This window comes from Rhipicephalus sanguineus, chromosome 10 (genome assembly GCF_013339695.2).
Source record: "Rhipicephalus sanguineus isolate Rsan-2018 chromosome 10, BIME_Rsan_1.4, whole genome shotgun sequence".
Lineage (NCBI taxonomy): Eukaryota > Metazoa > Arthropoda > Arachnida > Ixodida > Ixodidae > Rhipicephalus > Rhipicephalus sanguineus.
In genome coordinates this window covers 10,068,252-10,138,670 of record NC_051185.1, presented here as the reverse complement: position 1 = coordinate 10,138,670, position 70,419 = coordinate 10,068,252, and the positions used below count along the sequence as shown (strand labels likewise).

The 70,419-nt window shown below is 45.1% G+C and overlaps 7 protein-coding genes across 8 annotated transcripts in view; 3 read left to right on the top strand and 4 right to left on the bottom strand.

Moving 5' to 3' along the window:
* Positions 1–5,072, bottom strand: part of LOC119372335 (protein stum) — a 16,834-nt gene extending 11,762 nt beyond the window's left edge. The window contains exons 1-2 of the mRNA XM_049419850.1: positions 4,558–5,072; positions 1,497–1,630 (exon numbers count right to left, since the gene is read on the bottom strand). Coding sequence (XP_049275807.1) covers positions 1,497–1,630; positions 4,558–4,821 — 398 coding nt within the window. The 5' untranslated portion in view covers positions 4,822–5,072. The remainder of the gene's footprint in view (positions 1–1,496; positions 1,631–4,557) is intronic.
* A 1,125-nt stretch (positions 5,073–6,197) lies between these two features.
* Positions 6,198–12,908, top strand: LOC119407006 (zinc finger protein 235). Of its 2 annotated transcripts, none has more exons than XM_037673830.2 (3): positions 6,198–6,373; positions 10,178–10,351; positions 12,149–12,908. In XM_037673830.2, the coding sequence occupies exons 1-3, from the start codon at positions 6,368–6,370 to the stop codon at positions 12,455–12,457; spliced, it is 489 nt and encodes a 162-aa protein (XP_037529758.1). In that variant the 5' UTR covers positions 6,198–6,367; the 3' UTR covers positions 12,458–12,908. The 2 variants fall into 2 exon arrangements, with proteins under 2 accessions (XP_037529758.1, XP_037529757.1); XM_037673829.2 differs by lacking the exon at positions 6,198–6,373 and adding an exon at positions 6,468–6,736.
* A 4,840-nt stretch (positions 12,909–17,748) lies between these two features.
* LOC119407005 (regucalcin) lies at positions 17,749–26,243 on the top strand. The gene is made up of 5 exons (XM_037673827.2): positions 17,749–17,991; positions 21,462–21,650; positions 24,167–24,385; positions 24,473–24,619; positions 26,001–26,243. The coding sequence occupies exons 1-5, from the start codon at positions 17,838–17,840 to the stop codon at positions 26,204–26,206; spliced, it is 915 nt and encodes a 304-aa protein (XP_037529755.1). The 5' UTR covers positions 17,749–17,837; the 3' UTR covers positions 26,207–26,243.
* A 1,880-nt stretch (positions 26,244–28,123) lies between these two features.
* Positions 28,124–33,903, bottom strand: LOC119407004 (regucalcin). The gene is made up of 5 exons (XM_037673826.2): positions 33,629–33,903; positions 31,512–31,700; positions 30,618–30,830; positions 29,304–29,447; positions 28,124–28,376 (listed from the first exon to the last, which is right to left on the bottom strand). Exons 1-5 carry the CDS (start codon positions 33,792–33,794, stop codon positions 28,168–28,170), a joined length of 921 nt encoding a protein of 306 aa, XP_037529754.1. The 5' UTR covers positions 33,795–33,903; the 3' UTR covers positions 28,124–28,167.
* A 5,031-nt stretch (positions 33,904–38,934) lies between these two features.
* LOC119407003 (reticulocalbin-2) lies at positions 38,935–55,387 on the bottom strand. The gene is made up of 6 exons (XM_037673825.2): positions 54,987–55,387; positions 54,352–54,499; positions 51,802–51,949; positions 48,953–49,069; positions 44,644–44,852; positions 38,935–39,362 (listed from the first exon to the last, which is right to left on the bottom strand). Exons 1-6 carry the CDS (start codon positions 55,192–55,194, stop codon positions 39,191–39,193), a joined length of 1,002 nt encoding a protein of 333 aa, XP_037529753.1. The 5' UTR covers positions 55,195–55,387; the 3' UTR covers positions 38,935–39,190.
* Positions 55,388–59,067: 3,680 nt separating this feature from the next.
* Positions 59,068–60,371, bottom strand: LOC119407001 (omega-amidase NIT2). The gene has a single exon (XM_037673824.2). It carries the CDS (start codon positions 60,137–60,139, stop codon positions 59,291–59,293), a length of 849 nt encoding a protein of 282 aa, XP_037529752.1. The 5' UTR covers positions 60,140–60,371; the 3' UTR covers positions 59,068–59,290.
* A 5,861-nt stretch (positions 60,372–66,232) lies between these two features.
* LOC119372415 (omega-amidase NIT2) lies at positions 66,233–67,099 on the top strand. Its single transcript, XM_037642891.1, has one exon. It carries the CDS (start codon positions 66,233–66,235, stop codon positions 67,097–67,099), a length of 867 nt encoding a protein of 288 aa, XP_037498819.1.
* Positions 67,100–70,419: the final 3,320 nt, after the last annotated feature.

Genomic DNA, 70,419 nt, shown 5'->3' with positions numbered 1-70,419 from the left:
AGCAATGTGCCAATGGCAGAAAGCATTTAACGAATGAAGAGCGCTGTCAATATGGTCCTAGAGACTTTCAATCATGCAGGCTATCACAGCAGTACATGCAGTCGATATACGCAGCAGTATGTTTGCAGCGTACATATGCAGAGATATATGCAGCAGTATATTGAAATCACAAAATACGGCAATTAGTTCTATACATCGCATAAGTATATATGAATGTTTTAAAGAATTTACCGTATTTTTGACGCACAAGTTTGCTTCACGGCATTACTGTTTCGTGATATTGCGAGGAAGGTGGCTTTACGGCAATACGCGGGGATCTTTTTTTCTTTTTTTTTTTCTCGGTTCGTATTTGTGGGTGCGGGTTATATGCAGGGGCGGGTTATGCGCAAGAAACTACGGTGTCGATGTACAATAATAATAATCATTGGGGTTTAACGTCCCAAAACCACATATTATTATGAGAGACGTCGTGGTGGAGAGCTCCAGAAATTTCTGGTCATCATCACCATCATCAGCCTGTCTACGCCCACTGCAGGGCAAAAGCCTCTCCCATCCCATGTTCCGCCAATCAACCCGGTCCTGTGCTTTCTGCTGCCAAGTTATACCTACAAACTTCTTAATCTCATCTGCCCACCTAATTTTCTGTCTCCCCCTCACGCGTTTGCCATCTCTTGGAATCCAGTCAGTTACCCTTAATGACCACCGGTTATCCCGCCGACGTGCTACGTGCCCGGCCCATATCCATTTCTGGTATCGATGTACAAACCGCCTCAACATTTTCGTACGCAGCTGAGTCCGCCTTGGCCCTAATGTCGGCTTTGTTCCTCAGTCGTAATGAATGGCGACGGCGAACTTCTTTTCTCCGCGTTCGACTGTGTTATCGCCAGCTCTGCGGAGAACACCAGGTTCTTCCCATTCACGGCAACCATCGCGTTAACGAAGGGAGCGGAGAATCGCGGAGAGGCGAACGGCGACCGCGCACGAAAGCGCGTGATGGAAAGCGGTAGTTTCTACTCGCTCCGCGCGGCGCCCTCCTAATCACACCGCTCACTCTCCCAAATGCATGCGAGAAGGTCCCTTGCCCGAGAAGCCAAGTCCTCCTGAGGGAAAGCAAACTTCTTGGGGAATTTTGCGCTGTCCGATATATCAAGTGTTCCGGCTATTTTTGCTCAATGTAGCCGTAGCTTTTCCCATGCCAGGGGCGTAGCCAGGGGGTGAGGGGGGTTGGGGGTTCAACCTCCGCCCCCCCCCCCGAAAGTTTTCAATTTTGCTTGCGTATATGTACACGCACACATACAAACGCACGCACGAACATACATAAGGTATGGTTGAACCCCCCTCTCCCCCGCAGCCCCCGAAAAAAATTTCCGGCTACGCCCCTGTCCCATGCACTGACTGTCGTATTTGAAAATAGTTCAATATAACGGATAATTCGGTTTACCCGAGTTTGATATCGTCGGGTTTGACTGCAGTGCTCAATACACCAATAAGCATACCTGATGGAGAGCAGAACGATTTCTCGCCGGAGCTTCTTTTCATGTTGGCGTAAGAGCGGCGCAATGTCGAAATAGTTTCCTTGCGACTGCTCCTTGGCGCACGGTTCCATGCCATTCGGCTCAGCATCACAAGCCTGGTAGATAGCAGACCCTTTAATAAAATATCCACGAAAGCAGCTGGAAGCTTATTTGCAGTCACGTTCAATAGTAATCTGTTCTCAATTTAAAAATAATAAATTAACAGGGTTCTACGGTTATCATGAAGTTCCTAATGAAACTAATATTTGAAATATGTTTAACAGCCTCACTAGGCCAAGAAATGGAACAGTGAAGCAGTGATGGCTAGTAAAATTGAGCGTGCAACAGGCATTAATGTAACCACTAAAGAATCATAAATGTGCTTGTTTGGAGAAAAATGTATCCTATACTAAATAGCATGTATAATATGTGTGGTGTAGGATCCAGTGGAATCGCAGAAAAATTGCAACAAGTGTTGTTGGTATATACTCGTACGTACGACAGGCAAGGCGGTTGCTTGCAGTAAGCTTACTTGAGGGCATTGCTTTGTTATGCAACTATAAGCTGATTGATCTGGTACTTTTCCCATTCTGTGGGCATTGTGAGCTGGAAAAAATTAACATGCCTATAATATGTTGTTCAATGAAGCGCAGTTAGATGTCCCTTACAAATGCCTGCAAATGCCTCACTGATCCTTTGATAATTATAAAAGTACTTGGTGAATTACAATATTTGTTGAAAACCAACTAATTAGGTGTTATCAAAGAATACTGACAGCTACTCCAGTGCACATGAAACAATAAGTACTAGGTTTTCGTCACATAATGCAGTTCTTTATTAAAATCTTGGTGCTAGATGGCTGGTATATGCTGTATATCACAACGTTGTCTAGAATTCCCGATGACCATTAAAGTTTTCAAAGTGACCGTAACCTTAGTTATCCTTAGTATGCCAAGTTGAAGACTCCTATCTGCTCTGAATATAAATTAATTTCCTTCACTCATAAACAGGCAACTTCTGATTTCCCATATTATATGAAGCTCCCTTACACTTGTACTTTGCATCTAGCCTTTAATAAAATGACGTATTACTAAAACCAGCAAAAGAGTTGCAAACGCTGGGTTACGTGTGTTGAAACTTGAGTCAATACACAACTCAAACGCACTGCTTGTCATACATAACATTTGTCACCACACAGCTTGAATTCATTTCGTCCATTCAGTCGCCCCATCAAGTGCACTTAACCTCTATGTTGGAAGCAGTGCAGAATAAAGCACACGATCCGTTTATGGCAACTATGACTGTCATACCGGTATAACAAAAATAGAGCTAGTCATATAGTGTCAAACAATTAGTGCTTGGCCTTCTATTGCACTTTTATGCCTACCGTAAAATCACGAGCAAGAGCCCCTTTTCGGGAGACGATATATGTGCCAATGACTGAGCAGCCGAGCACCGTAACCACTGGGCCAACATGACTGCAATGTGTAGCTAAAGCTTTGTTCACAATTGTTTCTGAATTCTTCCGCCATCAGGCAATGGCTGTAGCACCTATTAAGCGAACTTCAAAGGAATTAAACCTCACACAGGGAAGAGAAATGACAGCCACTGAGCCAACTTGGTAGGTCTTGTTACTGAACATTTCTTTATACAAGCACACAGCACATGTATGATCACAACCAATCACTCATTGTCGGGGTTACAGCCTCCTCAATCACGAAGGAGTGTGTAGAGCTTCAAACTTCTTGTCCTCACAATGAGTCGTGCCTCAAGAAGTAAAGAAATTTGCATGATGACTGTGAGCACTTGATTTGCACAGTATATATACCCCGGTAATTTTTAATAAGTCTAATAAAACGGGCACAGGCACTGGTAGATGCACTAGTTGAGAAACGTAAAACTTTCTATTAAAAAAAAAAATACTACCCTACAGGGTGGTTGGAAGTCTGAAGGAATCACGTCTGGTTGAAGAGAATCATGAAGTGAACAAAACAGATGCTGACTGAGGTGACATGTTCACAGGTGCCGTAGCTGTGCTTCAGGTTCCGCACACCTGCGTGGGGCCAAACCTCAAGTTTTGAATAATGTTATCAATTTGCTCTGCAGGTTTGGTAGCTCCATTATGCCAATGACCCTGAATTGAAACTATAGGTTTAGAAAGAAACCAGAGAAACAATTTACAGTGGCGAACACGTGCACCAACTTCTACAGTTCATTGAAAGATGAAAAAAATGCATGCATCGGCAAAAAATAGTGCCTGACAGGTTCCAATGTATGAATATGGCATTGACCACTCAACTCAAGGACTAACGCATGCGATCTGTTATAGCAAATTAGAAATTTGTTGCACGATAACTAATAACAGAAAGAAGAAATAAAGCATGTCTAGAAATGACAAGGCCCGAATCCTGCCCCCGCACTCAAAATACAACGCTCTAACCTGCATGTCAGGCTTGACTACCTTCATTGACAATATGTAGATTCTGAACTGCATTAAAAAGTTGCAGGGAATGACATGTATGCCATCTAAATTATGAAAAAAAAAAAACGCAACATTGCAGGCACAGAAACAAATAGTAAAGGGCGGGGACTATAGTTATATTACAAGGACTCCTACAGTACAACTATCGACACACAGTTGTTCACTAATTAAACAGCTATGAACCGATGTAATGAGTTTGGACGTCAATGACAGCGACCAAAGCCTACCAATATTAATCGACGATCGAGGGAAATCTACGGTGTTTCGAGTGTCCAATGCCTTGGAACATATTTCCTCAAGCATAAAGCAGGGTCTGCGTGGAAAGATTCGCACGGGTAAACATCCAAAAAGCACTGATAACAAAAACAACGTACACGGTGCAGAATCTATAAACACCACTTTGAGTAGAACACGGTGCCGAAACTGCGCACCAACTAACGTTGAGCTACAAACGTAGAGGTGGTTCGCTCAATGCCCAGCTTGAAGCCGCATTCCTCAAGAGCATCTCCATAGGCACACCGCGAACTTTGAGCAACAGACTAGGTAAAGAATGTGCCTCACTTCGTGAGTCACTTCAAGACCGAACGAAGCACCAACGACAACGTGCCAAGAGGAACCATGGCGCCTGTCCATGGTCTGCTTGATGCGTTTGGCGGCCTTCTCGTGACTGTCCGGGTATTTCTTGCACGCAGCGGTGCACACAGACAGGCTATCGCGCAAAAGCGAGCCGCTCATCTCCGTGTAATGCAACACCAGTTCACCATCCATGTCAGCAGCCGATGCGTCCGCCGGGAATACATCGAAAGTCGAGACGTTGACGACCATCACACAGGTACCAGTTGTATAACCGCTTCACGCTGTTGCTTGTATGCATGTTCGAGTGCTCCAAACAACTCGAAAACAAAGACCCGACAAACCATGCGACACACCCCCACGACGTGAAACGCCGCGCCTTGACCGACGACATCCGGAACACCAGAATAGTAAGAGCCCCGACAACTTTTCAGCATGCGTGACATACTACGTCATAAACGAAACTCGACGGTAGCAACTGTTACTTCGTGTTTTCGAAGCGATCATACAAGCGTTCATTTTGATACAAGGCTTCTTCGATAATGCAACCCGCGAAGACACATTTCGACGTCGTAATTAGTTTACCCATGCGAGATTGCAACCTTTCATGTCTTTGGTGCGCAACACGTGAATGAGACGAATTTCAAAACGAACGTACCGTGTATGTCAGATGTTTTCATTCTCTGGAATTTGATGCATAGTGCGTCCCAGTGCACCGTCCGGCGACATCTATCTTGTTCTTCACCTATATCTGTGGCTCACACCCACTGTGGGGAATTGGCCAAGAATTGAATGGTTTTTTACTGTTTTGAAAATAGTCTAGCCCGGGTTGCTCAGCCTTCAGAGTTGTTCTGTGTTCCCCTCTTTTGACACCTACCTTCAGCCGCTGCAAGAGTGTATGTGCTTTATCATAAATCATTTAAGAAAGCACAAGTTTAAAATTGTTTATGATCTAAAATATTAGCACGCCGCACCGTCTTTGTTTTGACCCCGCCATAAAACCAAAGCGCACCACAAAATGGTATTTCGTTTTTTCTTCTCCGGCTGAATTTAAAGATCAAGAACTAGACACAGGCTAAAATAGAGCCACCTGTAAATTCAGAGTTTCCCGGAACAATTAATATTGCAGGAATTAAACTCTGTTCTACACTAACACAGGAAGAGTGGCCAAAGCGCCAGCATTTATGTGAAATCGTTGATGTCGCGCTGCGATTTTGCGTCAGACCTCCATCTTCCACTGAACTTCGTCTTATTTGTTTGGACCAGTGCATAGAGTTTCTTACAATATGGACCAGTGGTTCCGTACTATAAACAGTAGTATGAAACTCTATGGTATTGTGGCTTCCCTCAGAACCTAGACTTTTATATGCAGCAGGATTGATGATTGAAAAATTTTTAGTGTTGGTTTAGTGCCTTGTCTAGTTCGATTAAAACAAATTCACATCCCAGTTCTCTGCCCTTTACGGCAGAATGTCCTTATTTTCCCCACTATTCATTTTTATCCTTTCTCTCTAGTTTTCTGCCACCGATACTCTAACCGTCTATTACTTATTTCTATCGCGGACATGTTCACGTGCCCAAACATTCAGCTGGGTTACACTTATAGTGAACTAGAACATTTATAAGTGGGTGTTCTCAGAACCACGACCATGCATCATGAGTTTAGTACTGTAGCGCCTCTGCCGGGAGTTCACCGCAAGGTTTTCACTCTCCTCATGTGTTCGCATATGGTTCGCACTGTACTACGCGCGACGACCACTCGACCTCACTCTCTCCCACTGTTTTCAAACAGGGGTTCATGAAGGTAAGACGCTTATTGGTTAATCCACTAAATGCGAGAACATGCTAGAACATTCTTTTCACTACCCCTATATAAGCATGCGTACGGCCAAAATGAGTCACTTCGTTTCATTCTCCGGAGCTGTCAGTCAGCTGAGCAAAGATCAGACGACGCCCCAACACCTGACTAGCCGACCTTCTGACGTAAAATATTTAACTGATCGCGGCCAGCTTGACAAGCAACTAAACTTTCGTACTGATTTTGTTAATTTTATTAATTTTGTTGTCGACCGGTGTGGAAGTGAAGCGGGCAACCGGCAGCTACTCAAGACAGGTCGGCTAGACAAATTCTGCAATCGCACTCAACATGCCTTCCAATGCGCGCCGGGTAAATCAATTTTCGTATATATTGCACACAACTTGTTGATCGGCTTGTTTATGTTTGAACTGCGCTTTGCCGGCATGCTTAGTGTATCGTAATTTTCTATCGTTTCTTTCTAGCTTGTGTTTGTTTCTGTGAAACTTGTTTCCTATCTGCTCTCCACAGCATGTAGAAAGCGATCACGCGCGATGGAATTTTTATTATTTTTCCCAACTTTGCCTGAAGAGTGGCGGGCTGCTGGTGTCAACGATTCTAGCCTGTGTAACCCAAGTGCGGCCGCAGATCGTGTGATTGTTTTGAAGGCTGTGTGTTCGCTAGCGGTGCTACTTACCTTAAGTTTTCACCTACAAAAATATTTCTCCAGAACACATTCCCCTTTTTGCTCAACACGGTCTGCGCAATAATTAAGTAGAAGAATTGCAATCAAAACTATATCTTCGCAAGCGAACACGCGGTAAAAGAGAAAATCGTTTCAGTAATAGGAGGAAGTTCGCTTCTCTGCATGGCCTGTAATCACTCTTCGTTGCGGTAATATCGCGAAAAAAAATAAAAGGAGGAGGGACGTTAAGTCCGGTGCCCAATCATTGATGCGGCGTAGTCGACTTAGTGCTAATGCGCAATTCATTATACAGAAACATTTGGCTGAAAGATTCGCAGTGCACGATTGTCAGATAGCCTCTTGTATGCCTCTCAGTTTAGAGATTGTCAGAGATCAATGCCTCTGCCATGCCCACACGTAAACTCTCATGCGACTCATTTGTTCGCATGCCCCTTTTGCACAAGGTGTCTGCGTTGAATGCTTTGCTGACAGGTCAGTGAAAGATCCTGTAGATCACGTTCTGTTCATTGCAAGTGCAGGCATAGTACAAAAGATTCTGATCTAGTTTGTCTACGCCACCCATTGTGCTGTTTTAGTCGAGGTCGAGGTCTGATTTCTGCACTGTTATTTGTCTAGAATGAATTTGTTTGTCACTTCCGTCATTGTTGCAGAATAAATCCTGCTTAAAAGATAAACTCTCTTTTTTTTTTCTCTCATCACTGTAAGCTTGCCAAGCTCCTTCTGCATTGATATGATACTATAGGCTCATTCACACCGGTGTCTAGCACCGGTCGTGTGACTAAGTCACGAATGGGCATTTTGATTGCAAAGCTACTGCTTTTGCCCAGTCGCTCACTGCTCGCTTTTTCGGTCGCATGACTGCAGTTGCAACTTTCTGAGCCCATCACGTGTGCAGGAAGAGGACATCGGCTTATTTTACAGGGCAATGGCAATGCAAGCCATATGTGAGCAGACGTGAATTCTGTGTGGCAACACATATAAGTCGCGCACAGGTGTGAACATCGGTCGTATAGAGTGTCGCCGATAGAGAATAGTCATGCAACCGGTGCAAGTCACGGTGTGAATGAGCCTTAAATTATTCGCCAATGACCATTTTGGTCGCAATCAATCAATCACTCAGTTTATTATCATGATATAAAAGGATGTTACAGGGAGTAAAATAGACAAGGGCCCCAAAGTACACGACTGCAACGGGACCTGCAAAGTGACTGCTTTGGCCCAGTCACTCACTGCTCGATTTTTCATTCGTCTGACTTACAGTCTCAACTTTTTGAGCCAATCGTGTGCGAAGGAAGAGGGGGTCGGCTTATTTTACGGGGCAGTGGCAATGCAAGCCATATGTGAGAGACATGTGAGCAGACGTGAATTGTGTGTGGGGACAGCGGGCAGATGTGAACATCGGTCACGTAGAGCGTCGCCGATAGCAAATGGTGGTGCGACCAGAGCAAGTCACAGGTGTGAATGAGCCTCAAGTTGTTCGCAAATGGCCATTTTGGTCGCAAAGTGACTGCTTTGGCCCAGTCACTCGCTGCTCGATTTTTCATTTGTGCAATTGCAGTCTCAACTTTTTGAGCCAATCGCGTGCAAAGGAAGAGGACATCAGCTTATCTTGCGGGGCAATGGCAGTGCAAGCCATATATGAGCAGACGTGAATCCTGTGTGGTGACACTATAAGTCCCGCAGCTGTGAACATCGGTCACGGAGAGTGATGCCGATAGCAAATGGTCGTGTGATCGGTGCAAGTCACGGGTGTGAATTGCAATAACGGCATGCAAACCACTACAATGCAATTTTCTTTCAAACTAAGAATTTTTTTGGCAAGAAACAAGCACTATGAGGTTTCTGGAACACTATTTCAACAATCAATGTCGACTTAATATTTGCCTTTAGTGTTAATACCTGCCTTTAGTGTCCCCTTAAGGAATGCATCATATGCCTAGCTTGTCGGTCATTTTGGCTTCAGTAATGCCTCTTAATACCATTCAGCACTCTGAGAAGGTGGTGCATCACCTCAATGATATTGTGGCTGGCATCTGCACATGCAGCAATGATTTGCAAGGGGAGCATCATTCAGTTAGTGCATGTTACTTCTGCACTCCCTGAAGCAATAATTTAAGCACCTAGTAGACTGCCTGATCTAGTGTTTGCTGCTCAAAGGGATCCAATATACCACATGCAGAATGCTGTCAGTGTATGTCGATTTATTCTTTGATGACCATCATGGCTACCTTACCTAGGCATGCTTCTTGTGCACAAGCTGATCACAAAAGCTAGAAGTACCTGAGCACCACCTGCTCTTTACTTAAGATTATATAAAATATTGTGATTGTATAGAACTATGGCTGCACCTGTCCAACTGGTGAACTTATAGTCAGGATTCAGTACAGGCAGTTAATCTTCGAAGGAAAACTTTCTGCAACAACAATCTGCATTGTTGGATTACTAGCTTTCAACAACTGAGCTGATTAGCACACAAGCACTTCCATGAAATGTGGGCAGGATTTTAACACAGCGTTTCGAAAGGTCAAGCTGAATATGCTTTCTTCAGTCATTTCTTATGTGCATGATAAAACAGCAGAGGCTTTCTTGCTAGAACTTCATAACACCCACAAGTGTCAGTATAGACATAAAACGCAATGTCTAGAAATCTGATCTTCACTTTAACTGGGGGACCTTGTGTTAATTTGATCAGAACTCGCGAACGATGGTTGCAACAGCAGCACCACATAAGTCAGATAGGTTACGGCCACATTTAAAGCACTCAAGAAAGTTATCTGAATATTTGAAGAATTCTAAAACATCAGTGTTTTTAAGTTGAGTTCAAACCTCACTGTCTTGATTGGCTAAGAAAGGCCACTAAGAACTGGGACAACAGGAAAAGCACTGTAGATTAGATTGCCTTGGTTTGCAAATGTGGTTCATGTGGTCCACCGAGTGAATGTCACCCTAATGTGTAATGTCAGTGGAAAAAGGAAGCTACCAACTTTCATGTATCTGCCTTCTCATAGGTGAGAATGTAGCCATATGATACATGCCACACCCCATCTTATGCCATATTCTTCATTCACGCCAGCAGTTCTAATCCAGAAAAAAAACTTTTCTCACAGCTCAGCGCTGGGCCATTCAAGTGCGCACCATGCAACAAGAGCTTCACAGGGGCAAAAAGCTTTGCGGAGCACAGGGACAGCAACCAGCATCGCAAGCGCTGTGGTGAAGTCCCCTCTGTCGCATCCCCCCTGTCACACCTCCCAAGCGCACCGCACTCATCCCAGTCACAAAATGTAAGCGCTAATTTTACGAACGTTCATAAAGAAAGCAGCGCTACGAGTCTATCTTCTGAACTATGTAGCTCGGCCAGTCACAATGCCTAAAAACTTAAACTGTACCAGTGAACTTGAAAAATGACAACATTATATCAATACACAAGCATGGCATGGTTTTCTGAATGAAAGAAGGGGAATTTTAAGGGCTCGTTTTTCTTTGTTAGACACACCATTAACGAGAACTACCAGACGATCAAGCCAAGGAAAGTAGGGGGGATGTTATCTGTAGTAATTGGGATATAAATTAGAAGAAATTAAAGTGGACGAAAAGATAACTAGCCGTCGGCAGGGACCGAATCTGAAACCTTCGAATATTGTGTCTGATGTGCTACCAATTGAGCTACAGCAGCAGTCATCCTCCCGTCCTCTTTATCGGGTATATCTGTACACGTAAAGTTGGGAAAGCTAATCAGTGCTGCTCACAGCCATGACAGCGAGTGTGGAACACTCTTTTTTCTGCCTGCTGGCTCACATAGCTTGTGATCCTTTTACGAGCTCGTAGCTGACCAATAATCCCTCGCATACTACCTGAAGGCATGAAGTCTGCCAGAATGAGACCCTTGCTATGAATGAAGGAAAGAAGGCGAATTTAAGAGCCACGTGACGCCAGCAGGCAGAGAAAAGATTGTTCCACACTCGCCGTCATAGCTGCGAGCAACGTTGATCAGCACTCCCAGCTTTAAATGCACAGATACGCCCAATAATGTGGGCAGGAGGACGACCGCCGCCATAGCTCAATTGGTAGAGCATCGGACACAGTATTCGAAGGTTGCAGGTCGGTCCCTGTCAGCGGCAAGTTATCTTTTCACCCACTTTAATTTCTTCCAATTTATATCACAATTAACACAAATAACATCCCCTATACTTTCCTTGGCTTGATCGTCTGGTAGTTCTCATTAATGTTGTGTCTAACAAAGAAAAACGAGCCCTTAAAATTCCCCATCCTTTGTTCAGAAAACCATGCCGTGCTTGTGTATTAATATAATATTGCCATTTTTCAAGTTCACTGGTACAGTTTAAGTTTTTAGGCATTCTGTATAGCATATCGCAAGCTTCTTAAGTATAGGATCTCCTCCGTGTTTATCAAATTGACTGTTATACCGCCATCTCCAACCATTTTTGATCAGTGTTTCCTGCTAAGTCTTTGTGAATTAGAAGCCCCACACCATACTCTTTCTTCTCAGGGAGCCCTCTGTAACAAAGGATGTGGCCATTGATCAGCACTGTGTGCATGGTTGATTACCATGCTACAAAAAATATTCTGGTTCTCTTTGAAGCTTCATATTCCTAGATAAAAGCGTGTGTTGTTCATCTTCATCTATCAATAGAAAGCAACAGTGCCCAGACCAATCATAATAGTGCATGCTTGGAAAAATTTATTTTGTTTTTACTTTGTCATTTCAAACCTCATCTTTAATTGTTTGCTTGCTTTCAGTCGGCTAAAGTGTGTGTAGTACGTCTTACCAGAACAAATGAAAGCTAACTCAATTGGTAAGGATACACTGCAATTGACCGTTTCCCTTCTGTTGTTTCCATGTCCACTCACATAAATTTTTGCTCTTATACTTCCCGCCAGGTTTGTTCTGAACTAAGGCCTGTACAGCCCTCGTGCAGTATGCATTCAAGAGAGAACACTTATACTTCTTGCACAGTTGCTTCGATGTGTATGTGTTGCAATGCATTAGTCTTCACATGGCGTAGCAGTTCCCACTTGCTGTAGTATTTCACACCACTGTATTTCACTTTTCTCCACAGCCAAACAACGAACCATACAAGTGCATGACATGCAATGAAAGATTCACTGGACCTGAAAGCTATGCAAAGCATGGGGACTTCAGTATCGACGGCAAAGGATGCTCCTCTGCAACACATTCTTCACCTGCAATCAAAAATTTTGTTCGATGTGACACCTGCAATACGGGAATTTCTGGTGTCAAGAACATGAAGGAGCATGACAAGGGGAAAAAGCACAGAAAGGCTTTGGCCGTGCTTCAGGGTTTTTCCTCTGTTCCCCTTAATGTTCCTACAGGCAAATCATCTTTGCCGCCTTTTACTAGTATATAATGACATGCCATCTTCTCTGATGCTGCGTGCCCCAAGTGGTCAGCCAGTAGATGATACCAATTCTATCCACACACCACAGCCGGTGGCCACTCTAGATTCAAACACTTGCAGCTCAAACCCGCACAATGTGTCTCCTAGCTCAATGTCATATGCTCCTCGTGTTCAGGATCGTTCCACCAATCATGAGGGGAAGCACAGTGAAGCAGTGAAGACTATGGAGGATAGAGACCAGGAGCAAAGTTCAAGCTTCACAAGCAGTGAAAGCGCAGAAGGCTGCTTTTCTGCACACATTGCTGTCAAGCCTGTGTACAGTAATGATGGAATGAAATGCAAAGTGGGTGGCCTTGAAGGTTACGGTTGTAGGAAGTGTGGCATCGTCTTATTTCTGAATCTTAAGGCAGCAGAGCGCCACTATAGAACAGACAGTCACAGTGCTGTTGTTGAAACACTGTAGCGGGCAGCTTCAGTGCAAAGAAGTGCCAAGTTCAGATTAGCTGTCAGATGAAACTTTTTTTACTTCATGACCTTGGCAGCTTACTTGACTCTTTGCATGGCAGTGTTGTGTAGTCTTTGCTGCAGCAGATTTTATAGGCACACGGTGCACAAATGGACTTGGCACGACACAAAGTTGGGTTAGTCAGTAGGGATTTATCAGAAAAAAAAGTTAGACGCAGACAAGAGAAGGGAAATGGACAACACAGATACCGACTACCAATTGAAAGGTCACACTTGGCAGAAAAGAATGTGGGCACAAAACTTATTTGCTCTTGCTCAGAAATGGCAGCACCACCCAGTCTAGGACAGCGTAGGTCTGTGTGAAAGATAACTGTTTAAGCAAGGCATTTTCTCTTTACACAATGTAGTCACACAATGGCGAATGCTCTCTTTTCCATTAGTATTGACGTGCCAAGCCTCTACCAAATGACATGTTACCCCAGCATTGGCGTAAACCACAGGGGAGTTCGGGAGAAGCCTGACCCCCCCCCCCACCCCCGGTGTGTTCAGACGGGGGGAGGGTGTGGAGCATGCCATTCTGGTGTCCCCTCCCCCTCAAGGTTTACCTTTCAAATATCATACTTGCTTGCTTCAATAAGACGGAAAGGCGAGCTAGTTGGTTTGGCTGCATAGTGTGCAAAGCGCTGGTCCTTGTGTACTTTTTTCGTTGTGTCTTCGTGTGGTGTGCGCAAATTTTCCACTTTGAATTGCTGTTGTTGAGGTTTAACATCCCAAAACCGCAATATGACTATGAGAGACGCCGTAGTGGAGGAGTATAGCGGATTCAACTTCTTTTAACATCCGTTAATTTCGTAGTTTGTTTCTGTGCTGAATGTCCCACAGCTTTGTAAGACTATATTAAATTTTCAACTGCCGTTCGACTGGCTCCCAAGAAGTCTCAATAGTACAATACAACTACGCAAGCTGGGAAGCCATGGATGGATGGATGAAAGAACTTTATTGAGGTCCAATAGGTCGTGCTAGTTTCCTAACCCGAAGCGGGCCGGTGCCACGTTATGCTCATTTTTAAATATTGTTTCAAAGTATATTAAGTTTTATGCAATTAAAAATAAAATATATATTTTTATATTGAGGTCCAATAGGTCGTGCTAGTTTCCTAACCCGAAGCGGGCCGGTGCCACGTTATGCTTGTTTTTAAATATTGTTTCAAAGTATATTAAGTTTTATACAATTAAAAATAAAATATATATTTTTAAAAACAGAAATGGCCACCATGGTAAGATATGTGTCGCCCTTGTGATTTTCCTGGATTTACGCCACTGTGCCCCTGTTTTGTGTCTGCATAGAACTGCACTCATCGAGTTTTGTTGTGCATTTACAATCGCAGCAGTGCAGTAAAAGATTAGACTTATCTTGTGGCTATAAACCTTTGTATGGCCAAATAACTTTCTATTTGTACAGTGGCTTTATGTAAAAGTCACCACTGCTGAGATCCCAAAGCAAGGAACTTTAGAAAAAAACTTTAGATGGCATTGGACTACCAGTTTTTTTTATCTGTCCAAACACTGTTTTGTCATTTTCATGCTTTATGTAATAAAGTGAGTTTTCTACAAGAAATGGCTTGCTTTTTGTGGGGAACCTAAAAAAGTTGTCTTTATTTTCTGTTGACACATTATTTTGGTGGTGTTAGTGCAACAGCTTCTCTGAGAGTAGAAGTCTATTATTTCATCTACAGCACTCATAGAATGAAAAATTGTTAATGTAGGGCATTTAAGTAATGCACAAGGTTTCATTTTGTCTTGCATCAGCAGAGTATTGAAAGAATGCTTCAATGGAAAATTTTATCTCTTCGAGCCTCCTTCTTTCCCTGAATTTCTGTCTTGTTTGGATCAGCATAATATTGGCTCGTACACGTAATCATACTCCGCACTAACTTTTGCGACCATATTCATAGCGACAAAACGTGTTTATCTCGAACAATTGGGAATACCAGTTATGCTTAAGACCTTACTGTCTCATTTCATTCTGTGAGCACTGTAATGCACAAGACAAGAGGTGGTGATACACTGCATACCGAAGTGAACTGGGGCCATGGTATATATAAGAAGAGCATTCAATTTAGCCTAATGTCAATTAAAGTCTATTATCACAGCTAGACAGAATTGTGGGAAAAAAAGGAGACTCCGTGACTGAAGCGAATGAAAAGAGCAGACCATATGTTATTCAACATTGAAAAGGTAACTGTATTGCTGTTTTAGGCAAGCGTTTGATTTGGCAGTTCAGAAAATGTTGCAGATTCCGACACACACGTACACTCACATGCACACACACAGATATATATATATATATTGAAAGACGCAGGACGACCGGACCAGAGAATGCCAGCAGAACAGTTTATTACACCGTGTCTGCCTCGGCACAAAACACCAGGAAGAAGAAAAACAGGGATGATGATGGCTATGTACAAATGAGAAACATGAAGTACGTTAAATGTGCTTACAATATATATATATATATATATATATATATATATATATATATATATACACACACGTTTGATGAGACATCTACGGCTTTCACCTTAATAAACCCTTTTGTTGCTGTTTTCAAAGAGGATCTATCATATATAGGTATATACAAAGTAAATCTTTGTTGAAAACTGAAGGGTTTATTAAAGCAAAAGCCTTGGATGCCTCATCAAACGCGAAAATTGACTGTCGATGTCAACACGAGTGATGCAAAGAATCAATGTCACAAGTAGCCAAAATTTGTGACTTCACACGACGTCATCACATATGACATCGTCGCTTTGTGAAAGGAGGGCTGATCACGAAGGCAGTGCAAAACCGGGTTCGGTGCAGAAGGCATTTGGAGGGGGGTGGTTGAGGATCAACACATTGACTGCGAAGAAAAAGAAGATGATGGCTTTCGCCTTCGGGTCGTCTTGAGCGAATGCATGAGGGACCCTGTGAGTTATTAGGGAGTTTTCGAATAGAGGCCCCAAGGAAATAGCGTCGAGGCCACTGCGCATGCGCGAGACCCAAACAGCGTTTGGGTTTTGCGTTGGGGACTCTATTCCTCGAATTTAGCGGGAGTCCGAAAGCCTGCCCCAAAAGCTTTGCGTCAAGCAAACATGACGGCACCTACTGAAGCGACGGCTCTTGGCCCAGACTAGAGGTCCAAAGCGCTGCAGACCTTATTTGAAAACTCATAGCTCCTGCTTGACCCAAAGCGAGCACACGCAAAGGGCTTTGGGGCCCCAAACCTTTGGGGCCCCTATTTGAAAACTCCGTATATTTTCCAACAGTTTCTACTGGAAGACTTGATCATCGAAACTGTTGGAATATAACCCTTCCATTATGGCTGTTTACTTCACCTTCGGGTTTTGCCACTATGGCTGCATATGTATAAATATATATAGGTCACATGATTACGCTTTGACCAATCAGATGTAAGCGCGCGTAGTTCGAATCTAGCAGCGCATTGACGACACCACGAAGGCCGGTACACCGGCCACAATGTTAGTTAATAAATTATTAGTTGTTTTTGTTTGCTAAACGTGTGTATCTTCATTTGCAAATATATATCTAGGGTGTCTTTTTTTTTTAGACAATACATATTTTTTATAAAAATCCTATGACAGTAAGGCTCTTGTCGTTTTCGTACACGCACTCCACGTCGAGGCGGAAAAACTGCCGCAGTTAAAATGATATTGTTGCCACTAAGTAACAACATTTCGTTAATTAACTTTTTTAATTATTGACTTGAGGGCAGATGTTTGTATTAGAAAGTTGTAGTGCGTGCCAATTTAATTTTATGGCACACTCATTTTTTTAGAAATCACGAATGTTGCACGTTGTTCGACTCGGGTATTCATGATCGAATTTCAAGGGCGCAATTGAAACTGATTGCGCCCGGCGCGCACTAAGTGCGGCTGAACACCGGGACGACACGTGACAGAGAAGTGACGAAATTCGAATGAAGGCGCGCAGAATAAGATTCTGGCCAGAAAAATCGGCAAGCGTTCTGAAATACACAAGTAGACAGCTTAATGTTTGTGTGCGATGGGTGGTGCTTATGCGTTTCTTTCTTAAACTATAAAGAGGCGCTAATAACTATTTCGCGTGTCTGCAAGAAGAAGCGCCGAAGTGGCAGCCCCTGAGAATTATGCTTCCCAGACAAAGAGAAGGTTGCTATCGTGTTTTTCTTGTGCACGGTTCGAAAGAAACGGATAAGCACCAAACACCACGCGCGAAAATAAGGCGATGCGCGGGCACAAGCGAGATGCCTTGCAGTTTTTCACAAAAACATACGGCCGCGGCGCGCCTTCATTCAAATTTCGTCGCGCCCTTGTGACGGGTAGTTACGGGGTTACGGTCTGACGTAGCAGAACGGTCGCGCTTCGTGATCAGTTTCGATTTCGCCTTTGACATTCGATGAAGAATATCTCGAAGTACGTGCAACTTTTCTGATTTGTAAAAATAGGTATACAACAAACTGGTACGCACTACAACTTTGTAATATAAACACGTGCCCTCAAGTCAATAATTAAAAAGTTAATTAACGAGTTTTTGTTAATTAATGGCAACAGTGTCATTTGAACTGCGGCAATGTTTTTCCGCCGAGTGCGTGTGCGAAAACGACAAGAGCCTTACTGTCATAGGATTTTTATTAAAAGTCTGTATTGTCTTAAAAAAACTCCCCGTATATATACACATACATACTTATATATATATAAACACCGTGCGGGCCTACGTCAACGTTACTTTACGACGCTCGGAACAGTCATAGAGAGAAAGATAACATGGTGATAAGATAGAATCGACTTGGCGAGCGCGCACTCAGGGTGGTTCCGGTGAGTACGACAGCGGCCCGCATCACATTGCGCAGAGCACCTGCCCGAACGGTTATCGCCGTCGCGAACATGTCGGTGTCGGCAGCCTCCATCCGACGCTCCAACCTAGGCGAGGGACCTCACTGGGACCCTGCCTCCAAGACGCTTCTCTACGTCGATGCACCTGTGGGAGACCTGTGCCGACTGGACGTGGTCACACGCGATACGTCGGGAGTCCACTTTGGTACGTTCATCGAGTGTAAGCCGCAGTGTTCTCATACCGACAGTTCTACGATGTCAGGAGAACTTCCCGCTGTGAAAACACACATAAAAAGTGTGACAGTGTTGGCTGTAGCTTAATTTTTGAAACACGTACGGTATCAACGCGCGCCTATCCAAACAGGTTGTCCGAATGTCCTGATCCTCCCTTACAATATGTGTGTGCAATGCGCGTCACGCGCAAAACTCATGGAGACATTTCTTTTTCCCAGCTTTCACAGTTCTTTTCCTTTTACCAATACTTTCAGAGAGGCGTAGCCGCTTTTCGAGGAGGAGGAGCGCTCCGCAGCCCCTTTTATGTAGAGTCGCAGCGGGAAGAGATTAGCACAAGTGACTTGTGGCTGAAGCAGCGAAATCGCGACGCGCTGCGCTGTTGCTCCCGAGTGCGCCGATAGCGACAGCGCCGAGCCTGGCCGAGCACATTTTACGGCGAAGCGGTATTCGTCGACCCTGTGCCGACGTTGGCGGCATTAGCGTTCGCTGGTCACTGGAATAAATTTTCTTGGTGAGGCACCTGGGCTAGTATACCTGGGCCCTCTCGGTCTAGAACATATGAATTTATGAGAAGCATATGAACAGCGGCGTAGCCAAAGGGAGGGTCGGGCGGGTTCAAACCCCCTCGAAAATTTTCAATTTTGCTTGCGTATATATACACGCACACATACAAACGCACGCACGAACATACATAAAGTACGGTCTAACCCCCCCCCCCCCTCCCCCGCGAAAAAGATTTCTGGCTACGCCTCTGCATATGAATGGTTGTACCGACGAGAATACTTGCTCGCTTCCTTTTCATCAAAATTAAGATAAAACCGTAAATACATGGCTTCCACGTGACGCCATGGACTCCCAACGTGGCTCCAACATGGCGGACTTGATGACGTCAAAGCAGTATAATCACGCGGCGATTAACCTGCTTCAGTGTGATAAAGACGTCGCTGGAACGTTACTGGGCATCTTTGCTTGAATAACGAAGGAACCAGCATGAACACAAACGTCCCGCGGCCATGTTGGTGCTCCAACCTGACTGTTTCGGTGACGTCAGTGCAAGCCATCTGTACAAAATGCCATAAAAGCAATTCGCACTTTCATACATGCTTTCATCAGAAACGCCAATGCCTGTGCCGGCAGGTCACGTGATCTCGCGTTGACCTATAAGGTATGACCGCGCGAGTCTAGCGGCGGATTTACACCACGTGACCTCGTTAGCCGATCACATACACTCGCGCGCGCTCAGCTTCGTTGTCCAACGGTTTTCACTGCGTGGCTGAATATTTTTCTAACGCATGATGTGTCGGGTGACATGCCGTGCGTTACTCCGCGACAGAATCAAGCGCTACTGTGGCTGCGAGTGTGAACCTGATTGCTTTTGTATTTTTTCTATTATTCAAAATACCCTTAAATGCCCTCAAAGAGAGTATTACATACAGTGGCGTATCCAGAGGAAGGGGCCGTAGAGGCGATCACCCCACCCCCACCCCCCACGATTGGATGAAGGAACACCCCCCCCCCCCACCCTCCTCTCCAAAGTAGGCACATGGATGCGCCCCTGATTACACAGGCGGAGACATTACAATAACTTGAGAATTATAACAGAGTTGAACATAAAGCACAATCATGACAATTTTCTGCTATAAAATAAGTGAGACAAAAAAATAATAAATACGAGCTACAACATAGATAGAATTAGAATCTCACAGCAATTAAACAGAAGCGGTAATACGTGATAAAAAATTAAATTGACAGCATTTTTTTTTAGCTAGCATTGCGTTATCTCATTTTCGTCCAGCAATTCGGTGGCCAAGCTTTCAAAATTTGGGCGTTACGACGGATCGGTTTCTGCTACCCGCCACTGCTCGAGAAAATGGAATGTGCTGGCACTCTCGCTATCGGCGCGCTCAGGATCGGCTTGTCGCAACTCACAAGTCGCTTGTACTAATCTTTTTCCGGTGCAGCCTGTACTCTCGTGCGTGTGTTTTACGTGTGCGCGTACATTAAACATAAAAAAAGTTAATATTTAGCGGGAGTAGGGGAGTTGAACCCCCAAAACCACCTCCTAGGCGTAAATCATGGAGCGGGGTCAGGAGGGTCCTGATCCCCCTTGTATTCAGGCTGGGGGGTGGGGGGGGGGGGTGACACCCCTTGCAAGTGTCCCCCCTTGAGATTTGCCTTTCAAACATCATATTTGAATTGCTTGGCAGTTAAGCATGGCGCACTCTCCTTAAAATCAACTCTGCAATCTGAAGCCCTTCCAATGAGTAGAAACGAAGCACGAAAGAGAAGGCTGTTCTTGGTTTCAAAAGGAACTGCAGAGGTCGTGCTTCCTGAAATGCTACGGGTGACTTCTGACGCGCCGCAAATGTTCATTATGCCGGCCTTCAAAGCACAAAGTAAAGAATCCCTGATCATCTACTGTTATTTATTTATGTAGACGATTTGGTGGAAGCCATTGACAATCAAGTATGAATGCGATTGCTGAAATATAATTGTGTTATTAAAAAACATCCCAGTGAATATAAACAAGCTTTACAAGAAAACAAAACAAAGTGCTAGTATTTTCATTCGATGGTTTAACCCGAATGACATATTACCTATAGAAATATGCTAGAGCCTATACCTATACGAGTCACACTTAGAAACTAACATTGTCAACTATTGACTGCTCAGGCCCATGCTCGTTTCCTAGTTTAATTGATTCGAAAACATGATTTTAATTTTTATATAATTAAAAATAAAACGTATATTTATGAAAAACAAAATGACCGCCATGGCATCAAGATGTGTGTCCCCCCCTTGATATTTTCCTGGATTTAAGCCACGGGTGCTCAACACCTCAGACACTGCCCTGTCCCGCCCACAAGCGATTCACGCTTCCGCTGGCATGAATATATTGCCATTTATTAGAATTTCATCGATACAAAGCATGTGCATATATGTATGTATGTATGTATGTATGTATGTATGTATGTATGTATGTATGTATGTATGTATGTATGTATGTATGTATGTATGTATGTATGTATGTATGTATGTATGTTTGTATGTACACACGTACGCGCGAACACTTACTAGCCTTTTACTCAACCCTCCTACTGCCAACTCCCGCTTTCTATATGGATCTGATCACCGTATCTTGCTAACCAAACACCTCCAAGCACTCTTAACATTAAGCTGAACTAAGTTACACCATTTGGTTTAACTTATGGTTCAGCTAGTATCCTGAAAGTGCCTGCAGGTCACGACTGCAATCTGCGGCTGCATCAGCAGCATTCCCTGTGGAGGTTGAATACAAGGTCGCTATAACAGGATATTTATGCTAACGAATGCTATGTCATCAAACCAAACAAAGCGCACGTCCCTCACAGCTTTGCAGTGCGTGCAGCTTAGAATCGAGGAAAGTTATTCAATAATACGCTTCTCTTTTGATTCTTCTAGACGGTCTGGTCACCATCGCTATTCCGTACAAATCCGACCCGAACCTGAACGTCATCACGTTCGACAGGGAACTCCGCAAGTTCGACTGGACCACTTCTCAATCCGAAGTGCTCGTTGAGGTGGACAGCGACAAGCCGACAAACAAATTCAATGATGGAAAATGCGACGTCACTGGTCGGCTCTGGGCTGGTATGTGCATGAGCATAACTCGTATATCAGTTGAAGCTTGTGTACGTGACGATAAGGAGCATCTTCTGACGGGCTTGCAGCTTTTGGTGACATCATAGCTGTAATAAGCCTCATTGCCGAAAACCACGATGTTTGTGGGGATTATTTGTAATGGCACCCTCTTTGAAACGTGATGCTAACAAACTGTCACCAAGACTATACTTGCGGTAATGCAGTTTTGCTACGTGGCGATCTCCATCAATATTATCTAGCTTTCTTTAAGACCTATATATCCACGTGAAAAGTTGCATATATATGTCCATAATGGACCCAGCTCCATCTGTTTTCTTGCTTTCAGATGCGAAGCATCTCTTGCTCGGGGGTATGTCCCGCGGCGTTGGCGTCCGCACTCGCACTACGCATGCGCAACTCTCCTCCTTCCCTCTCTCCAACAGCTGCGCGTTACTCTCTCCACTTCACTCCCAGCACCTGCCTGCGCTTCTCCTGCGTTCTCGCTTCTGCTCTCGCGACGCATGCGCTACTCTCCTCCTCTAGTCTCCTGTCCTTCAAGCGGGTAGAGCGCTGCGCGCGTTGTCCAGCGCTTGCTTCGGTTGACTCCTCTGAAATGCGGGCTCATCATGCTGCGGGCTCTGAATGCGCGCTCGACAACGCCGCGATGAGCGCCAGCGCATGCGCGTCCCCTCCACCTCTTTCTCTCCTCTCTTACGCTGCCCCCCTCTCGCGCGCCTGTCGACCGCGTTCCCCGCTCGCCCTGTGAGAATTAACGGCCAGGCTAGAGAGAAGGCACGACGCGCGTAGTGTTCCTCTTCGCGTTCCACGACGCGAGGTCGGTAGCATGCCCAACGAACGCCAACGGAACGCGATCGTGCAAGTGCTCCGGCTTCGCATCGCCTCATGGTCCCCTTTAGCGGGAGATGGTGTAATTTTTTTTCCATCCTTTCCAGGCCACTCTATATATTGGCATTATTAGACGGTTAATCAAACATCAGGTAGTCATACCGATACCTGGAAGTGTCCAGGCCTGTTTCCTTCTCAGCAAGACGGCAACTTGGGCCAGTTGGTTGGGATTCATCTTGAACTCGGCTACAGCTATAATCCTGAATCAGAGGCTGGGTCCGAGCTATACTTGCGGACAACTTTTCTTGGCAATGAAACGAAGGCTACAGTGCCACAATGCACGTATCCTACCGCTAATTAATGTAATCCCACAACTGCGTCTGTATTTTCTGCGTGAGATATATAAAATACTCCTTCATTTTCTACATGTAGCTTTTTGAGACGGAACGCGGCGCACACAAGCAAGATATTTGCGTTTCTTTTACTTTATACGTTGTCACTTTGAGTTTTTGCGTGCGTGAAAAAGTCGCGCCTACGTTAGACCCGTACGTTAGACGCTAAGCAGCGTTTGCGTCGAAATGCAGGAGCTGCCTCGTGCGCTGCGTCGCGCCAACGTCACGCATCCGCGTAGAACACTGCCTGATGAATTCAAGCGCAACGCTCAACGAAGCTATGGCCGTCACTGCATAGGCTATATAATAGTGTTGAAAGCTAGACAATTGAGTTGGTACACTGATCCATTCTCTGTCAAACTGTGCTGCAGGACGGGACACAAGGAACCGGGGTGCGTCTCCGTTCCTCTTCCCTTGTGTTCCGTGGTGCCGCGCAGTTTGTTGGAACTTTAATTAATGCATAGGTTTGGGCAAAACTTCCATATTTATTGCCATACCGTTAATGTAAGTAAATATCTTTAATAAACAGATTGCGGAATGATTTTTTTTGTTTTTGAGACCTAGAACAGATGGCGACGATACATGACGACTCAGTGAGTCGTCATATGTTATACCGCCCTTGAGAAGCATGTATACTTCCTTCTGGTAAAACAAATCTACATGGTGTAGAACGTGCTACTTCAAGCCTACGTTTTCATAGAGTGGAGGTCATACCAAATATTTGAGGTAGAGTTGCTTTGTGCATTTGAAAACAGCTTGAGTCATCATATTAGGCCTTTTACTGGAGTGCTCTCTGCCGCGCTTGGAGAGGCTTGTCAGTTTAATGAAAAACTTGAGTCAATTTGGGTTTGTATCCAGTTTTGGTGCATAAAACCTTAGCAATTATTATTATTATTATTATTATTATTATTATTATTATTATTATTATTATTATTATTATTATTATTATTATTATTATTATTATTATTATTAACTAGAATTGCGAGTTGGGCTAGTTGGTGGATGTTCATCGTGGGACAACTAAGAGCACAACAGAGTCAGAGTGCGGGGACAGTAGAAGAACATCACTCAGCGCTGAGTCATCTTCTTCTGCTGTCCGTATTTTAACTATGTGCAGCTGTTCGTTATTCCGCGATCATTATTATTATTTGGGTATATATCAGTCGCACTCAAGGTTACGAGTACACTGCGCGGATTGGATCACTATTTCTTCAAAGCAGTATTTTATAGTTTTCTAACAAACCATGTGTCAGCTTTCCTGATGCGTTTTCCTCTTCAATAATTAAGGAACGACCGGCAAGCACAAGGACGAACACTTGCTCGAGAAAGAGAACGGTTCGCTCTTCAGCATCGACCCAGCCACGCTGAAGGTGACCAGCCACGTGAGCAAGGTCAATCTGTCCAACGGCATGACCTGGTCACCGGACAATCGAAGCATGTTCTACGTTGACTCATTCACGCGTAGCGTCTACTCGTTCGGCTTCGAGGCCACCAGCGGGCAGCTGTGTGAGTATTCGTCTTCTTTGTTATGTATAGTACTGCGCTGTTAACTCTTCATCTTTATGTGTTTGTTTTTATCCTTTGCTTTTGCAGCAAACAGGCAGGTGCTGGTGGACTTCAACGCAAAGGAAGAGTACAAAGACTGCGGATACCCCGACGGAATGACCGTAGACACGAACGGCAAATTGTGGCTCGCCTGTTATGCGGCAGGAAGGGTCATCAACATCGATCCCGAAACAGGTAAGCGTATACGTAGGGGCGCTGCAGATCCGGCACCTCATGATGAAAATCATTAGCCTTGCCAGTATTCGGGATATATGTGGACATGATCCTAAAAGGAGAGTCCCTGTCTATCGATCTGTATCCGTTCTATCTCAGTGCGATCAGCATACCTTTGTTAGATGAATGTATTCTACAGCAGTAAGGTTTGGGTACAGGCTAGTTATAACGTTGCAAACTGTTTATTTCGTACATCACGTACAAAGACAAGGGACTGAAAGAACGAACGAAGACCAGCGCTGTACATGGCAGTGGCAGGCAGCGCCAGTCTTCTTCGATCTTTCCGTTCTCTTGTCTGTACGCGCTGTGCGTAACAAAAAAGTCTACAGCAGTATCAAGAACAAATAGCCCATCCGTGCCATCTCCATATGGTTTGGGCTTTACATTACACACAATCTCGCTAGCCACCGTTATGGCATGAGGGCCGTGATAAGATACGAGGTCAAGAGGTTGCACCGCTAAGAATGCAACGGTAAGATTAATGTGCCGCTAAGGCGATGCAGTGGTCGGGCAGAGAGGCGGCCAAAGAGATGACGCCGGGGTCCCGCGTTGAGAGAGCTGAGTGATTGTAATAATGGCTAATATTGTATATAAGCGCAAGCTGCGCGCTCACTTCTTCTTTCAGAATCCTGGTTTGAGCTAGTGTTGGTACAGGTTCATAATTGAAGAAACTTTTCGGCGCAAATGTAACGAGGACACATAACACGAACTTTCATCAGTTATTAACCAGTACCAACTAGCTCAAACGATTATTCTGCTAGAAAAAATTTTATCTACTTGGCGCCCGTCCTATTCCTTTTTGTTATGTGTCCTCGTTCAATTTGCACCGAAAAGTTTCCTCAGCTATGAACTTCTTTGCGGTGTTCGTGTGACTAAAGAAGTATAAAAAGCTGCGTTCGCATGACATAACGTACACGGCAAATATATTCACAGAGGATGGCTTTCACCTTCAAGTCGTCTTCGGCGAATGCATAAGGGACCCTCTGAGTTTATTTTTCGTGCCCTGGTGCACATATTGCGGAACACCGGCCTCAGTGAGCGATCGTATCCCTTATTTTCTGTGCGTCCTTCTGTGCGCGTGTCTTTCTCTCTGTTTTCCTCTTCCACGTTTCCTTACCCCCCACTGTAGGGTAGCGAACCGGGCGCTCGTCTGATTGACCTCCCTGTCTTTCTTCTTAACGCTCTTCTTCTCTCTGTCTGTAGAAGCGACGAAAGGTGAGTGAAGATACAATAGCTGAAAGTTGACGGTAGCGTTCACAAGTTCGCCGCGCTGAACTCCGTTTATCACTTGGCTTTGCTTTCCTCCTGTTTCTCCTGACCTCAACATCCTATTCTTCCGCAGGAAAGCTGCTCCGGATCGTTTCTCTACCGGTTTCAAACACCACGTCTTGCTGCTTCGGCGGCGAGAACTACGACGAGCTGTTCGTCACCTCTGCCTGGAAGGGACTGACGCCGGAAAAGCATCGTGCCGAACCGCTGGCGGGATCGGTCTTTAGGGTCACCGGCCTGGGAGCCAAGGGTTTCGAGGCACATGCCTTCAACCGCTAAGACAACATGCTCAGAAGTTTGCAAATCCGAGAGAGATAGAACACTTAGGACTAAAGCTGAGCGATAAGTTTGAATAAAAAAATTATTACGCATGCTTATTCTCATTCTGGTAAGCGGAAGAGAGAAATCAAATTGAGTTTGAATGAAGACATGGTTGGTATTAGCCAATATATATACAATCACTCAGCTATTTTAGCCAACATAAGCCATCATTTAAACAACACTAGCCAACGTTATCCGTAATTACCCAACTTCAGTTAGTGCTAACGAGTAGTAATGTGCAAGTAACCACGATAATTCAAGTCATATGACTTGTGAGGTAATTCGCTAACTTTCACTGCCATCGTGATTGAGAAAAATAAGCATGATATACTTTTAGCTCCCGTTGCGGCGACCTTCAAGGGATATCGAGCAAAAGTCAGAGCCGTTATCCGGGCAGTCAAACAAGAACATCCGGGTATCGTTGCAAGAACAAAACGAGATCATTAGGGCACCAGTCAAAAGTTAAGAAAATGCAGTGGCCTCCAACCCTTCCTACAGGACCGCATCACATACGCTTGTTAGTGCCCAAACAAGCTACAAAAATATTGCTTCCGAGTTCCAAACGTTTGTTCTACTACGCTTAAGTTCATTTGTCATTTCCCATGATGAGATTCCAAAGGCAGATACAGGGCACCATACACTTGACCGCCATCTTTTGGCGCCGAGGCAGGGTTGGCTGTGCTCTTTCCAACGCCAGCGGTGTGCTAGTTTCGCCCACGACCTCAGGGGCGTAGTCAAGGGGGGGGGGGGGGGTCAAACACCCCCCCCCCCCGAAAATTTTCATTCTTGCTTGCGTATATAGGCATGCACACATACAAACGCACGCATGACAAAGTATGGTTGAACCCCCCCCCCCCGAAAAAAAATTCTGGCTACGCCCCTGCACGACCTCCTCTATAAACTTTATATAAACTTTATATAAAGTTAAACTCATAAAGTTTAAGGAGGAGGTCGTGGTCTAGACAAGGCCGATTATTATCACCAAAGTGAAAACGGAACAAGTACGTTCTTGGAGGGTTAGTTAGGTTTCGTACCCACGGTTGCAAAAATAATTCGGAACTCTCCGCTATGGTGCATTCCATTCTCGTGTGCGTCTCCGGAATATCGATCAATCAACAAATCAATCGAATATTCTTGTCGCGATGAAAGTTAAACCTGCGACTGTTTTGTGAAAATATGCGATAGACCTGTCTCCATCGCAGGGGCATATTACAGCAAGCGTTGTTCGGCCGTGGACATTTGAAGATTGATCAGAGGACCCTTGGACAGCGCCTTACTCAAGGGCCATATCTTGGCACATTGAACTGGTGGAAGTTCGGGTGACTCGCATAGCTATAATATGGATAATACCGCGTGTGAAAACTAAATCCATCCGCAGTGCAAGTTAACACGCATTCGTTTAATCATTTTCTAAAAGATGTTCCCTCTGAGGATGTTATATATACATCTACTGCTTTCCCAGTTCCTAGGCACTATTTATTGTGTGCGCGTATGGGGGGGGGGGGGGGGGGGGGCATGGTGCAGTTGTCGAAGATGGCATCCACGTCTTCGGTATTTGGAATTGTATTGAGGACCAGGTCGCCGTTATTGCCGAGCCGTCTGTAATGGAATGACTACTTGGGTGCTGTGTTACATGGATAAACGACGTGGTCTTCTGGCAACTAGACTTCGACTCCTTAATTATTGAATACTGTGCTGTAACAGCAATGGCCGAAAAAATAGGTAGTCAGCAGTCCAGTAGCTTCAGCTCCCGGCACTGATATGACGGAAGTGACGGCATTTTCTTAACAGCAGGCAGCCACGCAGTCGCCCCGTTGGCGAGTACTCAGTTTAGTGCAGGTTAGACAGCGTAGGGGCCGTATCAGCATTTATTAATTGTCAGTGTGCCCTGCGGAATTCTGCAGAAACAGCGTGAAGCGTTACATGGCGAAGCAGTTGGGCGGCAGTCCCTTGGTTCCCGGTATGCCAGAAATTTTGAAGATGGCGCCCGCATCTGGCTGACTCTGTAGCTGGTCGCGGCTCAGTCCGATAAAGCCCGTAGTGACAAAGAGGTCCTCGTAGCGCGGGCCGCCAAAACACAGCGAAGTCACCAGCTGCGTGGGTATCTTCACCTTCTGCACCAAGGCGCCTGGTGTGAAAAGAAAATGAGAAACACGGATGCCGTAAGGGTTATTGCAGAAAATGGCGGTGACGGCAACGGCGACGCCGGCGGCGACGACAGAAACCCCTCGAGAGAGTCCATATAATTGCTATCGCAATAAAAGCAACATGCGACAAAAATGGTCTTCAGACTCTGAAGCCACAAAACTACGTTTGTGGTGTGGAAGAGAAGGGAACTTTCAGACAGTTCAACGTAGGGGGGGGGGGGGGGGCTCCCCTTGTCACCTGTGAGGGGGAGCAAAGTCTGATCCATACGTTCACTCCGTTATGACAGCGCAGGTTTTTGACGATATATTGGCGCCGAAGACCATTTATGTAGCATTCCAATAACCGTTTACTTCCCGTTTTTACTCCCGGGAAGCCAGGGACAAAAGGCACCACAAAACGCATTGCGAGAAGCACGTCATTGCTTCGTTTTCATTTTTTTTTTTCATCCATTGTGTAGCATGTTGCCCTTTGGACTCGACCAACGGGGGGAAGAGGGATGGGGGAGGGGAGGGGGCGCTGCGATGAAGCTCTCAACCCCCATCCCCTAATGGGGAGCCCTGCATGCGCACGCCTATGTGCGCGAGTGTATGTGAGGGTAGAGAGCTAAGACAGCGGAGCCTCAATTCGGGCACCACCACCACCACCATCATCATCGTAATTTAACATGATCACCATCTCGAGAATCATTTCGTTTTATTTCTTCCTTTATTCACTCCGCCTCTGGTCACGTGATGTGCGCCACAGGGTACACCACAGCTAGGTAGACTACGAGTTTCGCCGTAATTGAGGAAAGTTCTGACTCCCAAATCTCATACGCATTCTGAGGCACAATTACATATACGCGTTACCGCACGCCCGTTAAGACTCACTAGAGAAACGAATATCGGCAAGTAAGTTAGCGTGTTACCGGTGACGGGGTCTATCTTGACCACGTGACCTCCGTTGTAGCAGGCGACCCAAAGCTTGTCAGTCTGGTCGATCGTGATGCCGTCAGGGAAGGCGAGCTCGGCGAAGTTTGGATGGTTGAAGTCTGCCACCACCTTCTGGTTGCCTGCGTTCAGAACAATGTTTCCAGGACGTGTTTCCAGCGAGTGCCTCTTCCCAATAGGATAGCTACGCGCAAGCCTTTCCATGAAGAGTGCAACTTTAATCATAAAGCATACGGCAAGACGAATAAAAATAGTTGTTAGGGTTTTACGTCCCAAAACCACGATATGGTTATTGGGGACGCCGTAGTGGAGGGCTCCGGAAGTTTTCACCATATAGTGTTCTTTAAGGTCCACCTAAATCTATGTACACGAGCCACAAGCGTTTGGCGCCTCCATCGACATGCGGCCGCCGCGGCCGAGATTCGATCCCGCGACCTTCGGGTCAGCAGTAATAATACAATTATTGGGGTTCAACGTCACAAGACCACGATATGATTATGAAGGATGCCGTAGTGGAGGGCTCCGGAAATTTCGACCAGCTGGGTTTCTTTAACGCGCACCTAAATCAAAGTACACGGGCCTCAAGCATTTCCGGCTCCATCGAAACTACGGCCGCCGCGGCTGGGATTCGACCCCGTGACCTTCGGGTGAGCATTCGAGCACCATAACCACTAGACCACCGTGCCGGGTACGGCAAGACGAAATTTCATTACCTGAACTCCAAATTTCAATAGCTAACGAAAAAGGGAAAAACTCTTTCACACTAGTCACTTTCACAAAGACTCAGTTATGTCGCAATCGGCAAAGTAGTATTTTTAGCATAGGCGTGCGCAGGGTTCCCCATTAGGGGGGGCAACGGTTCATCGCAACGCCCCCCCCCCCACCCTACTAAGTCAATGTATGGGGAAGATTTTGCGCCCCCCACCCCTCTTAGGTGACTAGAAGGGTCAATGTACGGGTCGGATTTTGCGCCCCCCCCTCTTAGATAATTAGGGGGGCGGCCGCCCCCCCCCCCAGCCCCCCTTTTCGCACGCCTATGTTTATTAGCATATATTTATTGATCTTGGGTGGTTAAATAAATGGCCACTCTGAGCACGCCGCTTATGTCAAGCTGGGCAAAGCGCGTCAGAAGTTCTTTTAGAAGGTCTTCGAATGTCTGATATTCCTAGTAGCTTTTAAAGCAGCTCGTTCTATAAAATCCATTTGCAGCTAAAAAAAAAAAAAAACGTTATAACTACATTCGCACACGTCTTCCGCTGCAGTGTTCAGAATAATTTTCGCATTGAACTCACTGATATCTCCCTTGGCGAGGTCGAAGTCGTAGACGTACAGCTTGCCGGGCACCGAGTCGACGAAGAACATCTTTTTGTTGTCGGCCGTCCATGCGATGCCGTTGGGCAGCGTGATGCGCTCGATGTGCTTACGAATGTGCTTCTTTTCGATGCTGTACATGGAACCTTGCTCCGGCTCCACGTTCATCGGCTTCTTGTCAATAGCCATGGTGCCTGCGTATCAAAGGGACACCTCAGGCTGGGCATCCTAGTATAGCCAGTGTCAAGACAGCACTCCTTCTTGAGAGTAGCAGCATGTCTCATACTCGTTGATCGGCAAAAAGAAGTGGAGTTCACTTAGACTCACTCAGAGCCATATCTGGCGCCTAGGGCTCACTCGGACTAGGGCTCTCTAATTTTTCCTCAGCTGCACTAACACGCACTCAATCTCACCAAAATTTTCCTCAACCGGACTCACTCGGACTCGCACTAAATTGTTTTCACAGCCGGACTCACTCGGACTCACTCACCAAAATACTCACGCGGACTCATTCAGACTCACGGCTCGATCCGAGCCCGAGTGAGTTTGCCGGCCTATGTTGAGGCCGAGCAGAGTTCACTAAACCGACTCTTTTCAAGAAGCATAAAGCTTTCAAAAATGGAGTTAAATATGGGTCGTCGAGCAGTTAGTCTCACAAAGTGGCGCCTTTCTATACACCCCTTGTCGAGAGTAAATAGTAAACAGCAGTCAAAAGCACGCAGCCGCAGTGAACTGCCCGACGTAGTTTTTTTTTTTTTCGGTCCACTCGGCGCCTTGAAACATTAACTGCCACAGCTGTCAATGCTTCATGAAACTTATGAACCTAAGTATACAGAAAACACGCAGTGTCAACTGTGAACAGGCCGTGCTCTTACCCGTCCAGAGCCTCCCGGCGGCGTCACACTTGGCATCGTTGAGCCGGGTGCCCGCGTTCTCGGTCTCCACCATAGCAATCAGCTCCTCGTGACGCTTCTTCATGTCCGTCAGCTTGACGTAGTGGTTGTGTCCGATAACAATCTTGTGGTGGTGGTTAGCCAGCGGGATTGCGAACGGGATTGTGCCCTCTGCGAAATGATGGTGGCATTAACTTGTGAAGTACAATCATTTGCCTAAATGCGTCACTAGTGCGCAGGTTCTATTGCTTCAATTGCACAGGTGTGTTCAAAAGTTCTCAGGCCACGCCGCCATAGGAATACATGGGATCGTGGCCAGGGAACTTTTTACCCCTATACATCAGCACTAAGCAGTGTTATACACCGCTGTCGCTTTAAATAAAAAGGGCTACAATAGTTCATAAGTAGGCTGAAATAATATATATATATATATATATATATAATATATATATATATATATATATATATATATATATATATATATATATATATATATATATATATATATATATATGTATATATATATATACATATATATATATATACCGGGTGTCCCAGCTATCTTTAGCCAAGGGTTAAAAAATACAATATTAGAGGCAGGCGAGTAAAATCAGTTGCAAATTGCTGAGAGCCACCTTGCGCGCTACAGACAATTTTTTGTTTTGTAATTAACTAATTTGTTAATTAGGACGATTTAACTAAATTGCTAAATATTGACTTTAGGCAAGAAATCCTGCTTGCAATGTTCGAGAGCGTCCTCAAAAACCCCAACTGCATTATTTGCGATAAAGAAAGTCTCATGTATACGATTTTTTCCAAGCTGTAAAGAAAGCCCGCGAAATACAAAAAGAACCACGTGACTAGCGCGCTCGCGCGCCGCGAGAATGCTGCCCTCAGCCGAGGTTTGAGCGAACGAAATCACCTGCGGCCGAGACTCGCCGGCTCCGTTGCAGCGGTAGGCCTATAAGTGGGCGGTGGTTTTTTGGCCCGTTGCCAGCCAGCTGCTCGCCTGACGGTGCAAGTTGTAGCGAGCGCGGGCCAAGAAACCACCTTTAACTTATCGGCCTACCGCTGCAACGGAGACGCCGAGTCGCGGCCGCAGCTGATTTCGTTCGCTCAAACCACGGCTGAGGGCAGCATCCTCGCGGCGCGCGAGCGCGCTAGTCACGTGGTTCTTTTTGTATTTCGCGGGCTTTCTTTACAGCTTGGAAAAAATGGTATACGTGAGACTTTATTTATCGCAAATGATGCGATTGGGGTTTCTGAAGACGCTCTCGAACTTTGCAAGCAGCATTTCTTGCCTAAAGTCAATATTTAGCAATTTAGTTAAATCGTCCTAATTAACAAATTAGGTAATTACAAACAAAAAATTGTCTGTAGTGCGCAAGGTGGCTGTCAGCAATTTGCAAGTCATTTCACTCGCCTGCCTCTAATATTGTATTTTTTAACCCTTGGCTAAAGATAGCTGGGACACCCTGTATATCAAGGGCGTAACCAAAGGGGGGTTGGGGGGGGGGGGTTCAAACCCCCCCCGAAAAAAATTTCTGGCTACGCCCCTGATATATATATATATATATATATATATATATATATATATATATATATATATATATATATATATATATATAGCGCCACCGAACGATTTCACATGCTCAAAAATCCAAACTTCGCTTTCGGCTCTTTGCATTATTTTTAATGCCTAGCAGACAGCGCCCCTTTATTCGACTTCTTTCGGAAATCCCGTAATATGTACCACAGTTCATGGCATGCAGCGAATAAAATCCATTCCTAACACAAGGATACATGAACAAACTGGCTACATGAAAGCGGGTTTTGTCGCTTCTGTAAGCGCTCTGTTCGACTCAATACAATGAACTACATTCTGTGAAGAAACAGCGCGGATAGAAAACAAGAACAGAAGTGGGAGGCAACACAAAAGACTTTTGCCCTCACTCTCCGTCCGCGCTGTTTCTTGAGAACATGTGCGATCACCAACTTGCCCAAATGTGCATCGAACTACATCCAACTAACGCAATCTGCACTCCTACTGTACCACAATGCGGCGCCGAAATTATGTGCAATGACGCAGTGGGACTCGCCGAAGTGTATGGTGTCGATGTCCTCATGGGTCTCGGGGTCGAGCCGGCTCACGCAGCCGGCGTAGCAGTCGACGTAGAGCAGCGCCTGAGCCTTTTCGTCCCAGTGCGGGCCCTCGCCGATCTGGCAGCGCCGCTTGGACGCTACGCGGACCCGTAGGCCTGGCATCGTGGTTTGATGCTCGGCCGGTACTCGCCACACAAGACCAGGACGAGGACCCTTGGTTGGGTCGGCGGACCCTTGCCGTAGGCGCCGCCTGCAGGGCGCCCAACTTCAGTGGCGAGCGCTCATCTCGTACGGCTGGCACCGGATGCTGGCATGACAGCGCGAGCCTCGGATTTCCTTTTCTTCCTTTGAGAGCGCATTCGAACCACTGTGTCCTCTTCTTCTTTGTGTCTGCGCCTCGATTTCGAAGCGTCCTTGTCTTTGGGTGCAACGGCAGGAGCGTTCGTTAAGCAGGCTTCATGTAAAGGTTTTTTTTTTGTTGATCCAGCTTTTCTTTTTTCTTTTTTGCAGCGAAGCTATCTTAGTCTAATTTGTGCCGCCGTCGTCGTCGTCGTCGTCGTCGTCGTCGTCGTCGTCGTCGTCGTCGTCGTAGTAGTAGTAGTAGTAGTAGTAGTAGTAGTAGTAGTAGTAGTAGTAGTAGTAGTAGTAGTAGTAGTAGGCGTCACGCAGATCACGTGACCATGGCAATGTGACCACCGTCTGCAGACGGTGGGAATGGAATGGAAAAACTTTATTTAGGCGATTGGGGGCGTGAACTAGGACCTAACGGGCCGCTCCCAAATCGGGACAAATAGGCCTAGCCTCTCCGCCACGTCGCGGGCCCGTTGGACTGCAGTGCTTCCAAATCCGGACTGCGTAGCGCAGCATCCCAGCTGGACAATGTAACGTCTCCGTTTCCCTGTAACGCAGGGCCCCGCCAGAGCAAAAGCCCGCAAGCGTTTAACATCTGAATTTCGGGATATAGATCCTGTGTAAGAGTGCAGGGCTAGGATAAGCTCCGACCTGCAAGAGTCTGAGTGTCAATGCATGCCTGAGGCCTGTTCAATTTACTACATGTGCGGCGGCGAATACTTCGCCTCCACAGATAAGTGAACAAAGAAATCAATAAAAATGATGATGATGCTCGAAATGATGATGATGACTTTTTGTAGCGATAATCGTCGTCGTCATCATCATCATTAGAGCTTCGCTGTCCGACAGCCTTCGCGACGTGGAAGCGGCTGAATTTTTGTTTTTCCTTACGCTTTGGTATATACAAAGGCGACGATGGCATCTGCGATGGCACATATTCATCACGGGGCTTTTGTCAAGAAGTGGACAGTCAGCACATTTAATTGATTGAAAACATCTTACTCGGTATGAATGGGAGTGCCGGCAGCCTCCACGGTCCGGGCAGGGAATCATGCATTGTTTCGTTTCCTTTCTCAAATCATGTCATAGTATGTCATAGTGTTGGCACAAGGGTTAATGGGCACGTGTCAGTGCATTGCAACGATTGCACTTGCCTACCTCTGTTTAATGAATGCATAGTTTCGCTGAGGAACATGGATGATGACACAGTAGCCAGGACCGGGCCCCCCCCCCCCCCCCCCCCCGAAAAAGATTTCTGCCTACGCACCCAGTCGAGGATATATCTAATTGCAAAAGAAGGTGTCAACTGTGTCGGCGCCCCCTCGACTACCCTCAGCGCAAATGAAATCGCCTATCTGGAAGATGTTCTTGCATAGTTGATATCTTTTTTTTTCTGCCCTCGTCTTTTCTATATTTATCACGCGTGTCCGAATTAAAAATCGGTTTTTAGTAGCGCACGTCCTGTAGTCTTCCTTTGTTCTTGTCTTTTCAGCGCTCTAGGGCCTCATCAAGCGCTTTCACTCCCCTTTCGTCGCCACGAGCACGCTCAAGGCTACATGGCAAGGGGGATGGCAAGGGGCGATACGACACCCAAAGGTAACGTCGCCGCGCGTCACTACTGTAGCCAGAAATTCTTTCCGGGGAGAGGGTTCGACCAACCTTTATGTATGTGCGTGCGTGAGTGTTGTATGTGGGCGTGTATATACACCCATTCAAAACTGAATATTTTCGGCGGGGGGAGGGGGAGAGGGCTTCACCCCAACCACGGCCGGTCTAGAGGCGCGCGCTCGCTCCTTAGGAGCGCCTCCAGACCGGCCGTGCCCCAACTCCCTCCACCTTCCCCCTGGCTGCGCCAGTGCCGCGCGTCATGACTGAGCATTTCTCCCGTTTCTCTTTGACCTCATTGGCCCTTACTTTTGGCTCATACGTGCGCGACGTCACGACGCGGCACGTGGTCTCTCTTCGAGATCATCCGTCGGCGAGCGCCCACTTGCTGCTGCTGGGATGCCACTGCGGGGAGGGCATGCTATTTCAATGCGAAATCATTATATGCCCCATGAAGCGAAAAGCCCAGCCAGCAGCGTTAAGGGCGCTACCACCAGATGGAGAGAAAAACTGCAATGACAAAGTGATGACGTCATCACATGAGGTCGTGCGATGATCGACATGTCCAAAGCTCACCGTGCTTCTACATTCTATACAAGTAAGGAGACTTGGGTGCTTCAAAACCTGACTGTTTTGGCATATGAAATTGTATATTTCCTTCTGCATGCTATAACACTTGGCTCACGTGTTCACAAGAGCCTTAATTACTGATCGGAGAGACTTTCCGGCTATGATCAAGAAGTGTTGCAGCCTGCAGGGCCCATTTGAGCATGTTCCACTGTGCCCAACAAACACCGTCGGTTCTTCACGATAGCCTGCCCTCTGGGTCATGCAGCATGCTGCTCCTTGGCCAAGGGAACACGTTGCTTGGAGTACGAAGGTAGGATCGGTACTGCATGGTAGTAATATCTAAAATTCTGTGCCGTCTAAACCAACGTTGGTCTAGGCGTGGCCTCAATAACTGATGCCTTAAACATGACGGCCATGGCGTATTTTTAGCTGGACATTAACTTCCGGTGCATGGAAACCACAGAACATAGCCTTCTATTAGAGCATCAGCTTCTGTTATTCAAAGGCAACCATCACTGGGATGCGGATTCGGCTGCATTTGAGCAGGAAAGGCATCGCATCTTAAGATGATCCATTCAATTTTCTATTCTTGGCTTAATTATGTAGTGCTTAATAAAAAACAAAAACAAAACCCTTCCTGATGCCCAATATGAGCCGCAAAGGTAGACAATTATTACATCAAGGTTTTAGTGCATTTACTTGTCACACACGGTCTAGATGGAAACTGGCACAAATAACGTTATTGACAGGTCCACATTTGGTAAACAGTATTAGACAATCAAGAGCTTACCTTTGTACATGTATGCCAAAATGGGGTGAATTATGAAATCGTCCTTCTCATACTTAGTACAGCCTGAATAACTTTTGTCTAGAGCAGTCATCAGACAAGTAGACTGCTTTTATTTTAAAAAGAAAAACACGCTGACTCCACAACAGGCCATACATGGTCTTATTGTTGCAGTGTCAAGCCAACTTAGCATGACACCGATAGCATACTAAGTCAATGGCAAAAAATACGTGAAACCTGAGCTACAGTGAGGAAGCAGTTGTGGGCACATACCACAGCTGGCCATTTGCCCACTCTAGGCAAGGGTTACTCTGACCGTAAGTGCCAGATGCTGAAGCAAGGCCAATCATAGAGTGCAGAGAGTGTTGCACTCTTTCTTCCAGTTTTTGTTATAGTGACTGGAAGGCTACACGCATTATGGATGGCATACTGTATGATCATGTCAAACATTACCATGGATGGTAGTAGTCCCTTGCTCCATGTAATGTGCTTTGTGATATAGCAGAAAGCTGGATATAACTCTTGAAATTTTCAGTGGCAGCAGCCATCTTTAATCCAGGCCCACTTGTTCATTGAAGAAATGAGCACTATGGTTGCTTATCTGCTGCTGTAAGGCCGGTAGCTGCAAGTGAATTGCTGCAGCGTTCCGACACATTTGTACTATCGGCATCAAAACAGCGGCAAGCATTCGCAGTGGTCTAGTGCACGCTCTCCAGTTATCACATGGACAGGCGCACGCATCCGGTTCCGCAGCACTGTGCATACATGCATGCCTGTCCATGGTGATAACCGGACGACGCGCACTATACCACTGCGAATGCTTGCCGCTGTTCGGGCTTCATTTGACACTGATGGTACTGTAGCCCATGCTGCTAAGTAAGGTTGGATGAATTGCTGCCTGCTTCTCCTCACTGTTGTGTGAATGTTAACAGCAAAGCGATCTGATGTACGTCATGTACATCACACGATTGATTCTTTCATGATAATGTCATTTGTGTGAATTTGGGCTTACACTCATACTGTGTTTTTTCAGTGTCTCTTTCCATTTCCTTGAGGGGAAAAAAAAATCCGCAGAGAACTAAAGGGCAATATTTCTCGAACATATCTCACAACCATACCATAACCCCACTAACAAAAAGGTGAAATTGCAAGTTTCCAGGTTTTTTGCTTAGCAACACTTCTTGAAGTGTATTTAGTTGGGAGTATATGGGGTGAAGTACACGGCCATACTCATTAGGCTATGCTTTTGTTCAGAAATGGCTTCACAAATGCATGGTTTCCGCAGCTAGGTGATGTGTACCTCTCCTGCTTTATCTTATGCTCTGGTTTATAGTGTGTTTCATACTTTCTTTATCTGCTTTAAATTTCCTGTGTGTTGTGTGGAAAGATCATAATAGCGAGTCCGGGGCAGCATTATGGGGAGGTTTAGCAACATCATATCACTGATGGCTTCAGTGATATGATATATAGCTTGCAAAACATAGGGACACAAAGCATATCAATAGAATTGCACTGTATTCATGCAGGAAAATATCCACAAATATTGCCCATGTTCTTTCCTAAGGAGATACGATCTAGTTAACTGAGAGCAACTAACATGCATAGCAGCTTGTTTGGCGCTTGCCAAAGAATGGTAACAAATCAACAGTGCCATGCTGGCAAAGCTCGCCGCACTACTTGTAGATGACGACAAGACAGATAAAGCAGCAAGAGCAGAGGATCACACACTCTAGTCCTTTCACCTGATGCCATCGCATGCCTCATGAATAGCATGAGGCAATGAGACTCCATACAATAGGCTTAAGAAGTAAAGATTTATCTATGTCTCAGTTGGTTACCGCAATTACGGAAACATATATGCATGCTTTGGCCAAGTGAACAGCATGCCTGTGCAGTTGACTAGAGTTTTGATGATTTTTGTAGGCAGCGTTGCTCAAGGACATAACCACAGTTACCAAAATAAAACCAAAATAAAAAGCACAATGCATGAACAGAAGGCATAGAGATTCTTTATTGTATCCTTGGTCTTCAGCTGTTTGTAGAATAATTCACTTTGCCAGAAGCACCCGCAGACATACCTGCCTAACGCACAAACACGACATGACGCAAACTTACACGAGCAAGAACCAAGTTTATATAAAACACGGTTTTCACGAGGGACAGCCACGCCCGGAGTTGCTTCAGTCTGTATCCATAAACTCACAGGAAGACACACGCACACGATACACAAAATGATGACGTGACCCTATAGCTCATCACTGAATCGGCTGGTGTTGTGTAGATGCTCGCCATAGTCGGTCGCCTCACTCCCAACAAAGAGTTCATGGTGGTCAACAATCTCTTGTATGGAAAGCTTGCCATCGTTGTCGGTATCCCCGTTGGCTATGAGATGTTCTGCTTCTTGTTCGGCAATCTCACTGAAAATAAACAAAAGAATGTTGAGAAAAAACTAGCATTACCGTTTAGGTGCAGAATTTCTATGGCCCATCGTAACGTACAAAACCTAAAAGAAGAAAAATTGTGGCACTACCAAGTTTGCTGTGTCACAAAACCAGACAATAAATTAAAATTTGAGACAGCAGCGATGCAAATATTCAGAGGAAGCAGTAGACTTATGTAATGTGAACTGTGCAAAATATTTCTAGAATATTGTTAAAAGCAAGGGTGACAGAGCTACATTGTCAATTATTCAATCAGGAAAACCTGTTCTCCAATATATCTATACATGTTTTTACATTTAAAATGCCAGGCTGAACCTCTGATTTGACAATTGCATCATTTTCTGTCTTTTATCTTTCCTTGGCCCACAGTAACCTGTCACACCACTGTCAACACTGTTATATAAACAATAATCTAAAGCAGTTACTAAACTCATTTGCTACTAATAACATTACATTTTGAACTTTTACCCAAACGCTGAACATATATGTATGTCCTCTTTCTCGGCATTGACATTTTCCTTGGAATACTTTATGATGGGCAAGGGTCAAGAGTGAAAAACATACAAAATCATGCATAAAAACTCAAAGCTGATAAGGAAATGGGGCGGCAAAAAGCGAGGTCAGAAAAGAGCGCCTTTTCCGTCCACACTGCTTTTTCCTACCCTGTTTCTTGCTCAATGACTCTGTGTGATGCACTAACTAAGAACAGTCAGCGCTTCTGAAATACAAGAAAAACAAATGGCGAAGCTTGCATTAGTCGCGCAAGGCTTGAAACAGTGAAGCTGGACGATTCTGAAGTCTAATATGGTTGCTTGTAGGTTGTTGCTAGGCTGTAGCTAGGTGACGCTAGGTTGTTTCTAGGTTGCTTCTCAGTGGAGAGAGGTTCGAGTTAGACCACAGAAAGTCACGGAGACGACACAAATGTCCAAACTCCAGAGACAAACTTTCACTGAAACAGCTTTCACACCTCCCATAGATCTACGGGCACGTCATCGTTCACATAGGGCTTCCATTGCTTCAGGGTCTTCTTGCAGCTGCCGTTGCCTTTCCCGTTCCCTGGTATTCTCTCGTTGTACGTACCATAGAGTTTCCTGATATACTTACTAGAGGGAACTCTGGCGCTAGTGTCTATGGGAGCCTGCAACGCATGGTGCTTCAGCCAGCATGGGAATGATGGGTAGTACACGGATTTGTCTAAACTTTGTACTTTCGGCTCCGTTTGGCTAGGCGTCACCTGTATCCGCTTTGTCGCAAGACAAAGTTCAGCAAACGTTCAGCAGTTCCACTTCACCACTTAACCTTTTTAGGCTCACCGATTCAAATCTGATCACGAAGTTCACAACGATTCATTCTTTCATCCGAAAGGAAACCAATACACAGCAACTAAACAAAGCCACAAGTGCGTTCGAAGCCCGCAAGTACGAAGACTAGGCAAATCCGTGTACTACCCATCATTCCCATGGTGGCTGAACGATCGCAGCGCCAGAGTCCCCTCTAGTTAATTTCAGGAAACTCTATGGTACGTACCGCTGAAGCACTCCGCACAGATGCTTCAGCAAAGCTGAAACGTGCAGCCACGGTGTTTATCAGTGGGCTAATTCTGACGGTTTATTAAAGCTTTTCACAATTAGTGGTTACGTCTGTCTAAAAATCTTAATTGGTGTTTGCTGCTCGTCTGTTGCCTTCTTCATTTTTAGTGGACCAGCAGTGAGTAGTGGGATTTGCCCGATTTCTGTGGCATACACCTGTTCATGATGATGATAGCTTTTTGTACACACTTGTACACACCAAAGTTTTTATGGCCAGCTTAAACACCTTTGCTATTAAAATAAACATTGGATCAAAGGGAGAAGCCTGGATGTCCTGACTTCCTTTTAAAATTACATGCGCAATTCCAGACATTACAAACTAATGAGTTCTTCCCTGTTGTTACTAGTCTTTTGAGCAGGAGAGACGAGAAAGGTTTGATGACTGTTGGAGAGAACCACATTAGATACAGGTCTTTCACTGTTAAAGAGCAAGAGGCATACTGTGACATATTTTGGTTTGATTTGTATATAGCGAGAGAGTAAACGGTGGATATAGTGTCCTTTGTGGCAGAGAGTTGCGTATTTGCTGTCCAAATATGCCTGCAGAAATCTGTGGTGTCGGGGCTTACAAATTGTAAGGCAGCCGGTTGGAATGCCAATGTTCCTTTAGGCAAGAAATGTGGAGTTAAATATGATCGCCGGGACACAAAGTTATGAACTATTATTGAGTGTACATGCAGGCACTCATTATCATCATTCACCACGTGAGAATCGATTAAAACTGATAATAACAAGCTAATCATCTAGACAGCCACCAACCATGCCCGAAGTGTGCCCAGTGCTGGTTAAGCTTAGTGTTCAGCAGGGATTCAAACCTCTTCAAGAAGTTTCATGTGTTGCCAACTATGTCCCTGACATCTGCACTCAACGAAAGTAGCGAAGTAGGCAGAAAATTTTTTTTTTGGGGGGGGGGGGGGGCACCACCTTGATCTGAAGTGAGGGACAGGCAGGCTCATGTGGTCGAGTGTCATTTTGGGCTCTATATGCACTGGCAAAAAAAGCTTTTTTTTTGGCCCCCCCCCGGCTACGCAACTGGAGGAATGTGGTGGCAATGACAGTTGCAAACTCAGCATGTTCTACATTTATGTTTTAAAGGGCCTTTTGCCAAGTCTGGCTGTTCTGAGCTGAGAAGCACAATGCTTAACATTGCGCACTCACGATCGTGTCTGCCAGGAGTTACACTGCTATGTGCCGCAGAAGGAGCTCAAATTTCAAACTGAACGTTGTCTGCCCTTCTCCTTGTGGGTGCCGCGCTCCAAAATTGGGCGATGAAGTACAACACTAAGTATGTTACGTACATAAAGGTGCCGCGCCGCGCACAAAAGAGAGTCTCGATGTCCTCCTTGCCAGCCACACGGAGCAGTGTGCGAGGATAGCGCAGCCTAAACAACTCCAGAAAAGAAAGAAGGCACACCTCCCCCATGCGTCATGACATGTGTGTCACATGATCCTTCGGCTTTGGTACGGGAGAACACGGAAGGAGTTTGGCTTGCAAAGGCTAGGTAGTGCAAGTGGCAATAGTGCGAAGCTCACCTCCTCACATCATGTGGCACACCGCTTCAAAATATATTTTATCTCTGCTTGAGATTAACCAATTTGATAAATTATTTTCGTAGAATGCTCTCTATTGCGCACGTAACAATTTCCAGAGCAAAACTAAAATTTGCTATGTGCCCTAGAGAGGGACCCTTTGAAGCACAAAGACATGATGCGTGCATCGACTACTTTATCTGTAGCGACAGCATGAGAATGGACGAGATATGGGCAGCAATTTTGTAGTGATGGCTTCCTCTCAATCCAATGCTGCTATCTCCACTATTCACACTTGAGTGATCCCATAAGGTGGGCGAAGCATCACTATGACCACTTACAAAACAAGAAAAGGCAAAAATAAACAGCATAATAAACTATCATTATCCCCACCAGTTCATTCTTGTCCACTGCAGCATGAAGGCCCTCCCCTATCATCTACAATTTACCCTGTTTTGTGCGAGACGATTCCGTTTTATGCCTGCAAATTTTTCAATTTCACCATCGCATCTATCCTGGCTTCCCATCCATGAAAGCCATTCCATCTCTTCAAATGGCCACCATTTACGTCTGACACATTTTGTGCCAAAATTGTGTAGATGGATTGTTTAGGCCATATGTAAGCAATCAAGTACAAGTGCTTGGAAAGGTGTTGACGAATGTCGGCCATTTTACTAGATGACTGCTTTCAAAAATACTTTCCTTTTTGCAATATATGTTGGGCGACTAGCACTGAATGCGTCAGGCGATAGGCCCGTCTCAATGTGACAGGTGAGTGTGTTCCCATAAGTGTGATAAGATAAGACCGCATGCTTGGCACTATGTTAAGAGTGCCTTCATTTCTGGATGCGAATTCATTTTTATTTGCTGGCCACGCAAAATTTACCTCATCTTTGAAAGTTACAATCCGTGTTATATGCTACACCTATTTCTTGTAAACAAGGTTTTTTGATTTTTTGGCAATTTCGGTATTTAAGATTCTTTGACAGTTCCCTTCGAGTTCGATTTATCGATTGGCAACTGTTTCATGACAAGGAATTGGTCTGAATGCAATATAGTATCAACACAAGAGCGATGGTGGCATTAGGACAGGGACTGCATAATGGAAGGCTGAGAAGCACACAACAGATCCAGCTTCAAGATTTTTGGTGCTGCAGCACTAATAATATATACAGTAGACTCTTGTTAAACGGAACCTGAAGGGAGCATGAAATTTTGTTTTGTTTAACAGGAGTTCGATTTGCTGACAAGTGAACAGGGGTTCAGAAGTCAAGTATGAGACCAATCATATTAGAAGAAGTTGTTCCACTTAAAGGGGCACTAAAGGCAAATATTAAGTCGACGTTGATTGTTGAAATAGCGGTCCAGAAACCTCATAGAGCTACTTCTATGCCAAGGAAGTGCTTATTTGGAAATAAAATCATGTTTTAGTGGTTCGCATCGCGTTAATGCACTTCAAATTACCCGCCTGAAAGTGGTCTTCCTGACGTCACTGTTGCCGTGCCCAACGTTACCCGCCTTTACTGCGCGGCGGTGTGCACTGGCGGCATGCACCATTTGGGCATCCGGCAACATCACATGCATGCGGCATTTTGTCGAACTTTCTGTCAGAGCGACTTTCACGAGCTTGCAAAACACACGCGGCAGTATGCGATACCGAAACTACCACTGAGACGCGACTGCATGAGCGAAGCCGGGCGCTGGACGAAGCGCAGTTTGGCGAAAACGGAACCTTTGAACCACGCGTGGTGTTCCCCACGGCAACGCCAAAGAGGTTCTTTTTTCCACGAATCAAACAGAAACGAACAAGCAGCATTTTGTTACGTCACTCGATGCACGGAAGGTTCTTTTTTTATTGCACCTAGTTTGATAACTAGTGGTCGGACGCTCTCACGTCATCGGGATCATTTCCAAAATGTCCCACTCCTGGTGCACGTCATGTGATACATTTAGCTTAATTTTTCGGTAAGCAGGTCACTGCTGTTGATAATATTGCCATTTTAGATGTTGTCATACACTGAGCTTTCACTCTGACATAAATAGTTATTTGCCTTTAGTGTCCCTTTAAGCAGCAGTTTCATTTAACAGATTTCCGCTTATGGAGAGTCTACTGTAGAGAGAAAAATAACCGTGATTACTCATTTCCTGGTAGCAGCCAGTTGAGAGTTTCCTCTTTGTCGAGCTTTCTGTCCCCGTTCTTGTCGTAGTCCACTTCGAAGCGCTCCTTTTCTGCTATGTACTGCTCATTGCTGAGAGGCTTGTCCGGGTCCTCTGTCGTGAACTCTTCAAGGCTCAGGTAGCCGTCCTTGTTCACATCCTTGCGTTTCATTGTCTCTTCATACAATGTCTGGGGAAAGAGGAACGTGCTGTCAATGTGACCCAAGCAGCAGAACCGACAGAACATGCGAACTGGCTATTACATTGCATACTACCGTAAAATTCCGAGCAAGCGCCCCCTACAATGTCGCTTCTAAATTTAAATTTCCGTGCCATTTCAGAAAAGTGCCCCCCCCCCCCTCCTTGTTCTGCATCCTGATCATGCGCTGCATTCGGGTAACATTGACCTGCTTGAATCCAATACAATCCTGCTTAAGAGCCCAGTCCCTAAGCGCATGTGCCTGGGATTTAATTTTTTTCTTCTTTCCCACATAATGATCATACCCCAAACTTGACACACGACACACATGTCGATTTTCAGGTACTCTCGAGCAGAAGCGTGGCCTTTGAGATCCGCATTTGCAATTAGAAGATGGTATCTATGACATATTCTAGATTATGGCGAACATAGAAAAAGAGGGCCGTCAAGATCTGCCTGTTTTTCAGAGCTGTTGTAGTGGCACGGGCTCATCATCGAAGGTGCTTCCATGCCATGCTTGCCACTGTCTGATTGTGTTGCCTTCGTGTTTTGTTTGTTTGGGAGTCGTCATTGCGATGCGTCACACCACAAAATAGAGCCAGAAGATTTTTGAAAAAATTCATGTACACTTTGTTTATTTCTGGCGAGAAAACTCAGCTGCAACCATCTTGAACTTTGGTGCCATTCCGGGAAAGCACCCCCTCCACTTTGGCAGAAATTTCGACTTGATGAAGGGGGGGGGGGGTGCTAGCTCGGAATTTTACAGCAGCTTTTTTTAACAGGCTTATAGTAAAAATCTCTTGCATAATGCAACAAATTCTTTTTTTTTCTTTACATGGGTGTTCTTTGAAAGTACGCTTAGGTTATGTCTCCATGTATTGCTGTCACTAAATGTCACCAATGCCTCTGGTTACTTCCAGTGCCTCACTATGCATATTGTTGCCATGATACGCAAATTTTATAGAGTGTTTATAGGTTTGTTTGCAACACATGAGTCTTATGCCAAAAAATATAATACAGTAAAAGCTCATTAATTCGACACTCGTTAATTTGGAAATTCAGATAATTCAGACGGCTCTATTGGTCCCGGCCAAAGTGCATGTTAATCTATGGGATCAAACCTTCGTTAATTTGTCGGAATTTGGCTCCGCACCGCTTAATTCAGACCAATGCTGACTGCTGCCGCGACACAAAAGTGTGATAAAGCAGCGCTGGCACCACTGGAGTGAAACTGAAACTTGAGTGGCATCGCCATCGCCATCAACTAGTGGGGCCGATCGCAACGTCACCGAACGTCGGAGTCTTCTTTCTTCGCTCCACTATAGCATGACTATAGTGCCTAGAATATTCTAGGCACTATAGCTCCACTGCACCCCCGACGCCATTTTCCCTTGTGTTGTCGTGTCGGCAACGCAAGGGAAAGTGGGAAACACAAGGGAAAAACACTCCTCAGCAAGTCGTCGCCAAGTGTTTTTGGCACAGCGGTTTTCTGAGGCCCAAGCATGCGGCAGTAGCTGACGATGGCATCGACGAGGTGTCAGCCAAGTCCACCGACGATGAATGCTCGACCTTCGATGCTGTGACCCTTCAGGACTACATCGCGATTGATGATTGTGTCGCCACAACTGGTCTCCTGACCCACCAAGAAATTATTAATGATGTCACGGGCGCCCAGGAAGACCACGATTCTGACGAAGAGTCATGCGAGGAGATGCAGCCGTAACCTCATCGCACCTCACGGGAAGTCTCGGAGGCACTTTTGATATTAGAGGACGTTTGCCTGAGCACTTCCGACAGTTTTCATGCTGTTGGCCATTTGGAAGTGTTAAGAAAAATTGTAATGTCAGCCGGAATCTGCACGAAAACGCAGATGACCATTACAAAATACTTCAGCAAATAAAAGTATGCTTCTCCAACTTGATTTTAATGTTGCTTTTCCTGTTAATTCGTTAATTCGGCATTCGGTTAATTCAGACATTTTTCCCGGTCCCGTGAAATCCGAATTAACGAGCTTTTACTGTACAACAAAATAAATTCAGCTTTTGTGATTAGTTTCAACTCGCTAACAACACATTTCACTAGTGAAATGATCCAAGCAGCAGAACCGACAGAACATGCAAAGTGGCTATTATGTTGCATACTACCGTGAAATTCCGAGCAAGTGCCCCCTCGAATTTCACTCCTAATTTCAAATTTCCGTGCCGTTCTGGAAAAGTGTCCCTCAGCTATGAGGCCAAGCACTCATGGCTGTGATGCATTGAAACCATTGCCTCTGAGATAAGGTTGCATTTTACAAAAGGGAGACAACAGTGCATTACTATTTCAAAGGCCGCAGGAAACCAGAGCACATGTAGAGGTTTGGAAAGGTATTACGGAAAGCACTTGATAATACAGAAATGCCTGTGCACAATTTCCAAACAAGCTATGCTACAAGTGGCATGCCAACTCACAGTTCACACGTTTGTGTTCCAGCTTTTGTATTTTACGTGCCACAGGTCTGCATCACATGAAAGTAATAGATGGGTTTGCTTCATACCTCTGCGTTTTTGGTCGTCTCTAAGCTTGTAAGCTTAGATCTGGTGGCACACACGCATAAGGCATGCTCTGTGTGTTTCGTATGTGTAAGTGCACAGCTACGAGCCTCCCTTTTTGGGCAAAGCTTCTATGAGTGAAGATTTTGGCGGCAGCTCGGTTCCCGAAAAAACCCGGCAGCGGCAGGAGTACACAAATTCGGCCCACGAAGGCGCGCCAATCGTGTGCACCGTTTTCCAATATGTGCCGTATGCACCGTTTTCCAATAATCGATGCTTCCTTGATCCTGGCCTTGTTGCCGACTATGGCAATCTCATCTTTTATTGAGGTCACCTGTCATCTCACACTGCCACATTTCAGTGTTGCATTTCATTGTTTCACACATGACTTATTGTTGCCTGCAGTAACAGAAGTGTTGCGGTAGGGGAAGGACTTTAATATGCATAGTGAGTTAGTGTCCTACAACGCTCATTGCAGGACACCGACTTAAAGGGACACTAAAGAGCAAAACGATTTTTCTCGCATTAGTAAAGTAGTCTTCCACGATACCAAAAACACCAAGCTTTCTGCGTGAAGACGCTTAATAAGCGAGAAAACCTGCAAAAAGAAAATACAGGTGGCGACGCCACCTTGGAATTCCCGCACCATTTGCCGTGACGTCACATATTTTTGACGGCGCCTGCTTGGGCCTACGTAGTTCCTAATCAGCTAAATCAAAGTACATTGTCCTCTGAGGGGGCCAGAGACTTGACATAACGAGTTTGTGGAAATTTCGTCGAGTCAGTGGCGCCAAAATACGTTAAATGCTCTTTGAAGTCTTTTACGTCACGAATTACAAAGTTCGGCACGAAATTTAAAAATGAAACTTTGAATTTGGTTTTCTCCTCTAATGAACCTATGGTGGTGAAATAAACTACTACACAAGAGTCCTCCAAGCACACTTTATCAATCTAAACCAATTCATTGTTTCTCTTTAGTGTCCCTTTAAGGAAGTTGATACAGAGTTTAGAGCCGGCCAATGCACAATGACACATGTTGCATGACATCAGAAGACTGCAGTGCCCTACCAGTGCGCTCACAAAACCACTGATAATACAAGTAATTGGCTCGTATCGTAACAGTAGAATAAATTGAGACATGCGTGCATATTTTCCTTTCTTTTCAAAAATGCTTTGCTTTTTGCAATGGCTTGTCCTGTGGAAACCCATCACACAGTAACTGTAAGGGCCGATAACACTGATAATTAAGTACTAATCGTTGTAATGGTGCACGTACGGCTACTCTTTTATATAACAAACCGAAAGATGGCACAATATATTTCTTCACATTATGCTCATGGCCAAATAATGGCAAAGCCGGTGTGGCGATCCTGACGTGAAAGTGCAAATCATGCGTGCAAGTGCATGAGATTTTATTGAGAGCACCCACTTAAATGTGTTCCGCACGATAAAATGCTCTAACAGCGCAGATTTAGACATCTGCTGTGCTAGGAAAATCCCGTAAAACAGGATAAAAAGTTAGAGACAATGAGCAAAAAAAGGCGCAAGTGATTCAGTTACCTCCTGCATTTCTGGGAACTCCGATGGATGGGAGAACTTGGGAAATTCATCCTTGTCTAGCACGCCATCTCCATTTACATCTGCTGCTTTGAAATAACGATCATCTTCTTCGAGCAGCTGAAACAGAAGAGGTATTCTTCATCAATAGTGTCACGTGATCGTGATGGTGAAGAGGGTGGCAGTCGACTGTTAAACACTAAACTCTCTATTAGACGAACTTGTGCCCAGGAAACGAAAAGTCAAAGTGCAAAGAATACACGCTGTACACTGATAGCGGCGATCCCAATTGTCGAGCATCGGTAATCTGCTTGTCTGTGAAATGTGGCGGCTTTTATACATGCCTTATCGAACGTTGTATCATTATCGCTGGTGCTCGTGTTAGCTTTATAATAAACATGGCAAACTTGTGCCTTGCGCGTAATCTTAAAAGAACAGTCTGAAACAATTGCGACATTGCGACTTTCTTTTTGTGGGTGAACCCCAATCAAAATGAAAGAAATAAGCGTGCATGGCAATATTGTCTTCCAAATGCAATGCCTTAAAGGGTGAAAGGCAATGAAATTTAGCTTTGACTAAAGTGGCTATAAATGAGTAGTACATACTCATTTATATTGCTCCAGTATATAGTATACATATATACAGTACTATATAACACAGTGCTTCAGTAGTATGTACTACTGAAGCAACCTTAGCCAAGTTAGAGGGCCGGTGAATCGTTATTTTCTTATCAGAAGTCCTGAGCAAGACAGCATATGCACCTAGTTAGAAGATATGATGCAAGTCTTTCACAGAGATTTTTCACTGCGTTGTGGGCGTTACCTTTTCACTAACCAGCAATGGAAGCATTTCTTTTTTTTTTTTTACAATTCTAGGCTATTTTTTTACATTTTTGTGACACATCCGCTCATGTTTCAAACAAAAAAAAATTTGCGCAGAGGCTCCTCCATATTTACACTATCTGTACGTCTTGAAAAGGAGTAAACAATTACTTGCTTTTATGAACATTTTTCTCCTGTTCACTCTCTTCCACATAACTAATTTTCCATATCTGTATACCTGTATCTGGCTGCTCTATATTTACACTGCCTATTCTACTGTCTCTACGCACATGTAACCTGCGTGTGGGCAACCTTTCCAAGTTTGTTACCGCTTTGTCAAGACGTAGCCTTAGCCATAATGAATAATGTGATGCCTGCAATAACGAGAAGGTGAGGGTGCCCAAACTCACTGACAGTGAAGCTTGTTTCAACAGTCGTTACTGAGCACAAAATCATTCAGCGTTACTCAGCGTAAAATCCTGCAGCAAAGCACAAACAATACACACTTGCTTCTGGCTTCTTCTTACAGAATGAACGAGACTTGACAGAGACTGGCTTGGGTTTTGTAATACTGTTATATGCTCTAAGTTCTGAAATTAAAGGGCCACCACATAAGCAGAGTTAGTGAAGCAACTTTCGCAGTTGTTCCAGATGTTGGAAAAGCGATAAGATAATTCAACTAGAAAGGGTATTCACGCAGCTGCTACACTTAAAAAAAAAAGAATAACGGCTGCGCTACGAAAGAGGAAAAAAAGAACAAATAAAAGAAGTGGGGTATTGTTTGCAGCTTTCTGTTGGAACTGGGACAAGGTGCGAAACGTGCCTCAATGCGGAGATAACACAACACAATGGGAAAACTTTGAAAAGGCACACGACTGACACGTACAGGGCTACGTGGCTCATTGTCAACTCAAAAGCTGGCTTGAATGCCAGACACCCTGCAAGCGCTTGTTCCTGTCCTGCCTTTGTTTCGCTTAACGCCTTGATCAATGCATCAGTAAATGCCAGAAAAATAAAAGCACTTGCATGTTGAGGTGTTCAAATAGTGAAATGTTCTAGTGAAATTAAATGCTACAAACATTTCAGAAATATTGCCTTCACATTGATTACTGAGTATTTCCTCAATTCAAACAAACATTAAATGATGTAGTTTTCATGGTGTCTCCTGGGAAAACAGACGTTATATTTATACTATTTTGTATACATATTTAAAAAGTACCCTATATTATATAGTATTTGGCACATGTATGTAAAAGTGTACAGGATGGAACACTACCGAACTGAGCTTGTAAATAACCACTTCTTTCTGCTATTTGGTGCACCATAATGACGATCATAATGAAACAAGAGAACAGCACATTACCACGGGTATTGATGTAGTCAGAGGAGGGTTGCTGGGTTCAACCCTCCTACCCCGCAATTTTTACACTGTATGTGTATATATATACACACACCAACATACATAAAGTATGGTTGAACACCCCCCCCCCCCCCACACACACACACACTGAAAGACTAATTTCTGGCTATGCTACTGACAGAGACAGCTGAGATATTTTTTTAGGTTTACCCAGAGCACAGCAGCTTGTTTGCCCAGAGCACAAAAGCTGCTGTGAGGTACATACCATGCATTTTATTAATGATGACTCATCTTTACAAGCAGTGGCAAACTTTGAACATCAAATACTGCAAGAATGTATTATCTTTATAACAGATTCAGTGACTTTGGAGTAGGTGATTTTGCGTGCTTTAGAAACTTCTCAGCATAACCTTTTTTGGAAGCAAGTGACCCTGTGCAGGTTTCATCTCAACTTCCCACTCATAGGAAACCTCTCGCAATCCCTTGCCATCGTAGTGCGATGTTTTTGCCACCAGCTTTCCTGAATGATGGTCCATTTTTCATATGCTCTTTTTTCTGCCATATAAGATGCCTGTGCAACTGCAAACACATGACGTTGCTGTCGCTGCATTGACAAGAACCTATCTGCCACTGCTTTCAACGGCAAAAAGAAAAAGAAGTGGGTTACATACCCTCAAGTCGTTATCTTCACTGTCACTGTCCGAGATCTTCTGCGGTGATCCAAAGGCTTCGCTCACATGCTCATCCCATGTAACCTTTCCATCACCATTCTTGTCTTCGTCTTCAAACCTCTCAGCGGCCTCCTCTTGTGTAAGCAACCTTTAGAGAGCATGAACACAGATGCAGAGTCATAAAAGAAGCTTGGAAATAGTTGCAGGCATTTACAGGACTGTTAGCTGCAGACTAAAGGCAAGATGATTAAAAAATAATACATTACTAAAACCGTGGAAATCTCCAGGTGCCTGCTACATAATTACTCATTGAAGTCATTAGTGCACTGGCAGCAAGGAACACTTGCAGCTAGTTAGCTACCAATACGCAGCCAGGGGAGTAGGGAAATCATGTTGAAGACGTTCAGATTATAACTATTGTTTAGAAAAAAAAAAAAAGGAAGAGAGAAATCATTTTCTTTTGATTCAATAACTGTTCTTGTTTGCATATTGAAGTAGCAAAACGAATTCCGGGGTTTTCAATGCCAAAAGCAAGGTACAATTATGAGGCATGCTGCAGCAGGAGACGGAATAATTCTGACCACCTCTGGTTTTTAACATGCACCTCAATCTTAAGTACGTGGGCATTTTCGGACTTTGCCTTGGTATTTGCCCGCTGTGGCCATAGAGCAATGCCATAGTAGCTAAACGGCCACCATGGCACACTCCACATCAATGTTTTATTGCGATAGCAATTATATGGACAGTCTCGGCTGGATTTTGCCGTCGCCATCGCCGTCATGCAACGTATATGTATAAGTATGTATATATATATAAAAGCCCCAAAGAAAAATAAGTCAGAAAAATGCGTCCGAAGCGCGGAATCGAACCAGGGACCTCTTGCTCCGCAGCGAGTGGCGCTAACCACCACGCCACGGAACGCAGGTCCTCCACGTAGCTAACGGCGAGCGTTATATACACACCCTTTACCGCTGAACGGACTCAGAGACGGCCGGCGCTTATAAGCGTTTCTTCATTACCAGCGAGATGGCGCTAGCAGCGCGACGGGCGCATTTAAAAGTCGTCGGCGAGCTCGCTTGCTCGCTTCTTATATTTGCGCAGGGGGAACCTTGGCCTTCCGCTGTCTGCTCGCGCGGTTTTCTCTTGGTGAGGGATAGAGGGATGTTTCAAGCTTTCACCGTGATGTCCGCGCTCATGTTACGAAGCGTACGAAAGTCACTCGAGCTCAAGAGACGCCGCTAAACGAACAAACAGAAGATGAGCGCGAACTATCAAGTGTCACAGCTCGACACTTGAAGCACGCTAGTTTCCTTCACTGCTTCGGCCGCCTTTGCAACAGGAGCGCTGTTCAAACTGAGAGTATCCATTGGCGAGCCTCACTTCGTATAGCATTAGTTTCTTGTTATCGCATTCATTGCTTCGCCCTTGCGGCGAAACTGTGATTTTTTAATTTGACAAGGAAATTAAGAGATTTAAAATTCTTGAACACAGAGTGTCACTAGAGGCAAGGTTTTGACAAGCGGTCTTGTCTTCTTTAAGGCTGCTACAGTTGCAGCCTTGAACAAGACCGTTTCGACAAGACCGCTTGTCGAAATGTTGGCTCCAGCGACACCCCGTGCACAAGAATTTTTCATCTCTTCAAGCTTCCATCCTCCCCTGAACTTCTTTCTTACAAGGAAATTAAAGGGTTTCATAATGGCAGGCTCCTAACTAATCTTGGTTAAGACCCTGAGAATCCTCAGCTTCTACCCCAGCAGAGTGTGGTTCCCATGTGTGGGAGTTGCCTGCAAAGAGTGATATCATAGTAATCTGTAATAATATCAAAAGGTCTTCAATGGTTCATTGATTGAGAACCAATGCTTTACGATGCACATATTGCATTAAGATGGACTGCTAATTCCTTTTAACACAAATCTGTGCAAACACATTTTTCTTCTGTTGGCATGCTTTCAGTGAAATCATATGGCCTTCCCTTGAAGCACTGAATGCTGGGCGAGTTTGTATTCCATAACTTCGAAGCACACGTCGCATTTGCCTTCTCATGTTGTAAGTTTTGCATGATGCTTTGTACACATCGTTTCCACTGTATTTGATAGTGAATTTTGGATGCATCCATATTTTTTTTATTTCCATGGCTTTTCAAGCTAGGTTGAGGGTACCTTCAAGGAAGTATAGAAGCACATGACGGTACGTGTCATCTATCTTTCTATTCTTTTTTGTTAATATCTGTACTACCGTTCTCCAAAACTACGGGCAAAGACCAATGCTTTGTACCAACTTTCATAGAGCATCCATCCTTAGAAAGCACAGCGTATACACTTACGACAACGAAACGCACGGCACTCAGCATCCGAAATCTGAGTGATGCTAAATTTCTCATCTAGACAGAAAAAAAAAAACACGTGAAGGGTTCAGTTCATTATGGTCTGATCACATAGGTGCATCAGAGCGCAAATTTCTTCCAAATGCTTGCGGAATTCAAATCTATGGTTGCAAATCTATAGTGTTTCTCACAGCCTAATTTCAGCACGTGCGATGGCCGACACTTACTTGAAAGAGCGTAGTATCCAGTCAATGAGCTCAAGCCTGTCAACAAATCCATCTTTATCCTTGTCCATTTTGATTGCCAACTCTTTTAACCTGGCCTTAGCTTCCTCAGGGGGCAACTGGTCAAACTCTTCAGCCGCATCCCTGCTGCCTGAAATGACAATCGAAAACAGGTTCAGCTTTATATATATATATATATATATATATATATATATATATATATATATATATATATATATATATATATATATATATATATATATATATATGAACACACACACACACACACACACACACACACACACACACACACACACACACACACACACACACACACTGCTTCCCGTAATACCGGCGTTGAGCGGGCACTTTCGATCGCGATCTAACCCCGATCTGGCAATACGCCAATCGCGATGAAGAAACGAAGGATTGTGAGGCACTTGTAAAGAAAGCAAGGCAAGAAATGACTACCGATTTCGAGAATTTCTGACAGCCATCGCGAAAAAAATATGATTAGACTCTCAAATGAATGTTAATAGCCGTAGCAATCGAGCAATGTTCGAGTATTGAGGCAGTACATCGTTGCGTAATGTTATGTTCTTCCGAAGAACGAATTTGGCCGAAGAAGTGAAGCTTACCGAGGATTGCTTCGTGATCAAAGCTCGTGTCGTGCTGCTCGGAAGCGAGGTGCTTTTGGCCCCTGGATCCGACTGCACCGTCTTGCGCACGTTCTTTGTTGAGTTCATTGTGGTGACTGTGACCGTGGCACGAAACGTCGAATACAATCAACAAAACCTGGAACACTGCCACCCATACTAAACCGGTCGGTAACTCACGAGGGCCCATCGCAGTTCAATCGTCCACCGATACTTTCGAGCACAGATTGCGAACAATCAAGTTCCTTCAGGCGATGACTACGTCCTGCCTCTGGCCAGCTTCTACTTCTTTCACTACGGACCGTAAAGACACGACGAAGTGCCGTAACAAAACAACAGCACAGGCATCCACTAACGATACCGCTAGCCAGACAACGGTGCGCTAGACCGCGCGCTTCCGTGAAACGACTGACGCGACCCGCTCCGTCTGTAAAACACGCCAATTTTTTTTTGTATAGCCTCCGAGAGTTGTGTGCAGAGACTTAGATCTTGAAGGTCACAACCGTTTCCAGTTTCGATGTTCATGCTGAGCCATTCCCTGAGCATGGTGACTGCTTGTCACTGTGCCCACGCACTGCATGTGCATGCACAGACAGCCCTGCATGTGAGCAAATCTGGGCAGATAACGGACGGAAAAACGATAATTTACTTTTATATTTTTGCTTACCTGTTCGTGCATCACGTGTCGTCATGGTGGAGGAGGTTGGTTGAGGAAGGAATTCAAGAATTTTGAAAAATATTGTAAATATTAGGCGCGCACACGCGCACACGCACGCACACACACACACACACACACACGCACGCGCACACACACACACACACACACACACACACACACACACACACACGCACACACACACGCACGCACGCACGCTAGGTATATATATTTATGACTGCACGTGTGTATCTTGCCTCCATGGATCGGGCATTTGTAGAAGAAAACAAATAGGCTCTGCATGCAGGAAGCAAATCCTGATGATTCTCACTTATCACTCACCTGTGGTACTTAGGCATCCTACAGTTTAAACATAAAATGCAGGGCCAGAGCATGACAGAAGCGGAGAGACAATAACACTGCGAACAATTTTATGTCGTTTTGCAAGATACGCAGCTTTCATACAGTCGGTGTCAAAAGTTTAGAGACCAGTAAGTCCGAGGAAACTTTAAATTTCCAGCAATTTTTACCGTACTCAGTCGAACTGCACAGTACATGTTAGCCTATTTTGGAACAGGCCAGAAATATAAATTCGAGGCTGCTTGTCAAAGCAGTGGCAATATATATACATCTTCTTGTGATGGTCTTGACACTAACTGTACATTTATTATGATTGGCATGTTTAAAGCACAGTTCATTGCAGTGTGCTCAAAAGCTTCCCACCATTCCACACTCGCGTCTATAAAATACTGGCATGCCACAGCGGTGTTATAGTGCCTAGAATATACTTCTAGGCACTATAGCGGTGTGTTACACGCCTTTAATATGTCTCTGTATTGCACACACAGTAAAATTCTGGACCACCTTAGCGAGATGAACTGGAAACGTCATACATATACTAAGGCCGAAGCAAGCAGAGTACTGGACTCAAGTAAACACACTTATTTTATGCAAATCGTCAGTGAAGCATTAATATCTGAAAGAAGAGACATACCAGAATGAAGAATATGAAAAAAAGAAAAAGAAAACGGACACTCCATTCAACATTTAACAATCGAATAGGAGGTGTTCTGAGAACAGGTGTTGAGCAGGTGTTGATATGAAGCAAGCAGTCTTGCAGTCAATGGCGTTTGTGATGTGTTAGGATAGTTTTCTGTGTCCCACATGAGGAGATGGACAAAGGAAAGCCATTAAACAGTTGCTGCTGCATCCTACAGGTTCGAGCTTACATCACTGCTGGGCTTTTCACTCCCACCCTGAGCGCACATTTTAAGAGAAACTCGAACAAACCTTAATTTCTAGTGACATTACAATAGAATATGAGCTTAATAAAAAATAAAAGTTTAAAAATTGAGAAATACAATCTGCTTTAGTGAATAATAATAGATAATGGCCAGCATTGAAAGTTGGGCAAGTTGGTACGTGATCATCTTCTAACAAACTGCGCACCAGGACAGGACACGTCAGGAGAAAGGGACATGGGTGTATTAGCTACCCCCCTGTCAGACTGTCTGACACTCAGTTCGTGTATCTGCGCTCCACGTGCTACAGTTGACAATGTGGCCGTGATTGAAATTCCTAACTGTTTTTTTGCTAAGTTGTTATTCTTTGACAGTGACACATCATCCATGCTGGGCAATATTTCAGGTTGCTACGTATTTTCAGGAAATCAGTTGTGAGTCTGCGGTAGTCTCTCTTTTCTTTCTTTCTGTCCTCTCCTGCTGCGTAGTTTGTTAGAAGAGATAGAGGCCATCTGAAGTGAAGGTCAATTAAATGAGAGGCCCATAACAATGCTATGAAGCTGGAATGTGTCCAGATATGCTATGAAGTGCTTTCTTCGATTTGATCTTTGAATCTGAAGTGGTCTTGTTAATTTTGTACACATGCATACCACTACCCTCTACAATGCCTAGGCACTGGAGAGTATGTAAGCTAAAAAAAATACATAAGCGGATAAATAAATCTGCCGTGCAGTTTAATAGTGTGTGGATAGCACTGCCCTCCGCAACATTCGTTGCAGAGCAAAAACTACAATCCTATTTCCACCGGATGTTTAGCAAAAAACATTTCCTGTTCAATGATCTCTCGACGCTACAGAATAAAAATGTTTTATATTCCATTCTGGCTAAAATGTCGCATGATTTTAGAAATGTCATATTTGCTGGTAAGCCTGCCAGTACTGTACTGTGGTACGCAACATGTTTTCTTTGTGTTAAAATTAAATTGTGGGGTTTTACATGCCAAAACCACAATATCCCTTTCAAGAGACGACAAATTCGTGAACACGGGGTGTCGCTGGAGCTGATGTTTCGACAAGTGGACCCGTCTTTTTCAAGGCTGCAACCTTGAGGCCTTGAAGTAAAGCCCGCTTGTTCAAACGTCGGCTCCAGCGACACCCCGTGTTCACGAATTTGTCATCTCTTCAAATTTCCATTTTGCTCTGAACTTCTGTATCCCCTTCAGACACAAATAATGATGGACTGTCTGTAAGGGTGTGAAATTTAGACTTTATTCCAAGGCACTCAATGTTCTATTGCAAAAAAAAAGCGTGGTAATAGGTTGATTGCTGCACTTTTCTGCAATTTGTCATAATTAGGGTGTTAATTAAAGATCCAGTTCTTCTCAAATGAGTCACGTTCTATTTTTGTATAAAAATAATCAAATCTAAGGCTTGAGATAAATGGGCAACTTGTCATCAGTTATATCGGTTCCAAGCAAAGAAAATATATTCTTGGAATGACTCCTGCAATGCGCCACGTTGAACGACCCCTCAATCAGGGTAGTAAATGGATGATGGTTATCCTTGTCGCTTCATTGTCTGCTGTGTACATTTTCCACTGAACCTCTTAAACATGGTGGTGTCTTCAGCAAAGTAATGCTCTGCAACAATACACATTGCAGTGAAGCTCAATGAGCACTACTTGTCCATTCAGGAAGCGTGTACAAATTTACTCATCACATTTCAAGCAGGTTGAAATAGCACACGGCGCGTGATAAGCCTCCGTAGTTGACGTGTACAGTTGCACGTGTCACTGCAGTGGTTATGATCACAAGGTACGCTATGGTGGGGGCTCCATATTAAGTTTTACCGCCTCCAATTCTTTAACGTGCACCTAAATTTAAGTATGCAGGTGTTATTGCATTACACTCCCATTAAAAGATGAACACCCCGTCTGGGAACAGAGCAGCTGTGCAATGCCATAGGTGCCAAGTCACCTAGGTGGGTATTCAGAGAGTGAAGCAGCCACACATGAAATTGTAATGTAGAAGTGGTACTTTCTTTACAAACCATGATGATACGGCCAGTCCACTGGCTGAAGGCATTGGAAAATTAAAGCACTCATTTTGTTACCTTCTAGTGTTGCTTTAGTTTACACTAGTCTACATGGAGTGACCTGGTTTACACAATTTCTGCAAAACACACGATTTATTTGTTAGTATAATTCAGAGAAACTAGTGTGGTGATGACAAAACGAACAAATTTCAAACTCTGACTGCACCATTCGCTTTATTATTTTTTCACCTGTAAATAAGAGATTTGTTTCGCATTGCTGAAGCATCGTGCTCTAAGACGCTGTGGACCTTAAAACCAAGTTTATAGCCGACATGGTTGCCAAGCGCAACTCCTATCTCACATATGTTTTCCATCACCTAGACTCACAACATCGTACAGGTCGTCCCTTTTCTGCTTCGTAATCGGTATCTGGTTTCTGGTGGCTTCGAGATGCTCCAGGTCTACCTCGGCGATGACTGTTTCTTCCTGGGCCCCCGCCGAAGCGACGACTTTGCCGAGGGGATCTACGAGCATGCTGTGACCCCACGCGACGTAAGAACCGCTCTCATCTCTAGCCGGCGAGGCACTGGCCACGTAGAGCTGATTGTCGACTGCCCTACCGCGCTGCAGAAGCTCCCAATGGAGCGGTCCCGTGGTCATATTGAAGGCACCGGGGTAGAATAGCAGCTTGCAACCTTGTTTAGCGTAAAGCTGCGCCATTTGGGCGAAGCGCAGGTCGTAGCAGATTCCGATGCCGACCTTGCAGTAAGGGGTGTCGAACGTCGTCAGACTGTCGCCGGCCGAGAAACTGTCCGATTCCCTGAAAGTTATCTTTCCGGGAATATCGATGTCGAAGAGGTGAACCTTTCGATGCTTGGCGAGCATCTCCCCGTCGGGACCGTAGACGAGACAGGTGTTGTAGAGCTTGCCGTTTTCAGTTTCGGCCATGGAGCCTCCGATGAGATAAACGCCGTTTTCACGCGCAGCTCGCGACAACATTTCGCTGGTCTCACCGGGGATCGACTCGGCGTACTTGGGAAAGTATTGGGGTCCGTACGGGAAGCCGAAGCATTCGGGCAGGCACACGAACTTGGCGCCGCTCGTCGCAGCCTTCTTGATTTCAACTCCGGCGCGAGCGAGGTTCTCCGCTTTGCTAGCTTTCACTGCGAGCTGGATGAGGGCGACTCGGAAGCTGGTACTGGCCATTGCTGACCTTTCTGGTTCGGCGGGCAAACTTACGAACAAGCAGCCGGCGATGCACGGTTGTAGCGGAAAAATCACCTGACTCGCTGCAGACACCGGCTTTAGTAGCAGCGTATCATGCCCACATCACGCCGGAGCTAACGAACAAGGCTTGAAAACAGCTGTGCTTTAGTGAATGCAGACTCTAACCGGCGCGTTTCGAGAGCAAGGACCTGTTATCGAGAGCAGCCGGCCTAACCCGCCTCCGAAACCAAAATCTCGTTATTTCGACGGGTGCCTGGAAGAGGTTATTTCGACGGCAACGTGGGAAAACGGGCAAAACCACAGAAAAATAATAATGAAACGTACGACAATGTATTTGTAGTTTATTCACATAAAAAAAGAAAATATTCAGTGGTGAAGGGGTGTTTCAACCGAGAGAGGATGTATAGAAACAAAAGAAAGGTGTCCTTTGATGATTTGTCAAGTAAACGCGGGCGTTTTGAAAACAAGTAATGCGCAGAAGAGCTCGAACTCGCTCTATGCGCGCAGCAAGATGTTCTCTGGCAGAATGCCCGGAACAACACAGCCCAATCTCATCGCTAGCAAACGTAAATGAACAGAACGATGCAAAACATACCCTACATCATTGCCTACTAAAGCTTGGTTTGCACGCATCGCAGTAACTTTACTCGCAGTAAAGGTTCAACCCGCCGTGGTGATCCTGTGGTTACGGTGCTCGACTGCTGACTCGAAGGTCGCGGGACCGAATTCCGGCCGCGTTTCGATGGAGGCTTGAAATGTTTGAGGCCCGTGCACTTAGATTTAGGTGCACGTTGAAGAACCCAAGTTGGTCGGAATTTCCGGAGTCCTCCACTGCGGCGTCTCGTAATCATATCATGGTTTTGTGACGTAAAACCCCAACAGTTATTGTTTATTAAAACCACAACAAATTGAAACTTTTTATTGAAGGCTGTGTTCTAAGAATTCAGTCTTTTTTTCCTTTGTTAATTACGTGTTCCGTAGAGCACTCACTTGGCCTCGCCTGATGGAGAATCCTGCGCATGCCTATGATATCGCGTGCTTCAACACGTTAACATGTTCGTGCGTATGTGTTTGCGGGAACTTGAAAACATATTCCTACTCCTGCAGAGCACATCCACCACGTTTATATCGTGAAATTCGTTTAGTGAAGTTCAATTAGTGCACGTTAACTAGTGAATAACGCTGGACGTCGATATGGGATGGCTTTCGCCTTCGAGTCGTCTTACGCGATTGCATAAAAGCCCCTTTTCTTTCTTTCTTTTTTACATGGTAGCTTTTATGCCCTAACAGTGCTGGTTGCTGAGATACAGTTGGTTCATTACTCGAGAAAATGGCGCAAAAATAACGGGAACGAAGTAAAGACACAAACTGACGAACACGGGCGCAACGTTACATTACGAGAGCTTTACTCTCGAATTTTAACCATGGAAACGCTGCTTTTTTTGACGATCTTAAAGATTGATTGTGAAAGCGCAGATTACGTCCCATATAATACTCCGTATTAAAAGCTGATTCTGCACGAAAACAAGACCACGCGAGTGCAAGTCCACCACCGCTGCCGTGACCTTGGGTGCACGTGTCGTCATCCGGGTACCTTCGTCGACGGCAGGGAAAAAGTTCACCGCCATATCCATGAATTGAATGATGTTAGAGGAGCTTGATCGGATGTGATCGGGCCCTAACCCGCGGAATGCTCCGTGCACATTCCTCTATCATCATATAAAGACGTGACAACGTTGTTATACATACATTACATCCACAATGTTTATTAATTTACGGTTGGACGCACTATATAGATTTGGATGAACTATAAACATTATGTATACACAAAAGATGTTGTTTTACCAAGTTCAAACACATTCCTCTACCATCATATATAAACGTGACAACGTTGTTATATATGCATTACATACACAATGTTTATTAATGTAAGGCTGGATGCTCTATTACATTTTGATGAAGTATATATACATTTCGATTAACTATAAACATTATGTATACACAAGAGATGTTGTTTTACCAAGTTCAAGAAGGGCGTCCCTCGATGAGTACTTCGGGGACTGGTTTCCCTTTAAAGATGATTGCTTTATGATGGATGAACTATATGCATTACATATACACAACAGATGTCCTTTTAGAAAGTACAATTAAGAAGGGCGTCCCTCGATGAGCTTGGGGACTCGTTTCCCTTTAAAGATGATTGCTTTATGATCGTAAAGTATGTTGCCAAGGGATCATCGATGATGGGACGCAATGGAAAGTTCGAGAAGGCAACATCGATACAGGTGCCCCTGATGGTGGTGGGACGTTTGCAGTCGTACGATACGCATCGGAGAGCGTAACGTGACATTATGTGTCGGCTGGTTATTTTCAAGGCGAGATCTTCCCGAGCTGCTGCTGCGTTGCGAGCCCGTCGCGCTGCTGCCGTTCAATGCTGCGGAGCGGCAACGAAGAGTGTTCACTTAGCTCCCGGCGAAGAGAAAGGAAGCGAGCCAAACGAGAGGTGCGGCCCTCGAGCAGTCACTTAACTAGCGCTTGCGCCGAGCGTGGTGTGTGCCGCCTTGAGCGGCGGCGCCATCTAGTGAGCATTCTTGAAATCACCGGAGAGAGAGCAGCTGCGGCGAGCGCGGTGTGTGCCGCCGCGCCGACGGTCACGCAGGTGAGGACAAGGCGCGAGCCTAAGAAGCTTGGCGAGCAAGCTCCTAAAAAAATGCAATGCGCCTAAGGCGATTTACCTTTTCCCGATGTCAAAGGATGCAGCGCCACACTGTTTGTTTTTATTATAGTGAGCTGAAACACTATATTTGCGAAGCTTTCGTTGCCTGATGCGTTGCGCTGCTAAGCTCGGAGTCGCGGGTTCGATTCCCGAACACAGCCGATGGGACGAACTGCAATAACACCTGTAGATTTAGGTGTACGTTAACGAACCCCCCCAGATGGTCAAAATTAATCCTCAATTCCCCACTACGGCGCGCCTTACAATCATATCGTGTTTTTGGTACGTAAAAGCATAGAAATTATTATTAGTATTTTTTGCCCGATGTTAAACACTATGGTGGCACATCGAAGCGTTGTCGTAGAGTTAAATAAAAAAATAACCAACAAAGATGCAAAACCGACTGAGGCTGTTGTCAGTGTATCAACGAGAGCATGATCGGACTGCGATTCAATGATGGCAGTCAACAAAATTCCGGCAGATTCTACACATTGTGGAAATCGATTTCATGTTGCATTTTTTGCTGCCTATGCCGCAATTTTTTGCTTTCTTCCAAGCGTCACGAGGTGGATAGACGTCACTGTGTAAATTTAGGAGTTATGGGCATATCGTGGGATTACCGTCACCTGTCGTTCGTGTGCGCCATATAGATATACCCGCATTAGATGCATATTTTAGAATATAGCAGGGTAATGAAACGACCACCATGACATCACGATGGCGTCTTGTATGTCTTGGTATTTATGTTATCACCTATAATTCATGTTGGCCATACACTAACGTTACGTCATTGTAATTCTGGCATACACCAAGTTAATGAAACGACCACGAGAGCACCGCGACATTACTATGTATGTCTCGGCGTACATGACATGTATTCATGTCATGACCTTTCATTTATGCTTCTCATACACTCATATCTTATGCAATCTTTAGATGAGCACATAGACGGCGGTTTCATTTGTGTCGTAACGCACATTGACATGCATGACACGACATTCATGTAATGACGTCACTTGTGTTCGTCATGCAGTCATATCGTGCCATGCCAATTTTGATATATACTCATCAAGTTAATGAAACGGTCGCGACAGCACGAATACGTAGGCGGCTGGTTAATACATACGCTCAAAGCGCCTTTGATTAGCCAAGAAATGCTTCGCTCTTAAAGTATACAGTGAATCTCGTTGATACGATTCTGCATAATAACCTTTTCGGCCTAATACGTTTTTCTTTTTATTCCTGGCCAACGTTCCTTGCAATTATGAATCATTTTCATGGGTTTAACACGATCACAATTTTGACCAAAATTGGATAATGCGACCGCGAAAGTGGATTTTGGCCGATATATCCAGAAATCCTACGTTTATTCTTAGGTATGCTAGCTCAAACCGCGTTCCAGCAAGCCACGATCTGCACGTCGCGGAGGCTCTGAGGCCGCAGCAGCGTCGGTTTTGAGGCGACGAAAAGATCGCTGCCAACAGCAAGCGACGCACCCGAACACTTGGACGCACTTCGTAGCTTCGTCGCAAATGCAGAGCTTGTTTGTTTGACGCCTAAAGAAGACTGGCTCATACCCACGAAGGGGATTGGCCACATTGACAATTATGAAGGAAAATGTAAACCCTATGAAACATCAAAAGGAAAGAAGAACGAAACGCTATGTAAAAAGAAAGTGAGAGTTAAGAAATTAAAAAAAGATAACGAGTGAAAAATAATAATTATTATAATAAAAAAAAGGAAAACAAAAAAAGTTGGTTTCAGTGGTCGGTAGCACAAGCACTAGCAGCATACTCTTCCGGTTGCTTGAATGAATTTGTGTAGCGCAGTCATAATAGCGCTGCGGCTTGCCCCAAGCTGTTCGGCTCCAAACGACAACAGGCTAGACGTAGTAAAAGGTAAACGCAGCCTACCAGTCGGTATTTCAAGAAACATCCTGCGGAGTGAGGCAGAAAGGCAGCATGGTAGAAAAAAAGTGATATATCGTTTCCGGTTCATTGATTTATGCAGGTAATAATTTAACCGGGGAACTGTGAATGCCGGTACTCCTCTGATTGTATGAGAGCTGTTTCGGAGTTTTCTTAAATATAACAGACGTTTGAATCTCTCTCCGGTAATGAAAGAAAAAAAAGGGGTACTACACGTAACACCGGACCATCTGAGCGAGCAAACTGCAGCTTCTTTTACTTTTCAGAAAAATTTAATCCTAGACGTTGAAAAGAAGAAAGTGCAGCGCAAATTGACCAGCTACGCCAGGTTGACAAGATCCAACCAACCAACCAACTTCATTGTTGCTAAAAAAAGTGGGTTGCTGACGGTGTGTGTATGTTTTCCTTCTTTGTTTAACCTCTTTTGGTTAATACGATTTTTGCATAATACGTTTTATTTTCAGGTTCCATTGTAAAACGTATCAATGAGATTCTACTGTAGTTGATTTCTTTGTTCTTTCTTTGTTGGTGTATTTAGAACAACAATAAAATTGCCCACAGGGGACATGGCTAAAGGAAAACATTGCCTGACTATCCTGCCTCGCATGTCGTTATCAGAACTTCAACAACCAGCGCAGAAGGGACAAGTGACAAGAAGGGGAACAGAGACAAGCGCTGTCTCTGTTCCCTTTCTTGTCCCTTGTCCGTTCTGCGCTGGTTGTTGAAGATTAATTACCAACTAGCCCAATCTCAAACTTTGCTTCATTATCAGAACGATGCCATTATTAAAACTATGTTAATCAGAAGCATGCCATAATTAGAACCATGTTGTTATCAAAACGATGATAAGCAGGAACGTCGTTTTAGTCTTGGGCAGTACGTATATAAGAAAAATCGCTTTCTACGCGTAGTTTTGCTGGCTTGTGGATAATAAAGCGCATTTTCAATGGCGGCTATGCGACAAGTAAGGTGCAGATCCCACTATGTTTTTGCCGCGTACTGTTATGTGGCAACCTTTCGTGGGCTCGAAGGTGAAAACAGTGACCTTGCCATGTGAACGTGAGTGAATTCTAATTAGCGTCCCACCGAGCGTGGATCGTGCCCTCTGTCGCAGCTGCGCAATATGGAGGCTAACGTCGCACGCGACTCTTCTGTCTTTTTTTCTGACAGCATGCTAATGGAAAGTGAATACGGTTTACGCGACATACGTGTGGCTTGCGCAATCTCTTAGTCCGAGTATAATTGAATTGGGTGCCCAGGGAACAACTTCATACGTCTTAATGCGTAGGATACGTCAAGGCAAATATTGCTGTTTTCTTTCGTGTGTTTCCGGTTAATTCTTCGACTGTTATCTCGGATAATTAACCGAGAAACGATTTCTGCGAGTACAAACAGCGGCTACGGGGAATACCCCGAGTTTTATCAGCGATGACGCTGGGAAGTTTTCGCATCGCGATCGTTCAGCTGGCAGTACGCAAGAGCAGGGTCGAAAATCTCGCCAGGGCCGCCGAGCATGTGAAGAAGGCGGTAGCGAGGGGCGCCGAGCTGGTGTGTTTGCCCGAATTCTTCGGGTTTCCTTGCGCCGTCGGGAACTTCGAGAAGTACGCCGAACCAATCCCCGGCGAAACGAGCGAATTCCTGGCCCACACGGCCAACGACAACGGCGTCTACCTAGTCGGCGGCACGATGGCGGAACGCGAAGGCGACAGACTTTACAACACCTGCCTCGTCCACGGACCAGACGGTGAGCTCCTCACCAAGTACCAAAAGGTGCACCTGTTCGACGTCGACATTCCCGGAAAGATGACGGTCAGGGAATCCGACTTCTTCGCGGCCGGCGACAGCTTGGCGACCTTCGACACGCCGTACTGCAAAGTGGGCCTCGGAATCTGCTACGACCTGCGCTTCGCCGAAGTGGCTAACCTGTACGCCAGACGAGGTTGCAGGCTTCTGCTGTTTCCCGGTGCTTTCAACATGGCGACCGGCCCGCTTCATTGGAAGTTGCTTCAGCGCGCCAGGGCTGTCGACAACCAGGTCTACGTGGCTTCGGCTTCTGCGGCGACGGACGAACGCGCGTGCTACGTGTCGTGGGGCCACAGCATGTTGGTCGATCCAATGGGTAATGTCGTCACTTCGGCTGGTGCCGGAGAAGAGCTCGTCGTCGGTGACGTCGACATGGATCTCGTGGAGTGCGTGAGAAACCAGATACCCGTTGTGAGACAGAAGAGAGACGATGTCTACGACATGTGTGACGTGAGCAATCTTGCGAATGGACGTCGCCTGGCTTTACCGTAAGACAGCATGAGGGACATATTGTAAACCATTTCAAAGCATGTTCAGTCATGTAGCATTCTTGTTCGTCGACTGTTGTGACGGAGAGAGAGAGAGAATAAACATCTTTATTTTGTTTTAAAACGAGCTGTGACATCCCTTTGTTTGACCTTTCTATCTGTTGAAAAAGGAAGGAGAATCAAAGTCAGGAGAGTCTCTGTCGTATCTCAATGCATTGCGAAAAGTGCGGTGGAAGTGAGGTCCTACTTAGGGGCACAAACAACTCGGTATGGCGCAAGCAAAACACCAGACCAAATGGTTGTATAGATGTTCTATAACCAGGCGTCCCACGGTGAGCTCTCCGCGGCGGTTCGCTCCTCCGCAGATTTGAAGTCCTACTGTGTAATTCGGCGCACGATGTGCGGTCTGTATGTGGTGAAATGTTGTAAGCGTACCCTTTACATGGCTGTTCGTGGGTGCAAGGCCTGGGCGTTGCGTGCCGAACTTCTTCGAGGAGCGTTGTTGTGCAACAGTTCAGAAAGTATTGGTACGTGCCGTAATCGAAAACACTCAGCACCTGCAGCATCAGGTTCGAACTGCGTACTTTCTGCGTACTTTCTTTGATGTAGTCAGGAGGTTAAGTATAAGCTGTTGGAAACAGTGCTGTTCGTTCGTCCCTTCTTCTCTTTAGCCCGATTTAGATGCCGATAGAGTGGTCGATTATCAGTGCTCCGCGCATGTATGAGTGTGTGCGGCACTTCATTATTTTAAGAGCTGATTTAGTAGCTATTTGGTGCAAGACTAACCTGCGCATACTTGACCTAACTTTGCATTGATGAAGAGGACACTGCTGCCCAGCTGCATTGTATACGCGGTCATGTGCGTAAAGTTCGTAATTCCGGTGCGCATGCAATAACTAGCATGCAGCGCGCGCACAGCGTACAATACTTTTGCGCAATGCAGTCCAATAACAAAAAAAGAAAAAAAAAAGCTCTCACAGGTTCTTTAATGCATTCACCTAAGACGACTCGAAGGCAAAAACCATCTTTTTCTTCTCAGTCGACGTATTGATCCTCCCCCGCTCCCCTCCGGACCCTTTCTGCACGTAACCTGGTTTTCATTGCCTCCAGGATCGGAGGTATGGCAAGCTTTCTGCACCTCACCTGGTTTTGCACTGCCTCCGTGATCGTCCCACATATGACTAAGCGACGATGGCGGGTGATGACATCATGATGACGTCATAATTTTTGGCGATCTTTGACATCATGATGATGTCATATTGTGACGTCATCACATGACTTCTTGCATGTCGACGGTAAAATTTCGCGTTTGAGGAGGCATCTAAAGCTTTCACCTTAAAAATTATTGCACTTCGGTGAATTACTGGCACAGCCTAGAGAGAGAGAGAGACTCTTTATTAGAAAAACAGATATTTTTGCCGGCGTCTGTATACCGCTGGCATGCTACTCTGTGTAGGGACGGGGAACGGGATTGACAGACTAAAGAAGAGAGGGAAGGAAATGATAATAAAAAGAAAGCATATAAAAAATGAAATGCGCAAGTGAACCTGATAGAAATATTTACGACGAGGGTGTCAGGTAAGTTAAGGCTTTGCTATGTGAAATATCCAACCATTAAAGCTTTCCGACTAGGCCAATTTTTGACAGGTAATTAAACAGTGACTGTAAAACCCGTCGCTGCTTTGAAGGGCCGGACACTGGGCCTAATATGTTGTGTAATGTTAACTGATCGTGGCAGATCAAGTCCATTTGTCGCTCAAACAATTCTCTCTCATTGCGGTACGCGGAACATTCCAGTAATATGTGCTCCACTGTCTGTATGCCGCCACAGTTATCACAGCAGCTAGGGACTACTGGTGCGCCCTCTGCGGTACAAATAACTGTTCCTGTATACCACGTTCAGTAGAAGACGATGGTACAGCGTCTTAAGTTGGCGAGGAAGTGTTGGGAAAATTTTCACTCTCACTTCTGGGTCAGTGCATCGCAGACAGTTATCTTGGTGGAGCGGCAGATTACAGAGGCGGTCTTTTTCTTGACAGGCATATTTTTTTGCGATGTTCGAGGTGTCGACTTTAGTAAAATAGCTACGTGGAGGATCTGCGTTTCGTGGCGTAGCGGTTAGCGCCACTCGCTGCGGAGCAAGAGGTCCCTGGTTCGATTCCGCGCTTCGGAAGCATCTTTCTGAATTATTTTTCTTTTGGGCTTTTATATATATATATACATACTTATACATATGCGGCGCATGACGGTGACGGCGCCGGCAAAATTCAGCCGAGACTGTCCATATAATTGCTATCGCAATAAAATATTCTGAAATTTCTGTGGTGGAGTCCTTTTCGGGCTGCTTCATCCGCTTTTTCGTTTCCTGAAATACCAGCATGGCCAGGTATCCACTGGAACTTAATGTAATGTCCTGCAATCTTGGCCTTGTGATGAAGGTGGGCGATATCAGATGTTACACTTTGGTGATTACCATGCCTATACCTGTTCCACATACCTTGTAGGGCTGCTTTAGAATCTGTAAATAAAACCCATGTTTTTGGCAGCTGCTGTCGTAGTATAAACATAAGAGCCTCTTTAATGCCATATGGCTCAGCTGACGTAGAAGATGTCGCTCTCTCAAGACGATACGAGAGAGATTTTCCTGCGGAGGGCACAAAAACTCCGTACGACGATCTACGTTGGATTGTAGAACCATCTGTGAATATGTGCGTTTCGGCTGCGTATTCTTTATACATATACTCTAACGCTGTCTGATGAGTTGCTGCTTGGGGCATTTTCCTATTTGTACTAATTCCTGGGATATATGGCACAATTTCTAGTGGTGATAGTGTCCAAGGTGAGATGTTCTTTGGCATAATAGGTGACGCCTGAGCAGGGATTGAAATACGTGCGCATATGCTTCAGACGGCCTGCCAGAAGCTAGGTGTAGCGTTGGCTTTAGAAATATTCTTTAAAAAGTGGGTCTTGTTGTGAATAACTTGTCTGAGGTGAATCCGAAGTGTCTCCTGCGAGGATATCACTTCAAGAGGCAGGCATCCGGCTTCTGCTACAGTTGCTACTCGAGACGATCCCTTTGTAAGGCGAAGGCATATTAGAAGACAGTTGTTACGTGCCGCCTCAAGTTTTCTCTTGCTTGTATAAGACGTATTATGCAGGATGGGCAGGTAATAACGCAAGGTCCCGTCGACGTAGGCCTTTTGGAGGAGCACCATTGATCGGCAGTTGCTGCCCCACTGTGACCCGGCTAAAAATCGGGATACGTGCGACGCCGACGAAATCTTCTCAGTCAGCTCCTTCACTTGGGGAGACCATGTGAGATTC

Excerpts from the sequence above, each read along its gene's own strand:
- LOC119407006 (XM_037673829.2), top strand. The coding sequence starts at position 6,716 with ATGCCTTCCAATGCGCGCCGG. Across the intron at positions 6,737-10,177 it reads TGCCTTCCAATGCGCGCCGG|CTCAGCGCTGGGCCATTCAA; the intron begins GTAAATCAATTT and ends CTTTTCTCACAG. Across the intron at positions 10,352-12,148 it reads ACTCATCCCAGTCACAAAAT|CCAAACAACGAACCATACAA; the intron begins GTAAGCGCTAAT and ends TTTTCTCCACAG.
- LOC119407005 (XM_037673827.2), top strand. The coding sequence starts at position 17,838 with ATGTCGGTGTCGGCAGCCTCCATCCGACGCTCCAACCTAGGCGAGGGA. Across the intron at positions 21,651-24,166 it reads CACTGGTCGGCTCTGGGCTG|GAACGACCGGCAAGCACAAG; the intron begins GTATGTGCATGA and ends TCAATAATTAAG. Across the intron at positions 24,386-24,472 it reads GGCCACCAGCGGGCAGCTGT|CAAACAGGCAGGTGCTGGTG; the intron begins GTGAGTATTCGT and ends TTGCTTTTGCAG.
- LOC119407004 (XM_037673826.2), bottom strand. The coding sequence starts at position 33,794 with ATGCCAGGCCTACGGGTCCGCGTAGCGTCCAAGCGGCGCTGCCAGATC. Across the intron at positions 31,701-33,628 it reads CATCGACACCATACACTTCG|AGGGCACAATCCCGTTCGCA; the intron begins GCGAGTCCCACT and ends ATCATTTCGCAG. Across the intron at positions 28,377-29,303 it reads CAAGATAGACCCCGTCACCG|GCGCCTTGGTGCAGAAGGTG; the intron begins GTAACACGCTAA and ends TTTTCACACCAG.
- LOC119407003 (XM_037673825.2), bottom strand. The coding sequence starts at position 55,194 with ATGGGCCCTCGTGAGTTACCGACCGGTTTAGTATGGGTGGCAGTGTTC. Across the intron at positions 54,500-54,986 it reads TGATCACGAAGCAATCCTCG|GCAGCAGGGATGCGGCTGAA; the intron begins GTAAGCTTCACT and ends TTGTCATTTCAG. Across the intron at positions 51,950-54,351 it reads TGGATACTACGCTCTTTCAA|GTTGCTTACACAAGAGGAGG; the intron begins GTAAGTGTCGGC and ends TGCTCTCTAAAG.
- LOC119407001 (XM_037673824.2), bottom strand. The coding sequence starts at position 60,139 with ATGGCCAGTACCAGCTTCCGAGTCGCCCTCATCCAGCTCGCAGTGAAA.
- LOC119372415 (XM_037642891.1), top strand. The coding sequence starts at position 66,233 with ATGACGCTGGGAAGTTTTCGCATCGCGATCGTTCAGCTGGCAGTACGC.